The 57,168-nt window shown below is 40.0% G+C and overlaps 1 protein-coding gene across 6 annotated transcripts; it reads right to left on the bottom strand.

The window, feature by feature from the left end:
• Positions 1 to 796: 796 nt before the first annotated feature.
• Positions 797 to 55,911, bottom strand: ptpn21 (protein tyrosine phosphatase non-receptor type 21). Of its 6 annotated transcripts, none has more exons than XM_078406738.1 (20): positions 55,857 to 55,911; positions 53,223 to 53,295; positions 47,508 to 47,824; positions 40,443 to 40,612; positions 39,644 to 39,741; positions 33,581 to 33,648; positions 33,148 to 33,218; positions 30,049 to 30,136; positions 28,057 to 28,145; positions 26,385 to 26,472; positions 25,248 to 25,330; positions 24,117 to 24,177; positions 22,422 to 22,503; positions 17,922 to 19,324; positions 12,552 to 12,695; positions 10,894 to 11,112; positions 10,580 to 10,708; positions 6,940 to 7,174; positions 6,671 to 6,831; positions 797 to 2,809 (listed from the first exon to the last, which is right to left on the bottom strand). In XM_078406738.1, exons 3-20 carry the CDS (start codon positions 47,685 to 47,687, stop codon positions 2,681 to 2,683), a joined length of 3,498 nt encoding a protein of 1,165 aa, XP_078262864.1. In that variant the 5' UTR covers positions 47,688 to 47,824; positions 53,223 to 53,295; positions 55,857 to 55,911; the 3' UTR covers positions 797 to 2,680. The 6 variants fall into 6 exon arrangements, with proteins under 6 accessions (XP_078262864.1, XP_078262859.1, XP_078262863.1 ...); XM_078406733.1 differs by lacking the exon at positions 55,857 to 55,911 and adding an exon at positions 55,559 to 55,649; XM_078406737.1 differs by lacking the exon at positions 55,857 to 55,911 and adding an exon at positions 55,572 to 55,628.
• Positions 55,912 to 57,168: the final 1,257 nt, after the last annotated feature.

Genomic DNA, 57,168 nt, shown 5'->3' with positions numbered 1-57,168 from the left:
AGGGCCAAATGGCCTACTCCCGCACCTATTTTTCTATGAATGCCTCACTATTTTCTTCTTAATAATGGATTCCAGAATTTTCCCTTTGACAGATATTAAGCCTTTTGAACTATGATTTCCTGCCATTTCTTTCTTGAATTGCATTTGCAGATGCCCAATCCTATGGGAGAATTCTAAAATGCAGGGAAATTTAGAAACTGCAACCAACGTATCACCGTTGTTTCAAGATTATTTCAGGCTCCCGTCTCCCTATAATACTTTGCAAAAGTAATTACTACAGAAGAATGCATCAAGTGGAGTGTATTTATCTATAAATTACATGCAACAATTTCAGTCTAATACAGTAATACGATTATCAAGCATGATTGACAGGGGAACCACAAAATTATCTCCAATCTGGTTGAATTTTATCACCATTAGCTGGTCAAGCAAATAGACTTGTGTTTCCATCATAAAGCTATGCTAACTTCTAACATAATTCACGATCAATGGAAGAAGCATTTATAAGACAAGTCTCTACTAGGACAATACATTTGAATATAGAAAACTTTCTTTGAGGTGTGACTAATCCTTTAATTTGAATAAGCACAAAAAAACTAAAGGATAACTCTTATTAATGCAAGTTAGAATTAATTCTAACTCATGTTAGGAAAAATAGGAAATGTGTTCACATCATTTTACTTAAAACATTAAAGCATTCCAATTTCCTGTACTGCAACTTCATTTTGCAATGTACATTTTAAAATAAATAAAGATTGCACGTTCACTATGGGGTATACCATTTATTCAAGCTTGAGGAAGTTTCCGAAATATAATAAACAAATATTTAATAAAACAGTTCTGCTTAAATAAACTAAATACTGGCACAGAGATATTTGGTCAAGAAAAATGCAAATAAAGATGTGAAAACCAAGTTATTTTTTGCATTTACCATAAAAGGTCTCATTCTAAAGTAATGCTTCAGCCAGGTTATATGAAGGTTTATTTATGCCACAATGTTATTTATGTATTGGCAGTGGGCAATAAAACAATGTTCTTATTTTCCATCAAAAACTTTTCACCATCTTATTTCTCACTGGAGATGTAAAGGTGGGGTAACAACAATATGTTCAACCATTTCATAAGGAACACTACAGGACTTCTATTACAACAGAAAATTAAATTCATCAGTTTTACAAAACATTGCACGCCAGATTTGTAAGATCAAAACAATATACATGTCATGGACCATGTGGTCTTAAAGAACATTGTTAAAGAATAAGATGGCATAAATGTTGACTTTTACACAGAAAAACATAAATGCATGTACATCTCATTATGACGTACAACCCAGCTCAATTCATTTCAGGATTCATGTTATCTATTTAATTTATATATATATACAAAAACATAATTTTACAGATTGTCCTTCATACACCCATGATTGAATGTGTCTTGTAGAGTAGGTAAAGTTTTTATCATAAACTTCTCATAATTAATGAATCACTGAAATGAGGTGAATACAAGTTAATCAGATTCATGGAAAATATATAAAATTGCTTGTTTTTTTTAAAAGCACAAGTTTAAAGAAGAATATGTTCACTATGCAGAAATCCTTCACTCTTACATACATTGTAAACTCAAGTCATTTAGCAGCAGTCTTCCAATTTGTGTTTTCTGTTTGAAGTGCTTCAGAATTATATTACACTAAGAGTCACACAAAAGCCAGTTGTGTGCAAACTAACACTATTACTTTTATCAAATATTTATCAATGCTAAACTATTCAGATTTAAACCTATCATTATGAATTTAAAAGTTATTCAATAACAAGATTAGTTCAATCACAATTAGAATAGAAATCTTAAGATTAGCTTACTTTGCTTTTCATCAGCAGTCCTGTCACTTATTAGGTTTTCAGCAATTTCTCCAGACCATCAAAAACATTCCAGACATTTTACTGAATGGGTAGTTATTTTTAACCGAATATAAATCGGATTAGTTTAATCCATATTATTCAGTAGAAAATTAAACTCACATCTTCGTCATTTCTTCTGTAATATGATACAATATAAATGTGATAAAAATAACTTTCTTACATTAATTTCACATCTAGAAATACGGAATCTAAAAATCTTCATTTGCACCCATTCAATCTTATTCCAAAAATCTCAGGTTCACATCATTGCATACTCACTTTCTCCTGCTAATGAAACAAAACAACCACTGTCACTTTCACCACATATCCATAAAACCAAAAATCTTTCACACTTATCTTTAAAACTGATTATGCACCAAATGTGGCACATAATTATAACAGTTAGTTTACAATGACTTCCTTGCTAACAATGTTCATCACAAGAGCAAAACGTGATGATTTAACATATAACTTTTCAACCTGTACACTGAAAAGTTGCAAAAAATTTGAAATAGAAAATCTTCAATAAGATAAATTTCACTCATCGCAAACTGCAGAAATATGCACAGTACTTTGTCCAATATTATTGAAGAGGTATCCAGATACAGGAATACATGTGCATTTTCATTAGATTTGGTGATTTTGTTTTGTGTGCTTTGCATGTCCTCTTCTGCACGGTCCTTTGATGCAAGTTTATTCTTAGTCCTCGTCCCCAAAAGGACAGAATTATCCTTCATTTAAATCAAAACTTACACCTACAAATATCACAGCATGCAGTGAAGTGGTTAAATCAACCTGGAGCTTCTCAGGAAATGAATGAGCACTTTGTAGACAAAAATATACTGAGCGATTGTTTGCACCATTAACATCCGTTGCTGTCTCAGCAGGTTCAGCACCATAGTAATATCGAGAATCTGTGGGGTAGAAAGTTAGAAATTTTTACATTTTTCACACCAAATAAATTGAATATCAAAACAAATTATTACAACACAAAATCTTCAACAGAAAGAAAAAGGCACAACATATTAATGACTACACCTATGAGTGCAACAGAGTGGAGTTTTTATTTCATACTTAACTGAAAATACCAGCTTTTATCATACACACCCAGTTGTCCCTGAACCACGGAGGCCATATAGCTTCAAGTATATTGACTAGTGGGTAATCATAGTGGGAGGCATTTAAAAGTGTGATAAAGTTGAAGTTATGCATGTTCCTGTTGGATTGACGAGCAAGGCAGGTAAGTGTAAGGAATCCTGAACGCTGAGGAAAAAAAAGGAGGCAGGGGACAGGTATAGGCAGCTGGGATCAAATGTTTCCCTGAAGGAGTATAGGGGATTGAACACCATACTTGAGGAAATGAGGAGAGCAAAAAGGCATGTGATAGCTTTGGCAGAAGGGATTAAGGGGAAAAAAGGTTAACTAGAGAGAAAATAGAGCCCCTCAGAAACCAAAGTGAACATATTTGTGTAAAGCTGCAGGAGTTAACCGAGGTTTTCAATGAATATCTCTTTTTACTGTGGAGAAAGACATGAAGGCCAGGGGACTTGGGAAAGTTAATGGCGATGTTATGAGGGCACCCCATATTACAGTTGAGGAAGTGCTGGATGTCCTAAAACATACGAACGTCGATAAATCTCTAGGGCATGATAGGGTATATTCAAGGAGACCGTGAGAAGCTGGAGAAGAAATTGCAGGAACCCTGGCTGAGATATATGAATCATCATTAGTCACAAGTGAGTGTTAGTTGACTGGAGGGTCACATGCCTATATTTAAGTAGGGTTTGCAAATAGCTGGATTCCACAGACCAGTAAGCCCAATATCTCTGGTAGGAAAGTTACATGAGGATCCCGATGCAAAAGATAGACATTTGGAAAGACGGGGTGATTAGAGATATTTAGCGTAGTTTTGGGAATGGGATATCGTGTGTCTCAAATTTGATCTTTTTTTTTTTTTTACAGGTATCCAAGAAGTTTGATGAAAGCAGAACCACGAAACATAGTCTATATGGACCACCAAGGCGTTTGATAAGGTAGGCTGCTCTGGAAGGATAGATTGCATGGGATCCAGGGAGAGCTAATAAACTGGATACAGAATTGGTTTTATGGTAGGAATCATGGCCTGGTGGTGGAAGGTTGCTTTTTGGACTGCAGGCCCATGGCAAGTGTGAGGTGTATTTTGGGAGGTCAAAACGGACATTGTAGGGCTCTGGGGAACATTATAGAGCAGGGCTGTATTAGTACAATTACACACTGAAAGTGGCATCTTGGATAAGGTGATGAAGAAGGCTGACTAGTCTGAAGAAAGGTTCCAACCTGAAACATCACATCCATGTTCTCCAGAGATGCTGCCTGACCTGCTGAGCTACTCCAGCACTGTGTCTTTTGTGGTGAAACCAGCGTCTGGCCTTCGTTTGTAGCCAGAAAATTGAGTGTAGAAGTTGGGATGATACGTTACAGTCATACAAGACGTTGATGAGGCTGCACTTGAAGTATTATTTTCAGTTATTGTCACCCTGCTACTGAAAAAATGTTATTAAGCTGGAATGAGTGCAGAGAAGATTTGCAAGGTGGTTACCCGGATTTGTGTGCCTTGAACCTTATTTCAGGGAGCGTAGAAGGCTTGAGTCGTGATTTTAAAGAGGTGTATAAAATCATGAGGGGAATAGATAAGGTGGATGTAGAGTATTTTTCCCAGTTCAATGGTTCAGGGTAGGAGAATCAAAAACTAGAGGACATAGTTTTACAGAGAGTGGGGAAAGATTTAATAGTGACCTCAGTAGCAGCTTTTTCCCCCACACAGAAGGTGGTGGGTATATGTGACAAACTGCCAGAGGAAATTGTTGAGGCAGGTACAATCTATCTATCTATATATATATATATATATTATACTACTAAAACTCTTGGTTAATTTTGTTTATGCATGTACCATGCCCTCTACAGCCAAAACGGTACACAATAGCACCACAATTTTAGGCCCACCCATCTCACCATTCCCCTGTGGTGTGAAAAAACCCAATTTTGTTACTTTTAATTTTTTTTTACCATAAACTTTAATAAATGCGTTCCCCCTCCCCGGACCCCGGGAGGACCAGCGGAAGGACCGGCGCCCGTCCTAGTGTGCCCCGCACCTGACCTTCCTCCCATGCTGCAGCTCGCCGCAGAGGCTGTGGCAGAGGGTCCAACAAGATGTCCGTCCCTGCTGCCCGCCGATCGCAGTTGGAGAAATGGGGCCGAGGTCAGTGCCTTCTCCCTGTCCACTCTCACCCACCCACGGCCCCGGGAGACGCTCCACGCCCTGCAACAGGTCCATGCCGTCGTCACCATTCCCCGCCGCAGTAGCAGCCAAGCTGCAGGAGATGCTTCAGCTCCGCAGGAGAAACGGGGCCGACATCACTGCTTTTTCCCTCTCCCCCCTTGCTGGCACACGGCCACGGGGGCATTCCCCGCCCGTCAACGGCTCCACGGTTGGGCAGAGGGGAGTAGGAGGGGATGGGTGGAGCGGGTAGGGAGGGGGGGAGGAGGGAGGGAGAGGGGAGGGGGTGAAGGGGATGGTGGATGGGGGGGTTGGGGGAAGGGGAGGGATGAGGTGAAGGGGATGGGGAGGGGTGAAGGGGAGGAGGGGGTGTTGCACCAATGCAGGAGAGGTTTGGACCCAATGGGTCCACTTGTTCTAGTAACATTTAACATGTTGTTTGGACAGGTACATGGATCAGAAAGATTGAGAGGGATATGGGCCCAATACTGACAAATGGGCACAAAGTGCTGGAGTAACTCAGCAAGTCAGGTAGCATCTCTGGAGAACATGGATAGGTGATATTTCGAGTCAAGACCCTTCTTCAGACTGACAAATGGGACTTGCTTCAATGGGACAACTTGGTCCCCATTGATAAGCTGTGCCAAAGGGCCTGTTAACGGCTTGTATGACTACGAGACAATGAATAAAAAGCAACAAACGGGGCATTACAAAATAATGTGCAAAATAGAATGTGAAATAAATGAAAGTTAACTGCAATTTTACCACTCATGTTATACTTGAGGATGTGGTCTGATTGAAGATAAATACAATCCAATGTTTTAGTGGATATAATTGAAATGTTATACATTGAATAATTACTTCAAACCTATCGACAGTGGAACATAAGAGTAAAATATAAATCATCACTGTGAGAATTTAAAGTGAATGCTAAATGACAAGTGAAAATAACAGAACTTGAGAAAGGCAAATCCACAGATCATTACTTCAGGGTACTAAATTATATATGCAAGGGAATTGCAAATAAGTTTGACAGTTTTTTAAACTTCACTAGCTTCAGAAATTGTGCTTCTGAATTTGGAAAAAGAATGGAGAAACCAACTAAATGTAGCTTGCCAGTTTAACATAATTTCACACCCCTGCAACAGTCTGTTCGAACTCCTTCCATCGGGCAGACGATACAAGGCCTTCTATGCCCGCACCTCCAGACTCAGGAACAGCTTCATCCCCAGGGCCATAGCTGCTATGAACCGGTCCTGCTGAGCCGGATGGCCACAACGCATAGATCAACTTGCACTTTACCCTGTCCAAAACTGTTACAACTGTTCGTTTCGTTGGGTTGCTGCTGTCTAAATTACCTAAATTAGTGCATCGTATGGGAGGCGCATTCCCAATCTCGTTGTACCCCTGGGTACAATGACAATAAAGATATATTGTATTGTATTGTATTGTATTGTTACTGGAATTAATCGTACAGAGACTGAATAACTGTCACGTTATATAAAAACGATAATCTTACCGCATTGTGTTCGAGGCAGCCGATCATAATTTCTGATAAAATTACAACACCTGTCCTTCCCACACCAGCACTGCAATGGATAAGTACAGGTGCATCAGGACTTTTAATGTCTGTTGTACTATTAGTATGACGACGCACCGACTCAATTTCATCCAAATAAGCTGCAAAAGCAAATGACATATAAAATTCACAAGTTAACATTCACCAATAAAGCCTAATCTTTAAAAAACTAAAACAAACAAATGCAATCAGAATTAAATAAAACTTACATCGGAATCCCTTGATATTCTCTGGGCAACCATTTTCTGGCCAGTCTGTATACTGTAAATGCCATACTGTTCGTTCTTGACCATTCAATAGATGTTTAATTTTTAATCCTGTGGTCGCATAACAGCCAGAGTCTGTTCGAAAGCGGGTGGTTATTTTAAATCTTCCATAGGTAACAGAGTTATTCCTGGAGCCTAATCGAGGCCAATACCGAAAACTCTTTTCTCTTCCTCCCTCCTGTAACAAGACAATATATGAAAGTCTTGATCAATTCTAGAGACCCCACTCATCCATTTAAAAAAACTTCCATTCAAGTACTAATGTGGTAGGTAAAACAATGAATACACCATTTGTGGGGAGGAATACAAGAAAGAGAATTATTTCATAACTGAGACGCTCCTCTGAACTGCAGAATCTCAACATCGGTTTTTACATTTTTCATGATAATTCAATACCAAAATTCAAGCACACTTATGATAGTACTGGGGTGTGTCAATTACAGGAAACAAGTCAAAGCTACGCTTTCCAGCCTCCAGAGCTCACAGCTTTGGTGTGCTTCTTGTGATTAACACATTCCGGAACCTCCATAGTTGTGCTTACATTTTGGCAGAGGTTGAAAACATTAAGCCACTGGTTAGAAGTAGGATCTGCTTTTCCCTTACTATATAGTTATCTTCTTACTTTAGCTGAGAGATATAGCATGGAAATAGGCCCTTTGGCCCACCAAGTTCACACCAACCAACAATCACCCATATCCTTGTTCTCCGCTATTCCAGTTTCGCATCCTGCACACCAAGGGCAATTTACAGAAGCCAATTAAACCAAACCAGCAGGCCTTTGGAATATGGGAGGAAGCCGGAGTACCCAGAGAAAACCCATACAGTCACCGGGAGAACATACAAACTCCGTACCGACAGCACCCGTAGTCAGAATCAAACCCAGCCTTCTGTTTTGCCTGTTAGATGGTATTCAAGTCAAGTCAAGTCAAGTCAAGTTTATTTGTATAGCACATTTAAAAACAACCCACGTTGACCAAAGTGCTGTACATCTGATTAGGTACTAAGGGAAAAAAATGAAACATACAGTAGCATGCAAACAGTTCACAGCGCCTCCTCAATGAGCCTCAAACGCTAGGGAGTAGAAATAGGTTTTGAGCCTGGACTTAAAGGAGTCGATGGAGGGGGCAGTTCTGATGGGGAGAGGGATGCTGTTCCACAGTCTAGGAGCTGCAACCGCAAAAGCGCGGTCACCCCTGAGCTTAAGCCTAGACCGCGGGATAGTGAGTAGCCCCAAGTCGGCCGACCTGAGGGACCTGGAGTTAGAGAGGGGGGTTAGAAGATTTTTGATGTAGGGGGGGGAATGTCCATTTGGGGCTTTATACGTGAATAGGAAGAGCTTGAAGTTGATTCTGTACCGTACAGGGAGCCAGTGGAGAGAGGCCAGAATCGGGGTGATGTGCTCCCTTTTACGGGTACCCGTCAGGAGTCTCGCTGCGGCGTTTTGGACCAGTTGCAGGCGGGACAGGGAAGATTGGCTGATCCCAGTGTATAGGGAGTTGCAGTAGTCTAGGCGGGAGGAAATGAAAGCGTGAATGATTTTTTCTGTGTCGTCGAATTGGAGGAAAGGTTTGATTTTAGCTATGGTTCGAAGTTGGAAGAAGCTGGCTTTTACCACAGCGTTGACTTGCTTATCAAATTTTAATGCAGAGTCAAATATCATGCCGAGGTTTTTGACATGCAGTTTGACTAGGCAGGATAGACTTCCAAGACTGCCTGTTATCGATTTGATGGAGTCGGGGGGGCCGAATAGGATGACCTCAGACTTGCTCTCATTTAATTGGAGGAAGTTCTGTGCCATCCAACATTTTATGTCCTCAAGGCAGTGTAAGAGGCTGTTTAAATTTGACTGGTTGTTGGGTTTCAGGGGGAGGTAAAGCTGAGTGTCATCGGCATAGCAGTGGAAACAAATGCCGTGCCTTTGAATGATTTGGTCAAGGGGGAGCATGTATAGAGAGAAGAGAATGGGGCCTAGGATGGAGCCTTGTGGAACTCCGCAGGAGAGGCTAGCTGGAGCAGAGGAATAACTGCCTATGTTGATGGCGAAACTCCTATCTTTGAGGTACGAAGCGAACCAGCTCAGGGCAGTGCCATCAATGCCAACCGCGTACCGGAGACGGTCAATAAGGATGGTGTGGTCCACTGTATCGAAGGCTGCGCTGAGGTCGAGAAGGAACAGGATTGCACAGTCGCCGGTGTCGATGGCGAGAAGCAGGTCGTTGTGTACCTTCAACAAGGCAGACTCTGTGCTGTGGTGGGCTCTGAAACCTGACTGGAAACTTTCCAGGATGGTGTATTGGTGCAGGTAGGGCACTAATTGGTTTAGAATTGCCTTTTCAAGGACTTTTGACAGGAATGGCAGTTTGGAAATGGGTCTGTAGTTGCTAGGCAAGGTGGGGTCTAGGTTAGGTTTTTTCAGTAGGGGCTGGACCACCGCGTGCTTGAAACTGGTTGGAACAGTGCCAGTGGCCAGAGAACTGTTGATAATAGAGAGGATGCTGAGACTGGCTATTGCAATGACATCCTTCAGAAGGGCAGTGGGGGCAGGATCAAGGGGGCAGGTTGCAGGTTTCATAGCGGAGACAAGCTTTGCAAGGGAGGATAGAGTGACGGGATGGAAGCAGTCCAATTTAGATGAACAGACTAGTGAGACAGCTAGGTCACGGGTGGGAGGGGAAATGTTCATTCTAATGTTCTCAACTTTGTTGGTGAAAAATTTAGCGAATTCTTCGCACTTAGCAGGGGACCCAACTAAGCTGGTACTGGGGGCGGGACATATGACAGAGGTAATTGTTCTAAATAGGACCTTGGAGTTATGAGAGTTTTTGGAAATAAGGTCGGAGAAGTATTGTGCTCTAGCAGACTTTACTGCTTCCTGGTATTTGAGAAGATTGTTTCTCAGAATTTCGAAGGAAATTTGAAGCTTGTCACATTTCCACCTCCTTTCTGATTTTCTGCACTCCCTTCTTAGGGCTTTGGTGGTGTCATTGAGCCACGGCCGACCTTTGGGCTTAGGCTTTTTCATTTTAAGGGGAGCGATAGAATCCAGGATGGAAGAGCAAGTGATATTAAATAAAGAGGCGAGATCTTCAGTGCTGAGATGGGGGGGAGAGGCCTCAATAGTGCAGATGTTGGGGGCAGCTGTGAGAGCCTCGGAGAATTTACTGGCAGTCAATGAATTTATGTCGCGGGAGTAGCGAACAGGGAGATGAGATTTTGCGGGAGATAAAGGCAGAGATGCGTCAAAAATGATAGCGCTGTGGTCCGATAGACAGGCTTCAGTAGTTTCAATGTTGTTGATTGGGAATCCGGACGATAACACTAGGTCGAGAGTATGGCCGGACTTGTGAGTGGGTCCCGTGGTGTGAAGAGTCAGATTGAAGGACTCAACCAAGTGCATAAATTCACTCACAAGAGGCTTAGTGGGACAGCAAACATGAATATTAAAGTCACCAAGAATCATGATCCGGTCAAATTTGGGCAAAATGCTAGAAATCAGATCAGCAAATTGGGTGATGAAGTCCTTATGCATTTTTGGTGGGCGATACACAAGAACAATTCAAGGGCAGAAGAACACAAGAAATACCTCTTCCATGGTAACCATGGCAATGATGGCAACTCCTTGCTCCCACACCATTTGCCAAAAATCAAGGCAAGTTGTTTGGAGTGGTCCTTGTGTGGCAATGTAATTCCATTCCTTGCTTCCAACTATAACCTGCAATAAAGTAATATGAGTCTCAAAGAACAGTCCTTGAAAATTTATGAAGTTGGTAAAGTTCAGACTCAAGTATTTAATTTCAGCAGAATCTATAGAAATAGAGGCAGGAGTTTCCTGCAAACCTAATTACTGATAAAAGAAACACCACATCATTACACAAGAAGAAAAACTGTTATAGATACCTTTACATGAGATGCATTGATGTAACCAGTGTTGTTCTCTTTTGTAGGCACCAGTTCCACCCTAGTATCATCATAGGGAATAACATCTGGAAATCTATTTCTTTCTGTATTTTCCGGCAGCAGTGCTATGGTACACTCCGTACTCTGACTTTTCTTTGGAACTCTTTCATATTCTGTAAACACCATTTTTTGTTCCAGTCGCTGCTCCAAAATTTTGCACTAATAATTCAAACAAAAGTCATTAAAATAAAAAAGAACTATTCAAATATCAATGGATTCTGAAAATGCATTCAGTATTAAGATTCCTTTCTCAAAATAGCCTTTTTAAAGTTGTTTTCAATAATTCAGTCCTGGATTTTCCTCCCATGTTATTATACATATATTTCAATTTTCATTGTTTGGTTGAGTTACAAAAATCAGTAGAGTTGACTCGACAGATTTTAAATAGCAGGACTCCAAAGTAGGCTGAAATGAGACAAATAAGCTTTTCTTATACAAACTTATAAAAACCCTATTCCTTGATTGAAAACATATCATGTATTATCTGATCTGATTGGATAGCATGCAAAACAAAGCTTTCCACGCACCTCAGTACGTGACAATAACAAAACCTAAACCCAATTATTTACACCTTGATACGAGCCGAAGTTAGGTCTCTAACTGAAAGCCAGAAAAGTTTATCTCTTTCAGAGTTGTAGGGATACAACAGTATGGATTCAGCCTGCCCGAAGGAGGATAAAAATACTAATGCTGAAATTAAATGTCAATATGCAATTAATGTGTATGAATATACACCAAAATAATTTAGTCAAAACATATATTTTATATTCATCCTTTGGCACCCTTCTCCCTCATGGGGTTGAAGGAAAAATAAATCAGTAGCAATCCTGTTGAAGACAGATAAATGAGACATTAGACTCAACCATGATCACTGCACCCTGTGGCACTCCGTGCATTTATTTCATTGAAGATATCCAGACAGGACACCAAAATTGATTGCATTAAGGTATACCATGGGAAATTGTTGACAACCATTGAATGCTATACTTGCATGGGAGAAGGGTGCCAGAAGATGAATATATAATACACGTTTTAACTAACATTTTTTGTGCAAATTCATACACTTTCATTGTATATATTGACATTTAATTTCAGCATCTGTATTTTTACCCTCCTTCTCATTTCCCTTCCTCAAGCTAAACAAGTTTACAAATACTGCAAAGTTTCCAGTGTCTTGTTTATTTGACAATACAATCATATTAGTACAGACAAACTTAAATATAAGCATAAACATGTAAACCTAATTATGTTTTATTCAACTGTCGATCTACAGATTTACTGTTCCATCCATAATTACAGGATGACAAATGACAAGCAAGGAGTCTGGGTAATTTTCACTCTGAACCACAAGTCCCAATTGTTTAAATTGTTATCAATTTCCCTGGATCAAATAAAACAGGAGTAAGAAAATGTGCATTATCCAACAGAGTTACATTCTGTTGTAGACAGAATTAAAGAATCATTGATCATTACAAATGTTTTTGTGACTCCAAGCTCGTAGCCATATTTTCATAAAATGTTCTGCCTTGAACAGTGTTCAATTAGCTTAACATGCATTTCAAAAGAAGTAAAATAATTTGAAATATATCATTCCATACCCTTTCATCATATGCTGCTTGGATGGGTTCATTTTTAACAGTGTCAGGTAAAGGTTTTTGAAATGGTGTCAAACCATTTAATTCTGCCATCTTTAACGGTCCAATTGTCCTCATATCAGATACATAATCTTCTTTTCTCATAACCTTAAAAAAAGTATGACAAAGTAACCCAGCAGTTAACACTAATAATAATGATAATCAACAATCTTTTATCCTTATTTAGTTTTTAGTTTTAGAGATACAGAGTGGAAACAAGCCCTTTGGCCCACTTTCACCGACCAAGAATTACCTGTACACCAGTTCTATCCTATATGCTAGGGACAATTTATAGAAGCCAACTAACATACAAACCTGCAGGTCTCATTGGGATGTGGAAAGAAACAGAGCACCCGGAAGAAACCCACGCAATCACAGGGAGTAAGTACAATCTCCAGTCAGCACCCGTAATCAGGATTGAACCCGGATCTCTGGCTCAGTAAGGCAGCAACTCTACCGCTGCACCACTGTGCTGCCTTTATCAGTGCATAGAATTTGCATGACAAAACTGTCTGCCACACAGGTTAAAAAATAACTCGATATAACATCTATATACTAAAACTCTTGTTTGTTTGTTCCTGAACTACAGCCAAAATGGTACACAATAGCACGACAAGAGGACCAGGGCTGGGAACTGAATATTCAGGGGTATACGACCTATCGAAAAGACAGACAGGTGGGCAGAGGGGGTGGGGTTGCTCTGTTGGTAAGGAATGATATTCACTCCCTTGCAAGGGGTGACATAGAATAAGGAGATGTACAATCAGTATAGATAGAAATGAGGAATTGTAAGGGTAAAAAGACCCTAATAGGAGTTATCTACAGGCCCCCAAACAGTAGCCTCGACATAGGGTGCAAGTTGAATCAAGAGCTAAAATTGGCATGTCGAAAATGTAATGTTACGGTGGTTATGGGAGATTTCAACATGCAGGTAGACTGGGAAAATCAGGTTGGTACTGGACCCCAGGAAAGGGAGTTCGTGGAGTGCCTCCGAGATGGATTCTTAGAACAGCTTGTACTGGAGCCTACCAGGGAGAAGGCAATTCTGGATTTAGTGTTGTGTAATGAACCTGATTTGATAAGGGAACTCAAGGTAAAAGAGCCATTAGGAGGCAGTGATCATAATATAAGTTTTAATCTACAAATTGAGAGGGAGAAGGGAAAATCGGAAGTGTCAGTATTACAGTATAGCAAAGGGGATTACAGAGGCATGAGGTGGCCAGATTTGACTGGAAGGATACCCTAGCAGGGAAGACGTGGAACAGCATTGGCAGGTATTCCTGGGAATAATGCAGAAGTTGCAGGATCAATTCATCCCAAAGAGGAGGAAAGATTCTAAGGGGAGTAAGAGGCACCCGTGGCTGACAAGGGAAGTCAAGGACAGCGTAAAAAATAAAAGAGAATAAGTATAACATAGCAAAGAAGAGCGGGAAGCCAGAGGATTGGGACTTTTTTAAAGAGCAACAGAAGATGACTAAAAAGGCAATACGGGGAGAAAAGATGAGGTGCGAAGGTAAGCTGGCCAATAATATAAAGGAGGTTAATAAAAGCTTCTTTAGGTATGTGAAGAGGAAAAAAATAGTTAAGGCAAATGTGGGTCCCTTGAAGACAGAAGCAGGGAAATTTATTATGGGGAACAAGGAAATGGCAGACGAGTTGAACCGGTACTTTGGATCTATCTTCACTAAGGAAGATACAAACAATCTCCCAGATGTTCTAGTGGCCAGTGATCCTAGGGTGACGGAGGAACTGAATGAAATTCACATTAGGCAGGAAATGGTGTTGGGTAGACTGATGGGACTGAAGGTTGATAAATCCCCAGGGCCTGATGGTCTGCATCCCAGGGTACTTAAGGAGGTGGCTCTATAAATCATGGACGCATTGATGATCATTTTCCAATGTTCTATAGATTCAGGATCAGTTCCTGTGGTTTGGAGGGCAGCTAATGTTATCCCACTTTTTAAGAAAGGAGGGAGAGAGAAAACAGGAAATTATACACCAGTTAGTCTGACATCACTGGTGAGGAAGATGCTGGAGTCAATTATAAAAGACGAAATTGCAGAGCATTTGGATAGCAGTAACAGGATCATTCCGAGTCAGCATGGATTTACGAAGGGAAAATCATGCTTGACGAATCTTCTGGAATTTTTTGAGGATGTAACTAGGAAAATCGACCAGGGAAAGCCGGTGGATGTAGTGTACCTTGACTTTCAGAAAGCCTTCGACAAGGTCCCACATAGGAGATTAGTGTGCAAAATTAGAGCACATGGTATTGGGGGTAGGGTACTGACATGGATAGACAATTGGTTGGCAGACAGAAAGCAAAGAGTGGGGATAAATGGGTCCCTTTCAGAATGGCAGGCACTGACTAGTGGGGTACCGCAAGGCTTAGTGCTGGGACCGCAGCTATTTACAATATACATTAATGACTTGGATGAAGGGATTAAAAGTAACATTAGCAAATTTGCAGATGACACAAAGCTGGGTGACAGTGTGAACTGTGAGGAAGATGCTATGAGGTTGCAGGGTGACTTGGACAGATTGTGTGAGTGGGCGGATGCATTGCAGATGTAGTTTAATGTGGATGTGTGAGGTTATCCACTTTGGTGGTAAGAATAGGAAGGCAGATTATTATCTGAATGGTGTCAAGTTAGGAAAAGGGGACATACAACGAGATCTGGGTGTCCTAGTGCATCAGTCACTGAAAGGAAGCATGCAGGTACAGCAGGTACAGCAGGCAGTGAATAGATTCCAATGGAATGTTGGCCTTCATAACAAGAGGAGTTGAGTATAGGAGCAAAGAGGTCCTTCTGCAGTTGTACAGGGCCCTAGTGAGACCGCACCTGGAGTACTGTGTGCAGTTTTGGTCTCCAAATTTGAGGAAGGATATTCTTGCTATTGAAGGCGTGCAGCGTAGGTTTACTAGGTTAATTCCCGGAATGGCGGAACTGTCGTACGTTGAAAGACTGGAGCGACTAGGTTTGTATACACTGGAATTTAGAAGGATGAGGGGGGATCTTATTGAAACATATAAGATTATTAAGGGGTTAGACACGTTAGGGGCAGGAAAAAAATTCCCAATGTTGGGGGAGTCCAGAACCAGGGGCCACAGTTTAAGAATAAGGGGTAGGCCATTTAGAACGGAGATGAGGAAAATCTTTTTCAGTCAGAGAGTTGTAAATCTGTGGAATTCTCTGCCTCAGAAGGCAGTGGAGGCCAATTCTCTGAATGCTTTCAAGAGAGAGCTAGATTGAGCTCTTAAGGATAGCGGAGTCAGGGGGTATGGGGAGAAGGCAGGAACGGGGTACTAATTGAGGATGATCAGCCATGATCACATTGAATGGTGGTGCTGGCTCAAAGGGCCGAATGGCCTACTCCTCCACCTATTGTCTATAATTTTAGGCCCACTTTACTCACCATCGTGCCTTTGGTGCTAATGGAAGAAGTTTCATTGAAATTGGCGTTATATTTTTTAAGTTATTCAGTTTAAAGTTTAAATCTATCTCATAGGGAGGGAGGGAGAGGGGAGGGGGAAGAGAGGGTGTTGCACGGGTCCACTTGGTCTAGTGTGTAACTAAAATAATTAGGGTTGTGGGACTTAAAAATTCAAATAGAGAATTTACATTTTAAACTACTTATATCATAATTTGAAAAATAAACCATTTATATAACCAGAAACAACAACTGACATTGTTTTCTTCTTTCTCACTTCCCTACACCATACAGTACAATGCTATAATTAGTTTATGCTTAGTAGTAAGCACACAGAAATAAGCAGATGGCAAATAATGAAGAAAGGATAATCTATTTTCATTAGAAAATCTTGAACAGATGTGCCACCAAATATTCACTGCTATTCTCTCAGCCTTGTAATCTTTTATATCCTTTCTCGAAACACTTTTGATTAAAAAAATGGGGCTTTTGTTCTTCAGTTATAACTAGTGAAAAACAAAAACAAAACTCCCCCTAAAGACCAAACAGGAAAATAGTTTTCTTGACTGATAAAGCACAATGCCGGTTAAGCATGCAGAATTTTATATTTTCATTTGCTTTGCTGCAAGAATATCTCAGTGTTCTGAATGCTAATACTGAAACTGACCGATCCCCATTTGTCTACATGAAGCACTGGACAAGGCTGGAGGATTAAAAGCACAGGCAAACAAAGAGTTTGCCATTTTATGGACGAAAATTAAGGATTGAGGAAATAATTAATGTTCAACTGAATTAGTCTGTAATTCATACTAATAATTTTAATTTAGTGGTGTTCTATAGACTGTGTTGATACAATTAATACTTTCTCAACAACCACAAATACTTATTGATAAATTGAGCAGCCGTAGCCGAAAGGTTTTCAACAAACTGAAGCAGAAAGCACTGAATAAAAATGTATAAACAAAGCTAATCATGACTAATCCTTTATTGCCCCTTTTGCCTTTCAAGCCTACTCAATTCTAATGTTTTCCCTAGACACGTTTTCGTCAGAGGCCGCGAGATCAGGTACAACAATACAATACAATACAATATATCTTTATTGTCATTGTACCCAGGGGTACAACGAGATTGGGAATGCGCCTCCCATACGATGCAATAATTTAAGTAATTTAGACAGCAGCAACCCAACGAAACGAAACAGTTGTAACAGTTTTGGACAGGGTAAAGTGCAAGTTGATCTATGCGTTGTGGCCATAATTCTGCTGCTTCTTTCAAATTCACTACCACAAAATCTTAAAATCTATTAACATATCAAGGAAATCATGGATAAATAAGTAGTTCCCAAAATAGATTTGATATTAATTAAAAAATACAAAATAAAAACATTGCTTACAAAGTTATATCGACTACAGCATGAATAGGTCACCACACTACCAGAATAACGTCATTGCACTGAAGAACGTGCAGAAGAGGATTTTGCCAAAACTGAAATTGGATAAGCTAGGATAATTTGCTTTTGACAGAGGAAACTGAGTGGACAGTTAATTGGAGAGTATAGTACTAGGAAGAGCTAAAATGGTGTAAATAAAAACAACTCACTTCGAAACAAAAATAGCTAAAAAACCTGGAGGCAAAAATGTAAAGTACTTGGGAGAAGGATAAGAGGGAAAACAAGTAAAGGATTACCCCACCAAGGAGGGCAAGGTTCAGGAACTCACATCCAAAAAAGTGAAGGAAAATATCTTAATTGCATTTACAAAGCAGTTGGATGCATATCTTGGAAAAGCTGTCATATTCAGGACTCTAGACCACATGCTAGAAGCCAGAATTAAGCTGGGTAGCTCTTTGTTCTTTAGGAAACTATTTACAGTGAAAATATGGAATCAGCATTAAATTACTCACTGCAAGTGGTGGGAGAGCTTCCGTTGCATTTATTCTTCCATAAAGCACTTCAGACATAGGTCTCCTTTTGGAGGATACTCTTCTTACTTGGCTTTTTCCGACGGTATAGAGATCAGACTCAGACACCGATGGGAGATACTGCTTTGATTCCATTGCCCCCCTTTCTCGTACTTGCTTTTCTAAGCTCTGTTGGCTGCCCAACGTAAGGGCAGAAGTATCTTGATAGTTTAGCAATGATTCGTTTGAGGACTGGTTCAACATAACTGGTAAATGGGATGTAGAGTCAACAGGAAGCAAATGTAATCTCTTCTCAATGTACCCCGAGTCATACACATCCTCCTCACTGCCGTGAATCAGCACAGTTGCATCTGAGAGAAATCTCCCATGGTTATAATTTTTGTTTTCATTAATTTTTGCATCTCCTAGATTTGATCGTTCAAAGTAAACGCCAGGTTGTGAACCTGCAGTAGTTTCCATTGTTGAACTCGTCTCAATACCTGGTGTAGATGTGGTCCTCTCTTTTATCTTCAAACTCTCAAAGTTGTGCATTAGTCCTGCAATCTCAATACTGTTACGTTTATGGATGTTACCATGTAATCTTGCAGAAATTAATGGTTCACTGACTTCTTGCAGTGAATGTGCAACAGGCAAACTATCTTCCTGAAATGTCTGGACAGAGTGATGCACACGCCTAGTGATCAGATCTGGATTGCTGCTGCTTACATACAGGTGCCTTGAAAGATCAGGTGTGCTGTTTGCAGGTCTTGGATAAGGGTATGGAGGTGGAGGCCTATACACTTGAGTTCTTAGCATATTTGCCGCACTGTAATCCTGAGTGTGCAATTGAGCATTAGTTAATTCCGGCACACTAACAGCCCCAACAACAGGACGTCGCTCAACTGAATTTATAAATGGTGACTGACAATGAAAACTGTAGTTCAAATGCAAGGGGTATGGATTCACATTTTGGGAATTGAAGTGAGGGTGTTCTCGAATTTCTGGCTGGCTGTAACCAAGTGGATCAGATCTGCTGTATGCATAGGAATTGCCAATGCTGAGATTTCGCATTGAATGACTTTGTCTTTCATTCTGAATCATGCCACGATTGAGTTGCCTCATAACAGTTTCATAATCAGGGGTTGGCCTGTAGGAAGGTGGAATAATAGCACTATGTCTGTTTGTTGGGATGTAATCTCCTCTCATTATATCACTTCCTGTGATACTAGGATTTGAAGACATAGGAGATGCTTGCATAAAGTGCTGTGGATTATTTAATGAGCTTGTGCTATGTGCACTATAGATACTGCCATTTCGGATTCGACCATTATATTCATATGGAGGTCTGTCCAAACTAGTTTGAGATCGATAAAAACAGCTATTTTGATTGTTCATATAGAGATTGTCTGAAATAAAGCAAAAGATGAAAATTAAGCAAAATGAGTAAATGAACCACACAGATTGTTTGACCTCGAGAGTGCAGGCTCATTAGCTCAACAGTAAAATGGCAAATTCAATTTTAGTAATTAAAATCATGCACTATCTTGAGGCCATTTCAATACCAATGTTAGATCATTATATAAATTGTCGAATTGATTAGTTTGTTAAATTCTATTCCAATAAAATTCAGTAACTTTATTTTCATTGTTTCCTGAAATTTGAATTAAACTTTTTTGATAAATAAAACCAACAAATTCTAAAGCCATCTAATAGGTTAACAACTTGTGATTTTTCCTGTTTAATCATTAACGTGTTGCTATTGAAATTCGTGTCCAAAAGAAGAATCTCTACTACTTCTTTGGAGCTACTAACACAATCAAGACTGGGACTAAAAACAGACAGTGGGTGAAGGCACTTGTTAATCTGATGAAAAACATTAATCCCATTACCACTCAAGTTTTGCTGACCTCAACTGGGGGAGCAATTGGTACTAAAGTAGAAACACTGCTCCAGATTGTAAAGGGGGAAATTAACTGGGAATCTTGCTCTGTTACTGCTTCATGACTCCTGTTAGAATGCATGTACCACGATTCAGATTAAGTAGTCAGAATCATGCTCATGACCACTGAGAGGCCTGATCAAACCCACCACTAAAGATTTTAATTTAAAGAGGCATATATTCATACAAATATTTAAAAGACTTGATTTTTTGAATAAATATTCAAGGTATATATTCTTGTCACGGCAAACATTGATTGCCCATACCTAATTACACGGTGATTTAACTGCTGCCATCCTTCAGGTTAAAGTGCTCTCAAAATGCCACTAGATTGGCAACTCCAGGATTTAGGCCCAGTGACAATGGCAGGACAATCACACATTTCTAAATCAGGGGAATCCGTAGTTGGCATGTTCTCACGCATCCTCTGTCCTTGACCTTCTTTATGGTTTAGATGATAGATTTGAGAGATGTTGTAAAACCAGCATCAGTGAGTAATAGTACATTTTGTAGCCTTTACACAATAAAGCAGATATATGCCAGCTGTAGGGAAAAAAATTGGGGAGGGGGCTTGTGGTTAGTTGTGGTGCCCATCAAGTGGACATCTTTGGCCCAGATGATGTTGAGTTTGAGTATTGCTGGAGCTACACCCATCAAGACAATTTAAAAAAAAATTGATCCCAACTCTAGTTTGTGCGTTTTTAGATGATGTTTCAGCTTTGGGGTAAGTGAATGCATTAAACATGGTCTCTAAACTGCTCTTGTAGCCGCAACATTTATGTATCTGGTTGAGTTGAGTTATGAATCAGAGAGGAGTCCTGAGCATATTGATGGTGTAGAGATATTCAGTGATGGTGTGTCATTGAATGACAAGAATAGGCAATTAGGCACTCCTCTTGGGAACGGCCACTGTCTGGCACTGTCACTTTCCATTTAACATCCCAGACATGGACTAATTTCTAGTTTTTAGTCGATTTAGGCATGGGTTGTTTCACTTTCCAAGACGTTGCAAACGGAATTGACCATCTTTATTTAACTAGCGCAGAAGATTCGCTTCCATCTGGCTCCTATATGAACAATCAAAATAGCCAGTGTAGGCTCCTAAAGGGATCCCATCAATCCTATTATCTCTCTCATTTCTCTGTAGCCCTGCAACTTATTTTCTTTCATACACACTCATCCTTTTGCCATTAACCTACACTGGGATAATTTACAGTAACCAATTAACCTACCAGCAGGTTTTTGTTATGTTAAGGGGGATGTGTGATGCAAGTGTTTTTTTTTTTTTACACAGAGCACGGTGGGTGCCTGGAAAGCACTGCCAATGCTGGTGATATAAGAGTGGCATTTAAGAGGCTCTAGATATGTGCATGGAAATGTAGGGATGGAAGGATATGGATCATATGAAGGCAGATGAGATTAGTTTATCTTTTTTTTTTAAACTTTATTCATCCCGGAGGGAAATTGGTCTGCCAACAGTCACAACATACAAGGTACACGAAAATTTGAAATTAAACGTGAAAACAAAAAGAAAAAGACAAATGACTGTTGGCTGGCTGCCGTGTGCACAGCGCCTTCACCGCAATGACCGAACACACAAACGAACGCAGACTTATCCCCCTGGGCAGAAGATTCTAAAACTAGAGTGCCCCCCCCACACACACACAGCAGTTCCCCCACACCGGGGTCACCATTGTTCTTCACGGCAGTCCCCCACGCCAGGTCCTCCATTGTTCTTCACTGCTGTCCCCCCACACTGGGTAACCATTCTCCCCCCCCCCCCCCAAGCTCATCGACCGTTGGGTGCGGGTCGATCGTGAGTCCCCCTGTCGCCGAGGCTCCCGTTGCCGCCAAGGCACTCGCTGCCACCGCCGAGACTCCCATCACTGCCGCCGAGGCTCCCATCGTCGAAGCTCCCGTTGTCGCCGAGGCACCACTGACGTCGAGGCTCACACTGTCATTGAGGCACTAGCTGCCGCCGCCGAGACTCTCCTCGCCTTCGTCTTTCCTTCGGCCCAGATAGGCCTTGCCGCCCGGCTTCTCCGGCGAGTCGGGCGTATTCCAGTCAGCAGCGGCGTGGTTGTTCGGCAGGTGGATTGGGCCCATGCGGACACTCCCGCCGCACAGGCAGCTCCCCGATGACACTATGTGCAGCACAGACATTGTAGGCCGAAGGACCTGTTCCTGGGCTTCCAACCATTAAAGCGTATACTCCTTGTGGTTATTGGCCAGTTTTACTGGGATCCCTTAATGCTACACCCTATTATGGATGCATAGTGATATTAAAACCAGGAAACAAACTTACGCAAACTTATACTCAAGCTAACCAATCTTTATGATATGTTAGGCTAGATTGCGACCTCTTGGGATTTTCTTTTATGTCATTCTGGGAATGGAATAAATAAATATTTTTAAACAAATATCAAGCATTTCAGTTGCATCCCTTTGAACATTCAAATTTGAATCATATAAGGTAATAGAAAACAAATGACTTGTATTTTTTAAATATACTTATTTGGCCTTTAAAAATTACTGCCTAAAATTTTACTCATTGGGTACTCTACCTTGTGAAGATTTATACGGCTCTGCGTAATGTCCATTGTAATGTAATTGTGGTACAGGCATCATAAATTGATGAGGTTTTGGCTAAAAGGAAACAAAATGATAAAGACATTAATCCATAGCAGAATATTAGTAATTTAGAACAGATAGCAAGAGAAACGTATCTTCAGGTGTAAAAAATAATTGAATAATTATGGAAAAATATGGGGGGGGGTGGATAACACTGAAACAGGCTGCAAGCCCTAGTTTTATATAAAAGTATGTTAAATTCTAGTTGCCAATGTTTAGTTTTAAAGAGAAAAACTGTCAGTCTTCCATTGAGAATAGAATTGCCATTTCAGAGTTGGAGTATGATGTCAGGAGGAGGACATCCTGTTCACTGTGTATGTCAGGGATCTGAATTTAATGCAAAGAGGCGTTAAAATGTGGAGATATAGATGCGTGCAAATATAGATATAGTTAATTATTCGGATGAAAGCAAAGGGAAATTTATTGGTTTGTATAATGGGCTAAAAAGTGCCAGATATAATTCAGTCTGAGTAATGCACGTATGTAAATAAAACTGCAGCAGTTAAAGGGAAACTGTTGATACAGGGTTATAATTTTTTTAAACAGAACCTCAATCTTTTACTGCTGTGTTTAAAAATGCAATTAACATTTAAAAAATGCAATTGGCACCAGTCATCATTGGCTAACATGCTTGTTCAGGTGCTGTGTTCAATCAATGGAAGCAAGAAAAAGTGCTAAATAGCCTGTATCAGCGTGCAATCTTAGTGGTGCTTTAAATACTGGAAAAAAAATTGGAAGCAATTCAATACAAGATTGCATAAAAAGATGGCTCATAAAAACAACCAAAACCTTCATTATAGCAGACCATGGGGTGGGGGGAGGAAGGAAGAAATGGTGTGAGGTTACCCCTCAGATTCCTATTATATCTTTCTCATTTTATCTTAAACCAATGCCCTGCAGTTCTTGATTCCTCAACCCTGCGAAAAAGATTGTGTGCAATCACACTATCTATGCCCCCCATGAATTTATACATCTCTACAAGATCATCCCTCAGTCTCCTGAACTCCATGGAATAAAGTCCCAGCCTCCCCACCTGTCACTACAACTCATTCCTCCACCATATTAACGAACACTCCAACTCCATCACAACTGACTATTTTTGCCGGTCATCCATCCGTGATTTTGGCTTAATGTTTCTTTCACCAATAGTATAGACTAGCCTCAAATATATTCCATACCCCAGCTATTCGGAAAACATAACAGAGGGAAACAAGCATAATGTTTCTAACTGCCACATGAAGTCATTTAGTTTCATCCTACAGAATTATTTTTTTTGTTCTCCCAGTTCTCCCAGTCCACCCCCACCCTCCCTCTCCCCCCCCCCATAATCATCTCTAGAACAGAAAACTAACTGTCCTCCCAGATTTGAAAAAGACCTCTGACCGACAGTGATTGCTGTTTATCTCTCTAAAGACACAACCTGGCCTGATGAGTATTTCCAGCATTTTCTGTTTTTTTATTAAAGGAGATCCACATGTTATGGTAGCACACATTAATTAAATAGCAAGATTAAATCTCAAAATAACTTTTCAGATATTTATTTGGTGGTGGCCGATAAAAGATGTGGCCTTCTGTTTAAAAAAAAAAATCAGGAAACAATGCAATTTTCAAGACTTTATGTTACATACCAAAGACAATCTTGACAAGGTGCTCCTTCGGACTGGACTCACTGAATCAGCTTGAGCTTGCCTGAAATTAAAATAAAAATGATGGCAGATTATTCTTCCCACTAAATTGAAAGATTTTTTAAACTGGTCCTTTTCATTAAATTAAATAGTTATTTTAACACAAGGATAGTACAGGTAAAATATTCAGGGTGAGAGCAAGTGGAAGATAATCTAGCTATGCATATTAGAAGGCTGCTAAGAACAATAGATCTCAATATTTGAATATGCTTGTGCTGCTAATAAAAATTAAAAAAATTAAACGATGCTCTTCAAATAACCTTAGAGCACGGTACAGACATTAAATATTTGGATACAAGGTGTGTACCAGAGCAAAATCAGATGCAAATGAGAATGAAACCCAAGCCTCCGAAAAAGGTGGAGAAGTGAAAAGATAAGCTCAGGTGAACAAAGCTAACGATAGCAATAATTATGGCAACAAAGAAAAGTGAGTTCATAAAAGCAATTTAATGCTGATGCCACAGATTTGTAAAGAAAAGGGCTTAAAAGGACATCGACGCACTGACTTACAAAAGATTACTTTAAAAAATGCAAGTGGAGCTTATAATAATAAATGTTGAGTGAACTTCAGACACAACAAATCAGCAAATAAAGGCCCAATCTGTTCTTTTTTCTGACAAGCATGTACTCATTTCTATATAATTCTTGCACATTTTTTTGCACCTTTCAGATACGTCCATGTGTACAAATCACACTCCACTGGTAAACTAGGACAATACACAGCCATACTATTGATTGGAACATTGAACTTTATTTTAAAAAGCCACACAGGCAACAAGGATACTAATTTCAACCCCCATTTTATGGCACATTAATTAAACTTAGCTGGGGGTGTGAAAGTGTATTCAAAATGACATAGTGCACAGTCAAGCAAAAATAAACTGGAATCCTGTGCTGGAAAGAAAAGGATGGAAAGTGAAAGCAAATGGAAAAAGCAAAAGCTTTGTGCAATCTTCACATGTGTACAAGTTTCTAAAAGTAGGGAAGACTATTTTGTTTTCATCTTTTTCATCTGCTTCAGTACAAAATACACAAAAAGGAATGCAGTCCAAATACAAAAGACATCATACTTACAAGTTACAGTTTTTATTCAGACTGTAAAACTTGCGTCGTGCAGCACACATTCGGCAAACATATTTAGATGTCTCCATATCTTCCTGTAGAAATAAAATTTAAAACAATAACAGCTCTACAATTCCCTATTTTAAGTATAAAATTTGCATAGAAAACTGCATATTTAAGTAAACAAAATTAAACATAACTTTGTATATCTACTACTTTAATTATATTCACAATAAAATAAAAAAGGGAAGGCACAATAGCATAGTGGTAGAGATGCTGCCTTACAGTGCCAGAGACCTGGGTTCGATCCTGACTATAGGTGCTATCCGTACGGAGTTTCTACGTTCTCCCATGGGTTTTCTCCAGGTGCACTGGTTTCCTCCTACATTCTAAAGACATGCAGGTTTGTAGCATAATTGGATTTGGTAATTGTTCCTAGTGTATAGGATAGAACTTGTGCATGCGGGATAGTTGGTCAACGCGGACTCATTGGGCGTTCGGGCCTGTTTCCAAGCTGTATCTCTAATTCTATCAAAATTTCATCATGCAAGTTGTCACCCAAGGATCCTCGCTAAGTTATATAAGAAAATAACTGCAGATGCTGGTACAAATCGATTTATTCACAAAATGCTGGAGTAACTCAGCAGGTCAGGCAGCATCTCGGGAGGAAGAAGGGTCTCGACCCGAAAAGTTCAGTCTGAAGAAGGGTCTCGACCCGAAATGTCGATCAGTCTGAAGAAGGGTCTCGACCCGAAACATCACCCATTCCTTCTCTCCCGAGATGCTGCCTGACCTGCTGAGTTACTCCAGCATTTTGTGAATAAATCCTCGCTAAGTTAATTCAGACTGCACAATGGTCAGCGGTGGGCAAAGGCAGCCAGAGTCAATTTTGATTTGCATGTCAAAAAATATGTGGAAAATGTAATTTTCAAGGTTAATCAGGCATGGTCATAGATTGATAGCACAAGAAAGGTGTATCTGAAAATATTCCGTTTCCTTCTTAAAACAGATTACTAGAAATGAAGTCAAAACTTTGGAACACAACTCAGCACAAAGTATCTTCAGAAACAAGAACAGAAGATGGGTCAGTATACTTGTCCTCTACACAGTGTCAACTTAACCTCAATCAAATAGTGTTAGAACACTCACGGTCTGAAATTGGATGGTCTCTTCTTTGTTTACCAGTTCTAATGCAAAGGAGGATTTATTGTGAGACATGTTGGATATATCATTCCATCTGAAAAGAAAGAAATCATTTCTTGATACAGCAATTTCTACAACAACTGAAAGGATTTATAATACACTTTTGGATGAATTTTTAATTCTCTTTTGCAACTGCCATTTTATAGGTGGGACAGATTGCAACATATGGTGACTACAAAAATATGTGAATACTTTGTGCAGTGATGAATGGACCTGGTATCTCAGTTTAAGGTCAATCCAGCATTGGTCCTGTGCAGTTCTTGACATACCCAACTACACCAGAATTAGGGGGGATCTATTGTCAATGAGGACAATTTTGCCAGAGTTGGGCGGCAGGAACCCGGGTTTGATCCCGACTACGGATGCTGTCTGTATGGAGTTTGTACGTTCTCCCCGTGACCTGCATGGGTTTTCTCCGAGACCTTCGGTTTCCTCCCACACTCCAAAGACGTACAGATTTGTAGGTAAATTGGCTTGGTAAATGCAAAATTTATCCCTAGTGGGTATAGGATAGTGTTAATGTGCGGGGATCACTGGTCGATGCGGACCCGGTGGGCTGAAAGTGCCTGTTTCCGCGTTGTATCTCTAAACTAAGTACAATTCTGCTGTTGTTAAAGACCAGCAGCAGCCGTGAAGCTGCCTGACCTCTTGGATCTGATATTTTTCATTTCCAGGTCAGATTTCCAACATCTGCAATATGTTGCTTGTAGACCAACAGTATCTCATGGATGTTCAGTTTTCATAATTTCAATTGGCCGTATCACACAGCATGAAGCAACATGTTCTCAATCTCTAATTGCAATTTCACTTCCACAAAGTCTGTGTCATGGACAAGAGAATTGAAGAGGACTAAATCAAGTTGATTTTTCCCTCACTACCTGCCAAATGATAGAGGCTGCCAGCCAATTCCTTCTGGACGCTGAAATAAAAACTGAAAGTGCAGGATACACTCAGCAGGCCAGCCAACAATTGTGGAAAGAGAAACAAAGTTAACTATTCAGGTGAAATATACTACTAGATTGTTCTGATGAAGTGTAACTGATACCATAGAGGGTAATATTTTTTATTCCTATTTAATTAACTGAATTTGTCTCTGTGCTGCCGTGGCAGGATTCAAAGATATGCCTCCAGATTAGATAAGGCCTCCCTAAACCCACACTAGAAGATATTGGACTAACCTGTGAAACTTGACTTCCATTGAATAACAATAGTTCTAAATTATATAAAATAGCCCATTACATTTTATTTTCAAGAATACTGAGGATTATTTCTCATATTAGATTTTCAAGATACACCAAGTATAATGCACTGCAAAGGTTTGTTAGAAGAAAATTACTTATCAATGCAAAATTTATCCATTGATCAAAGCTGCCACATTAGCAGCTTTTGGAACATGGAAGAAATGCAACTGCACACCCTAAAATAGCAGCTCAGATGGCAATTCAAATGTTCTGTTAGAATCAAGGGCAACCACACTTTAAATTAGCATATACATTGGCAAATATGCAATCATTAATGTCTGCATTTATCTGATTTAGAAATGTCACTCAAACCAAGGATTAAGGAGTTTTAATTTAATTAGGTAACATTTTGCAGTATAATTTCATTAGATCCTTACTTGAAAACAGATGGAAGTCTTCCATTTTTGTGTTTCATAAAGATACCTTCCAAACATGTACCTATAAATAGATCATTTCCTTGGCTGTCCTACAAAATCAAAAAATAGAGAAATCAGAATACATGGACAGAAATATTGCATTTTTAGTTCACATGATTAAATCATTCCTAATTAATGCGTGAAATGGAAAGGTATAATATTCTCTCATCGTTTAGTACTATTTTGTGATTGGAAGCAGGTTCTTTGCTCATTTCTATTTACACACTATGAAGTCTTCATGGAATCTCATTTCTTGGTTCTAACAATTTAATTTATTAATTTTCATTCAGAATCCAAAGCTGTTGCAATTTGATATGATGCTGGCATAGAAAGTGATTCATAATGCTGTTAGTTAAAGAAATAAACTTAGAAGTCTTTCGGAGCAGGACGCCATTTCCAATTTAAAATTTCCGCTAAAAATCTCTTACCTTGCCGGAGATGCGATTGTTTTCTGGATCGTATCTCCGGTCGCTGTGCGGCCTAAGATCATGGAGCTGGCAGCCTTGCTCGAGATTACTTTGAGCTCCACCGCGGACACCAACGGAGCCAGCGATCCCTTGCCTGGGATCGACGCTCCAACTGCGGCCTTCGGATTTCAACACCAAGGAGTTCGCAGTCTCAGGTAGAGGCTGATATCAGGAAGCTCCAAATTCGCAGAAGGTTCGATCAGCCCCGACCCGGAGCTTGATCGCCCCGACGCGGAGGGCCGACCACCAGCTACGGGATCATCCCGACAACGGAAGGCTCGAGGCCCCCGACCGTGGGAGAATAAAGAAGGGAAGAAGCTTGAACTTTTTTTCGCCTTCCATCACAGTAAGAAATGTGGAGGTGTCACTGTGGTGGATGTTTATGTTAAAATGTATTTTGCATGTTTTGTTGCTTTTTATTGGAATGACTGTATAGCAAATCAAATTCCTCGTATGTTGCAAATCATACTTGGCTAATAAAGTATGATTATGATGAAAAGTTTTTTCATTTTACTTAATTTATATTCAATGTCAGACACAATAAACAGAGGCAAAAACAGGTGGTGATTGGACTTCTAATAGTTGTTATGAGAGCAAAGGCAAACAATAGGCTTTAAAAAATTGAGGTTTGCTTGAAATCTCAAAACTCTTGTAGTGACAAATTGAACTCCACAAGCAAATGGCTCATACAAATCCCCATTAGTTTTTTTAACAAGCTATTAACTGCAATAAATTTCAATGTAATTTTAAAATTTATGAATTTATGTAAGCATTAATATTGAACTGGCCCTTTTCAGTGTAATATTTCCTTCGCCATTAAATCTAGACAAGAAGTTTTTAGACCTTTTTCTCAGCTCATCTTTCTGGTTCGTGAAATGAGCGAAAGTTGTGATCATTCCACACATCTTTTAACAAGCAATTGGCATGCATTATTAGTCTTGTATTGACTCTTGCATATAAAGACGCAGAACAAGAGACATTGTCAGTTTACGACAACTGAAATTTATTCAAGCATATACTATAATTTTAGTCTGTGGATCAAATTAATGGAAAATGAATTAACTTTCATTTTTAATGTTCTTGAGCACAATAAATTTGTGGGAGAAAAGACAACATATTATCCTTTCTTTTCACCGCACCAATATGAGGAGTAATCCATTTTCCAGCCATTCAAACTGCTTTTGTAGGCATCAAAGTCTCACCTTGTTTCATTTATACAGATATTTATTATAAAATGTTTTCAAGTAATTCAGATGGTGGAGAATTAGGAATAGTTTACTGGGAAATCCATCATTTATTGCATCTCGATAATTAATAAGGGCAGGTAATGGGGAACTACTTTTGAAGTCCTAAAGTGTATATAATGCTATTAAAGAATGTAGTCTAGGATTCTTTAAAAATACTTTAAAACAACACTTTCTCATCTTCTTAAAATGTTCTTGCTACAACAAGTGCAGATAATGCTTGTTTTTTTCTTCTTTTATACCTTGGCTGTATAGTTTTCATGGCCATAGTCTTCCATTTTCATTACCTCCTGAAGATAAAGTAATTCTGCCTCAGAGGGAGTAAGACCCCTAGAAATAAAGCAGAGTAGAAATAAACGTATAAAAAATTAATTAACTTTCGTTTAGAACACAATACGAGTGACTGGAATTTCAGAAGCATACTCCAGATTTCCAATTAACAATGGAAATGATGGTCGGAAACAATTCACATGCTCATCTCACTCCACAATATATAACTTGTTTTACAATAGTACATTTTGTTAAATAATATATAATGTAATAATTTTTTTGTCGCTTCAATGTTGAGCCTTTACAATACTACAAAATTAATGGAGATGTCCCGAGGACAATCCAAATATAGTTGAGAAAGCGCTGGGCATCCAAGGCATACAAGGGTAGATAAAACTCGCAGGCCTGATCAGATATATCTAAGGACACTGGGAAGCAAGAGAAGATATTGCAGGAGTGATGGCTGAAATGTATGATTCATCATTAAGGAGAGGTGCCAGGAAGACGGGAAGGTGGCTAATGGTGTGTCTCTGTTTAAGACGGGCTGTGACGAGAAACCTGGGAACTATAGACCAGTAAGCCTAACATCTACTGGAGAGGATTCTGAAGAATAAGATATATAATAATAATAATAATAATGCATTACATTTATATAGCGCTTTTCAAACACTCAAAGACGCTTTACAGGGATTACTAGAACATAGAGAAGAAAATAAATAGATAAATAAGTAAACAAACAGAAAAAGGAGACAGAAGGTGAGGTGACGGTCAGTGGTTGAAGGCAGTGCTGAACAGATGAGACTTCAGTGATGTTTTGAATGTGGTGAGTGAGGAGGAGTCTCTGACGGTTTGGGGTAGTGAGTTACAGAGGGTGGGAGTAGCGATGGAGAAAGCCCTGTCCCCCCAGGATCTGAGTTTGGTCCGGATGGGGGGGGACAGGAGGTTGGCAGCAGCAGAGCGGAGGGCGCAGGTGGGAGTGTGCCTGTGGAGGAGGTCAGTCAGGTAGGATGGGGCCAGGTTATGGAGGGCTTTGTAGGTCATGAGGAGGATTTGGTACTGGATTCTCTGGGGGATGGGGAGCCAGTGGAGCTTGTAAAGGACGGGGGTGATATGGTCACGGATCGGGGAGTGAGTGAGTAGACGGGCAGCGGAGTTTTGAATGTATTGAAGTTTACTGATGATTTTTGAGGGTGAGCCATAGAGGAGGCTGTTGCAGTAGTCCAGACGGGAGGTGATGAAGGCATGGATGAGGGTTTCTGCAGCTGTGGAGGAGAGGGATGGACGGAGACGGGCGATGTTTTTGAGGTGGAAGAAGGCTGTCTTTGTGATGTGTTTGATGTGTTTGTCGAAGGAGAGGGTTTGATCAAAGATGATTCCAAGATTTCGGATGTGAGGGGAGGTGGATACTGGGAGACCGTCAATATTGAGGATGAAGTTTTGGGTGGATTTGGTGAGCGTTTTTGGACCAATGATGATGATTTCAGATTTGTTGCAGTTGAGTTTGAGGAAATTTGATTGAAGCCAAGATTTTATTTCAGTGATGCAGTTTGTCAGTGTAGAGTGTGTGGTGGTGGAGATTGACTTGGTGGAGATGAGGAGCTGGATATCATCGGCGAAGCAGTGGAAGTTGAGACCATGACGGCGGATTAATTGACCAAGGGGGAACAGGTAGAGGATGAAGAGGAGGGGGCCAAGGACTGAGCCTTGGGGGACACCTTGGGGAAGGGGAGTGGTGGGGGATTTACAGTTGTTAATGGAGATGAACTGGTGCCTGTCAGAGAGGTAAGATTTGATCCAGGATAGGGCTGTGCCGGTGATGTTAAATGCATATGGAAAGAGAAGGGTTGATGAGGGAAAGTTAACATGGTTTTGCAACTGGGAGATTGCATTTCATTAACTTGATTGAATATTTTGAAGTAACCAATAAGGTTGATGGGGGCAGGACCATTGATGTAGTCTATATGGACTTCAGCTTTAATCAGGTTCAACATGGTAGGCATGTGTTTCCAGGAGCGCTAGCTAACTGGATACAGCAAAAACACAAAGTGCTGTGGGATTTAGGAGTACAACTACTAGTTCTAATAGTTGTTATGAGAGCAACAGGCATTAAAAAATTGAGGTTTGCTTGAAATGTCAAAAATCTTGTAGTGACAAATTGAACTCAACATGCAATTGGCTCATACAAATCCCCATTAGTTTTTTTAACAAGCTATTAACTACAATAAATTTCATTGTCATTTTAAAATTTATGAATTTATGCAAGCATTAATATTGAACAAGTAATTACACTTAGTTCCAGCGGTGTCTGGAAGATGGGGAGATGGGGTGAAGAAGGGTTTTGGCATATGAGCTTACATCAGTCAGGGAATTAAACACAGAAGTCAGGACGTTATGTTGCAGTTGTACTTGGGAGTATTGTGTTCAGTTTTGGTCACCTTTATAGGAAGGATGCCATTAAGCTGACAAAGGTGCAGAAAAGCGCCTGTGAGGATGTTGCCAGGACTTGAAAGGCCCGAACTAGAGGGAGATGTTGGGCAGGCTAGAATTTTGGACCCAAAGGACATAGGTTTAACGTGTGAGGTGACTTTTTCCACATGGAGGATGTTAGGTAGATGGAACAAGTTGCCAGAGGAAATGGTTGAGTCAGGAATGATAACAGTTAAAATGTATATGGATAGGACAGATTTAGAGGGATATGTGCCAGGTGCAGGGAAACAGGACTAGCTCAGTAGGGTTGACATGGACAAGTTGTGCCGAGGGGGCCTATTTTTGTGCTGTATGACTCTACAACTAAATTATGACAATATTTTTTTCTCCTATTTCTTTGAAAAATTAGCTAAGGTGGTTGGTAATGTAACATCAGGCATCAGCAAAGCTGCTCTGAAGCTATTTAACATGTACAAATACAGCTCGAATTATCTCGTTCCATTTCAATCATTCCCCAATTTTCAGTAGGAGACTTCTGGTCTCAGTTGAGAGTTCAGTATAATTGCTGCATTCATGATTGAATACACAAGTGCAACAATCTAACCTTCATCAGTACGAGTGGAAAAGATACTAAAAAAATTAACCTGAGTTTCTGATATATTGAAGCAACTTTCTGTGTGGCATCTTGTAGCATTCGTTCATCTTGAATCCAATTCTTTGGGTAACAGGCAAAATAAAACAAACAAAGTAGCTTATTAAAGGAATAATATTAGATAACCATTTTTATTTTTGATGCAACATTATTTTACTTTAATTTCACAGTAACAAAACCACAAAATATGTCCATTATTTAAAATAGCTGACCTCACAAAAAAATGGCTAATTTATATAAAATTGGCTTGAATAACTTCAATCGTCTTTCCATTTATATTATATTCATGAACTTCTGAAACACACAAGGATAGTGAAGGTTTCGTGGAGAAAGTATTTTCACCCTAACGTCTAAACTGGATCCTTTAAAATAAGATCATTATTTTCATTTAAATGTTTCCACAACTATATAATAAATGAACTTACAACTGGGAAAAGATCACACTTGTACAGGAATTCTTGGGATTCATACTGATCATAGTCTCCAAAATCAGCTGCAGAAAAACAGATGAATCAAATTACACAGAAAACAAAACCCACCAAAAAACTTGGTATTTGCAATCCTGGCCAGGTATATCAAATCCATTTAAAAATTGAGTGAAAATATTAAGACTGGAACAAAGACTTGGTATAACCCTAAAACATCTTGGGATTACACTTTATTCAGAGAAAGAGGTAAAAGGACAAGTTAAGACCAACTTAAGAAACAGTTGGACAGGTACATGGATAGGACCAGTTTGTCTGACCAAATGCTGGTAGGTGGGACTAATGTAGCTGGAACATGTTGGCTGGTGTGGGCAAGTTGGGCCAAAACATAGAAAATAGGTGCAGGTTGCCATTTGGCCAGCACGAAGGGCCTGTTTCCACAATGTTTTCACTATAACTATATGTGGTGCATCTCCTGTCGTTGCAAGGGCACGTGCTGGAAGGGGGATGGTCAGTGGGAACAGGGGAGTGGACTGGAAAGTCACAAAGGGAATGATCCCAGCAAAATGTTGAAAGCGGAGGATGTGTTGGAATCTCTTACAATGTAGTGAAAATTGTGGAGAAACACCTGTTGAATGCAAAGATGGAAGGTGTAGACCAGGGAAAGTCAGTACTTGTTCTGCCTTAGTAGAAAGAAGGTAACAGCAAAACCCTCGGAAATGGACGAGATGCAATCAAAGGCTTAGTTAACAATGGTATACTGGATACCCGTTTTAGGAAAGAGGAAGACATTACAGAGGCACCTACATCTCAGAGCCAATAATAACAGAGACAGAGGAAATAGGAGAATGGAAGCATCCTTAATGTTGCACGGGTGAGATGAAGAGTAGTCGGGATAGCTCTGAGTCGACAGGCACGTGATGGATATTACAGTAGCTATTATAGTATAGATGGATATTTCTTAGCTGGTATATCTCCTGACACATTGATGTGTCCAATAAAGGAAAGAAAGCCAGAGATTGATCAAGTCAGAATGAGGACAGGGTGGAATGTGGCAGCAAAACTAACAAAATCGTCAACGTTCTGCATGTGCAAAAAACAGCACCAATACAGTCATGATTGTCCTGGAAAAAGAGGGAATGGGCTCATTAAGACTGAAACAGATACTGTTCCAAAACTCCACAAGATAGTGATAGTTTGGGGCTATGGGAAGGCCTTTGATGTCCTTTGGTCTGGAGAAAAGAAGTGGGGTTGAGGGAGAAGTTGTTCAGTAAGAATAGGTTCAGACAGACAACTGATCGTGCTGGTGGAAGGGAACTGGTTCAGCCTTTGCACCAGGAAGCAGAGGGTCCTCAGACTATCCTGATGTGGATTGGATACAAAGGATATTGGACATTCCATGCTAAAGAGGAGCTCATTGGGACCAGGTAATTAGAAGCACTCAAAGTGGCAGAGGGCAATTCTTTTTATAGATCTTGTGCAGGACTGTCTGGGTAGCCATGGCCTGATTTTCGATGGCAGGGTTATTATCAAAGGGAGATACGAGGAATTGTCAGAGGTGACATCTGACTTCGACAAGTGTAGGTCAATAGATAGATCACAATAGCACCATATCAGCAGTTTGACGGCAATATCGGGGTTGTTTCTTAATTCATGGTCTTATTGACCAGATAACATTGTTTACATTTATCGCTAAAGTCACCCTGGTTTTATCCTGTCACAGACATACTCCACCCTTGCCCTCTTTGCAGCAAAACAAGCTTCTTTTGTCTCCCTCTCAGTTTTTGATGAACGGTCCTGGATGTAAAATGTTAGCTGTTTCTCTTCCCACAGATGCAACTGACTTGCTCAGTATTACCAGTATTTTCTATTTTTATTTTAGATTTCAGATAGACAGTTTTTTTTCCCATTTTCACTTTAAATGCGTGTTCCAAATGTTGGTCAATTTGGAACACCACTGATTCATTCGCCGAGGATAAATGGTAAGAGATAATCAAAAACAGGTTTCTTTGTCCTGGTTTGATTCGATACCACAAAGCTACATGGGGCTGTATTTAAGGTTGGCTCTGTGTGGTGATATTCTCCTTCATGAATACCATTGTAATGCCTTGTCTGGTGGGTCTGTCCTTCAGTTGGAGATTGTATCCAAGGACTGTGATGGAGGAGTGTTGACGTACAACCTGTGATTCTGTGAATACAACTATGTCCAGCTGCTGCTTGACATGTCTGAGGGACTGCTTTCCTAATTAAAACACCAGTCCCAGATGTTCATAAATAAGACCCTGAAGTTCATTGGCCAGCGAGCAACGTTGTAAGGTCTGAATTTGGTGTCCAGATTGATATGGGTTCTATTGCTTTAAAAATAGACAGTGAACTTCATTTCTGGAAATGTTATTGCCAAATGCAGTTGTGAAACATTGAGAACTAAGGTACAATCGTGGGACAACAGAATTGTGAAAGATCAAGAAGAAATAATATGGATCTGATCAAATCGGTCAGTAATATGCCGCATGGAAAATCATGGCAATGATTTGTTTGTAGTTTTATTTAGGGTCAATTTTGTATTATGGCAGGGGTGGAAAGGCAGCACAGAGGCAAAGAGGTACACTTGCTCCCTTACAGCGCCAGAGACCCGGGTTCGATCCTGACTACGGATGCCGTCTGCATGGAGATTGTACATCTCCTTGTGATCACATGACTTTTCTCTGAGTGCTCCGGTTTCTTCCCACACTCCTAAGACGTACAGTTTTTAAAGTGGCTTCTATAAATTGTAAATATTGTCCCTAGTGTACAGGATAGTGTTAGCTTACAGGGTGATCATCACTGGTCGGCGCAGGCTCGGTGGGCCGAAGAGTCTGTTTCAAAGCTGTATCTCTGAAGTCAAAATAAGTCAAAAGACCCTAATGGGAGTTATCTACAACCCTCCAAACAGTAGCCTCGACATAGGGTGCAAGTTGAATCAAGAGCTAAAATTGGCATGTCGCAAATGTTATGCTACGGTGGTTATGGGAGATTTCAACATGCAGGTGGACTGAGAAAATCAGGTTGGTAATGGACCCCAGGAAAGAGTGTTTGTGGAGTGCCTCCGAGATGGATTCTTAGAACAGCTTGTACTGGAGCCTACCAGGGAGAAGGCAATTCTGGATTTAGTGTTGTGCAATGAACCTGATCTGATAAGGGGACTCGAGGAAAAAGAGCCATTAGGATGCAGTGATCACAATATGATAAGTTTTAATCTACAAATTGAGAGAAGGGAAAATCGGAAGTGTCAGTATTACAGTATACGTGGGCGGCACGGTAGCGCAGCGGTAGAGTTGCTGCTTTACAGCGAATGCAGCGCCGGAGACACAGGTTCGATCCTGACTACGGGTGCTGCACTGTAAGGAGTTTGTACGTTCTCCCCGTGACCTGCGTGGGTTTTCTCCGAGATCTTCGGTTTCCTCCCACACTCCAAAGACGTACAGGTATGTAGGTTAATTGGCTGGGTAAATGTAAAAATTGTCCCTAGTGGGTGTAGGATAGTGTTAATGTACGGGGATCGCTGGGCGGCACGGACTTGGAGGGCCGAAAAGGCCTGTTTCCGGCTGTAGATATATGATATGATATGATATGATATGATATAGCAAAGGTGATTACAGAGGCATGAGGCAGGAGCTGGCCAGATTTGATTGGAAGGAGGCCCTAGCAGGGAAGACAGTGGAACAGCAATGGCAGGTATTCCTGGGAACAATGCAGATGTTGCAGGATCAATTTATCCCAAAGAGGAGGAAAGATTCTCCTCTTTGGGATAAATTACTTTGGAGTAAGAGGCACCCGTGACTGACAAGGGCAGTCAAGGACAGCATAAAAATAAAAGGGGAGAAGTATAACATAGCAAAGAAGAGTGGGAAGCCAGAGGAATGGGAATCTTTTAAAGAGCAACAGAAGATAACTAAAAAGGCAATACGGGGAGAAAAGATGAGGTACGAGGGTAAGCTAGCCAATAATATGGAGGATAGTAAAAGCTTTTATAGGTATGTGAAGTGGAAAAAAATAGTCAAGGCAAATGTGGGTCCCTTGAAGTCAGAATCAGGGGGATTTATTATGGGGAACAAGGAAATGGCAGACGAGTTGAACCGGTACTTTGGATCTGTCTTCACTAAGGAAGATACAAACAATCTCCCATATGTTCTAGTGGCCAGAGATCCTAGGGTGATGGAGGAACTGAAGGAGATTCACATTAGGCAGGAAATGGTGTTGGGTAGACTGATGGGACTGAAGGCTGATAAATCCCCAGGGCCTGATGGTCTGCATCCCAGGGTATTTAAGGAGGGGAAAACGGGAAATTATAGAGCAGTTATCAGTGGTGGGGAAGATGCTGGAGTCAATTATAAAAGACGAAATTGCGGAGCATTTGGAGAGCAGTAAAGGATCATTCCGAGTCAGCATGGATTTACGAAGGGGAAATCATGCTTGACTAATCTTCTGGAATTTTTTGAGGATGTAACTAGGAAAATTGATAGGGGAGAGCCGGTGGATGTGGTGTAACTCGACTTTCAGAAAGCCTTCGACAAGGTCCCACATAGGAGATTAGTGGGCAAAATTAGAGCACATGGTCTTGGGGGTAGGGTACTGACATGGATAGACAATTGGTTGGCAGACAGAAAGCAAAGAGTGGGGATAAATGGGTCCCTTTCAGAATGGCAGGCAGTGACTAGTGGGGTACCGCAAGGCTCGGTGCTGGGACCGCAGCTATTTACAACATACATTAATGACTTCGATGAAGGGATTAAAAGTAACATTAGCAAATTTGCAGAGGATACAAAGCTGGGTGGTAGTGTGAGCTGCGAGGAAGATGCTATGAGATTGCAGGGTGACTTGGACAGGTTGTGTGAGTGGGTGGATGCATGGCAGATGCAGTTCAATGTGGATAAGTGTGAGGTTATCCACTTTCGTGGTAAGAATAAGAAGGCAGATTATTATTTGAATGGTGTCAAATTAGGAAAAAGGGACGTACAACGAGATCTTGGTGTCCTAGTGCATCAGTCTCTGAAAGGAAGCATGCAGGTACAGCAGGCAGTAAAGAAAGCCAATGGAATGTTGGCCTGCATAACTAGAGGAGTTGAGTATAGGAGCAAAGAGGCCCTTCTGCAGTTGCAGTTGCGCCCAAGTGAGACCGCACCTGGAGTACTGTGTGCAGTTTTGGTCTCCAAATTTAAGGAAGGATATTCTTGCTATTGAGGGCGTGCAGTGTAGGTTTACTAGGTTAATTCCCGGAATGGCGGGACTGTCGTATGTTGAAAGACTGGAGCGGCTCGGCTTATATACACTGGAATTTAGAAGAATGAGAGGGGATCATATCGAAACATAAGATTATTAAGGGGTTGGACACTTTAGAGGCAGGAAACATGTTCCCAATGTTGGGGGCGTCCTGAACCAGGAGCCACAGTTTAAGAATAAGGGGTAGGCCATTTAGAACGGAGATGAGGAAAATCTTTTTCAGTCAAAGAGTTGTAAATCTGTGGAATTCACTGCCTCAGAAGGTAGTGGAGGCCAAGTCTCTGAATGCATTCAAGAGAGAGCTAGATAGAGCTCTTAAGGATAGCGGAGTCAAGGGGTATGGGGAGAAGGCAGGAACGGGGTACTGATTGAGAATGATCAGCCATGATCACATTGAATGGCAGTGCTGGCTCGAAGGGCCGAACGGCCTACTCCTGCACCTATTGTCTATTGAAAGTTTTAATGCAATAAAATTGTTCAAAAACAGAGAGGAAAAGGATTGGGAGGTGGATACTGGGGAGGAGTTAAGTGTTTAGTATTAGATAGTCGAGGATATTTTGAAAGGGAGGGAGACAGAAGCAAGATGAAACCACATAATGTTGTCAAGAAAGGATTGGCAAGGACTTTAACTACATAATACATTGTCCAGCTACATATCTTTTGATTTACTTAGCAAAAGTATCAAAGATAAGTTTAATTGGAAATCCAAAATAGTCCTGCATTTATCCGCTGAAATTACATTGAGATTATTTGTTATTACTTCCGAATCAATAAAGTTTTATCTTCCATTTAACTTTTTCTTACCTTGTGCAGCTAGACTAGCAAGTTGAATTCCTTGTTCTAATGTGCAAGATATGCGACCTTCTAAAATATCTTTCTTCAATTGAAGATAATACTGGTATCTGCACAAACAAATTGCAGGGCTTCATGTCACAACGATCCACATTTCCTAATCACTGCAAGAGTTGCATATCCTCTCCCTACCCCAATGATGCTGTGGCAAATAAATCTGACCACAACACCAGCTGAGATTATGTAACTCAAAAGAACAGAACTTAAACTTGGGGCTTGCATGATTTTAATAACATCAAGGTGTAGGCTTAATTTCCAAGAGCATTTGGTTCCAAATGCATTGCTAACATCGACAAGTAACATTGGTGGACATTCAACGTTAAAGGAAGTCTATTAAAGGAAGTCTATTCTTTAAATATTACAGCATACTAGTTTATTCAGTTCATTCTCTGCCAGCTCCCCAGTCCCATTCACCAACAAGTATGGCTCTACTAAATATTCTCTCATTTGTCCATGCAATTCCCCGGACAATATAGAATATACAATAGAAGTGAAGTCACTCTTCCTTCTAACCATTCTAATATTTTTTTTCTGCAACCAGTCTGGAGAAAAGTACATTCATGTATAATTATATCAAGGTAAATTACTTCATTTTAAATCTGCAACTGTTGTATGTAATATATTGAATTTTCTACTCAATAATCAAATATGCTCATGACATAATCAATATCCATTGAAGCATCAACTTGAAATCAAATTGAGGCACTTACTCAAAGCAGCTTCTAAAACAGAAGCTTAAAAGGTTGCCTACCTTGTAATCTCCTGTTGGAGATGTATAATAGTTGGTACATAGAATACCACACCAAAGTAAACTGAAGGTTCAATGGCATATTTATCCAACTGCTTTTTAATAGGCTTTTCCAGATCCAGCCATCGTGATTGATTCTGTTTGTTGTAATACCAAAGGCTGAAGTAATTAATCTGTAGAAAAGAAATAATAAAACTTAATCAACACCTCATACACTAGAAGTAATGTAAAATGAAATAAAATCGAAAATATTTTCAACTTGCCCAGTCTGAATTGCTCACTGGTTGATTTTAATGGAAGAGAACTGCCCCAAAAGATTTGGAAAGAGTTTTGATTTTCTTTTGAAATCTCTAGTAACAAATCTGATTCATCAACGCATAATTTTTGACATTTAAAAGTTTAAAAAACAAACATCTATGAACATTTTTCAGAAACATTCAGATATGAGAAATTGAGATGTAAAGAACCAAAGATTACACTGGCCTAATGAGTATTTTTCTGTTTCTGATGCAAATGGTAACAAGTCTTTGACAGTTCTATCCAAGTTTTGAGAGCACAGCCAATTTATTTTTTAATTCCCCCCACTCATTCCGTGGGCAGCGCTAATATTAGCTACCTCATTACATCTACTTTACATCCACACTCCCCTACAATGAGCAATGTCTCACTGGGATAAATATCCCAATATTTTCTACTAGAGGGATCCTTAAAAATAGTATTGGGCTTACTTAACAAAAGTCTGCAGCAAGTCCTACCATAAATTAGGGGCAGCATTGTGGCGCAGCAAGTAGAGCTGGTGCCTCACAGCACCAGAGATCGGGGTTCGATCCCGATCTCGGATGCTGTTTGTTTGGAATTTGCACATTCTCCCTGTGACCATGCGGGTTTCCTGCCACATCCCAAAGACGTATGGGTTTGTAGGTTAATTGGCCTCAGTAAATTGCCCCTCATGTATATGGAATGAATAAAAAGTGGGAAAGCATAGAACTAATGTGAATGAATGTTGAAAGTGGAGCAATAATCAATAAATAGAAGTCTGACATTAGGATTCTTGTTATCCAGATGTTCCAGGGATTAGTGCCAGGCGAGAGAGATGACGTTGAGATGGTAGATGAATATCGAAGCTGTCTAGGAGACTGGAGTTGATGTGCACTGTGACCAGCCACTCAAAGCACTTCATGATGACAAATGTCAGAGCCATTGGACAGCAGCCATTAAGGCACGCTACCTTGTTTTTCTCTGGCACCATGACGATAGTAGTCTTCTTGAAAAGGTAGAAACCTCAGAATGGAGGAGAGAGGGGTTAAAGATGTCTATGAATACTGGCGTTAGCTGGTCTGCGCAGGGTCTGACGACACAGCCGGGGATTCTGTTTGGGTCCGACGCTTTAAGGGTTCACAATCAGGAAGGCTGATCCGACATCTGCGATAGTGATCATGGGTACAAGAATACCCAAGGCAGTCAGGGAAGCTGACGTCATTCCACCAACATTCAGTTCAAAATGAGCACCGAATGTAATGTTGGGGTGGGACATGTTGCCAGCTACTCTGCCCGATTCTGCCCGTTTGTGTGGAGAGTCTGTGACTCTAGAATGGTCTGAAATTGTTTCTTGGAATCCCTCATGCCTTTGAGAAGGTCATAACTAGATTTCTTGTCCAGGTTGGATCACTGTAATTCACCTTCCTCAGGCAAGTAGGAACTCCCCTACCCACTTGTCCGTCCTGAGATGCCGCCACTTTCAGGTTGAGGCTAAACTACTAAACAGCATGGTCATTAGATTCTCCAATTTCAGGTAATTCACAGCCCATCTGTCTTTTTTCTCTCTTTCTAATTACACTGGTCCTTGCGTGCTTCTTCCCACCATACCTCCCAGCCCCCTACCTTTATCCCCCTCACCCACGTGCACCTCACACTAGATTCCCATTCACTCCCATTCTGCTTGCTCCTCCACTCCAATGTCCTCATCTGCCACCACTCCCCCATTCAGTTCCATTCTTTGCCTTCCTCAGATTGTAGAATCTGCAGCTATTTGCTCTCAACCTATAACCTATGAGCTTGTCATTATCTCCACCCTTCTACCAATTAACCCTTCCTCATGTGCATCCACCTATAACTTACTAGTTCCTGCACTGTCTCTTCTCCCACCTTGTCATACTGGCCCAAAACAACTGGCTATTTCCCTGCTCAGATGCTGTCTGACCCAGAGTTCCTCCACCAGGTGCAAAAGATTTTTTTTGCAAAAGATTCCAGCATCTCCAGTCTTGTGCCACCAGCAAATCATCCCACCAGTTCCTAAAATGTATTTTCAGATGCACAGGTTGTACACAAGTTCATAAACTGGAGACAAATTGTAAAATGTAGGAAGGAACTGCAGATGCTGGTTTAAACTGGTACAAACTGTAATAGTTCTGCAAATACATGTAATTTAAAAATTGCTGCCATTAAAACCTATTTAAAATATGCTCCCACCCACATTTTAACACCATTCTTTAACTGATCAGATTATCAAGGTCAATTTTGGTGTTTACAGATTCTTTTTCAGGCTGGAGGATCAGAAAAACATTTTCACATCTATATTTGGAACACCATAATTTCTTCCTGTTTCACGCACCAAAGATCAAATTACAAATATTCAGAACAACTTGACAGGCACTGTGTGCTGTGGTTTGCAGCACTTAATAAACAAAAGTATACACAGTATAGTCATAGAGTGAAACAGCGTGGAAACAAGCCCTTTGGGCCAACTTGCCCACACCGGCCAACATGTCCCAGCTCCACTAGTCCTACCTGTGGACATTTGGTCCATATCCCTCCAAGGCTGTCCTATCCATGTACCTGTCTAACTGTTTCTTAAACGTTGGGATAGTCCCTATCTCAACTACCTCCTCTGGCAACTTGTTCCCTTTGTGTGAAAAAGTTACCCCTCAGATTCCTGTTACATCATTTCCCCTTCACTGTAAACCTATGTCATCTGGTCCTCGGTGCACCTACTATGGGCAAGAGACTCTGTGCATCTACCAGATCTATTCCTCTCAGTATCATTGCACATCAGCACCGCATATTTTCAGCTTTAAATACTATAGGAAATAATCCACCAGAACTGCATTTAGATCATTCAACTTGCTTTAAAAACTAAAATATGACTTAGATTACACATTTGAAAAGTTTTGTCAAATCATTTCAAGACTAGCACAAAATGATTATAGTTGTAAATATAGTTTAGGTTTACACAAATTTGACGTCAATCTGGCCATTTCTGGGCAAACCCACAGGTTTGGTCAAAAATACGTAATAGTGAATAACCTAAAGGCAAATGTCAGTAAAGGTCTCATTAACTAAAAAGGATAAGAAGAAATTATAAGGTTTAAAAAGTGTTAAACTTGCAAACAGCAAAGGATCTCTAAACTGATAAAGGGAACAGTGTTGAAATAGTTAAGTGAGGGATGGACCGGAACAACTATTCAAACTCACGAGGTCATATCCTGCTCTTGTAGCTATGGAATTTAAATTTGGTTAGTTAAACAATCCACAGCTTAATTAAAACAAGTCTCAGTACCAGAGAAGTGAAAACACTTTTAGTGGAAAAACATATCCTGTTCACCATTATATCTCAGGGAAAGAAACCCAATGCCCTCACCAGTCAGGCCAACACGTGACCAAAACCCACAGCAGTGGAATTGACTATTATGGTTTACTCAATGTGGCTGAAATAAGCATTCAATTGCTTCAAAACCATTGTTAAAACAGAATAAGAATAAAACTGAAAACTGGAAATAAAATAAAGACAGAAAATGCTGGAAATATATTTGGGTCAGTCAGCATCTGTAGGAAGGGAACCAAAGATAGACACAAAATTCTGGAGAAACACATCAGGTGAGGAAGCATCTCTGGAGACATGGAATAGGTGACGGTTTGGGTCGATACCTTTCTTCCGAGTCAGGGGAGAGGGAAACTAGAGATATGAAAAGGTATGCAAAAGTACAAATCAAAACCAGCAACGATAATCGAGGAAAGGTGGACCCCACAATCGTCCATTGTTGGCTGTAGAGAAGGTGATAATGAGTGGATACAATGAAACTAGTAAGACAACTAGGGTGGGTGAGGGACGAAGGGAGAGGGAATGCAAGGATTAATTGAAGTTAGAGAAATCAATATTCATACCACAAGGTTGCAAGCTGTCCAAGTGAAATATGAGTTACTGTTCCTCCAATTTGCATTTGGCCTCATTCTGACAGTGGAGGAGGCCCAGAACGGAAAGATCAATATGGGAATGTAAAGGGGAGTAAAAAGTGTTTGGCAACCAGGAGATCGCCAAGGCGGACTGGGTAAATGTCAGCCTTGCATGACTTCCAAATCCCTGTCAATAGTAGTAAAACCTATAGATTTACATCAATATTCAGAGGACAAGGGAGCCTAAAGAGCCCATGAGAGATACAGCTCATATTGGCACCCGAAATGAAGAAATAGTACATTTATTTAAAAATTGACTATGAACAACTCTTTAAAGCCCCAAGGAATTATTGTTGCCTCAGCCAGAAACCAACAAAACTTCCATGATTAAGAAATTGCTCCTTAGATTAGATCAGATAATCCACTGTTTTAACTGGGTAAAATCAACTGAGAAATTTATTTATTTGCCTCTGTACTCCACAATTTGAGATTGGTAATAGAAAAAAAAAATCACAAGCGGTTAAAGTGCACATTGTCAGATTTTAATAAAGGCCATTTTTATACATTTTGGTTTGACCATGCAGAAATTACAGCAGTGTTTATACATAGCAGCCCAGCCCCCCCCCCTCAATTTCAGGGCACCATAATGTTTGGGACACAGCAATATCATGTAAATAAAAGTAGTCATATATTTTGTTGCATGGTAGCGCAGCGGTAGAGTTGCTGCTTTACAGCGAATGCAGCGCCGGAGACTCGGGTTCGATCCTGACTACGGGTGCTGCACTGTAAGGAGTTTGTACGTTCTCCCCGTGACCTGCGTGGGTTTTCTCCGAGATCTTCGGTTTCCTCCCACACTCCAAAGACGTACAGGTATGTAGGTTAATTGGCTGGGTAAATGTAAAAATTGTCCCTAATGGGTGTAGGATAGTGTTAATGTACGGGGATCGCTGGGCGGCACGGACTTGGAGGGCCGAAAAGGCCTGTTTCCGGCTGTATATATATGATATGATATGATACAATGACTGCTTGAAGTCTGCGATTCATGGACATCACCAGTTGCTGGGTGTCTTTGGTGATGCTCTGCCAGGCCTGTATTGCAGCCATCTTTAGCTTATGCTTGTTTTGGGGGCTAGTCCCCTTTAGTTTTCTCTTCAGCATATAAAAGTCATGCTCAATTGGGGTCAGATCGGGTGATTGACTTGACCACTCAAGAATGGACCATTTTTTAGCTTTGAAAAACTCCTTTGTTCCTTTAGCAGTATGTAGGGGATCATTGTCTTGCTGTCAAATGAACCACTGGCCAATGAGTTTTGACGCGTTTGTTTGAACTTGAGCAGATAGGATGTGTCAAGACACGTCAGAATTCATTATGCTACTACCATCAGCAGTTGTATCATCAATGAAGATAAGTGAGCCAGTACCTTCAGCAGCCATACATGCCCAGGCCATAACACCCTCACCACCGTGTTTCACAGATGAGGTGGCATGCTTTGGATCTTGGGCAGTTCCTTCTCACCTCCACACTTTGCTCTTGCCATCACTCTGATATAAGTTCATTTTTGTCTCATCTGTGCATAAGACCTTTTTCCAGAACTGTGGTTGCCCTTTTCAAGTACTTCTTGGCAAACTGTAACCTGGCCATCCTATCAACACCTGACTCCTGAAGAGTGTTTCTGATCTGTCAGATAGGTGTTTGGGGATTTTTCTTTATTATAGAGAATTCTTCTGTCATCAGCTGTGAAGGTCTTCGTTGGTCTGCCAGTCCCTTTGCGATTAGTAAGCTCACCAGTGCTCTCTTTCTTCTTAATGATGTTCCAAACAGTTGATGTTGGTAAGCTTAAGGTTTGGCTGATGTCTCTAACAGTTTTATTCTTGTTTCTCAGTCTCATAATGGCTTCTTTGACTTTCATTGGCACAACTTTGGTCCTCATGTTGATAAACAGCAATAAAAGTTTCCAAAGGCGATGGAAAGACTAGGTTCTGAGAGCTCTCTTATACCTGCATTAAGGAGGCAATTAAATACACCGGAACAATTACAAAGACCTGTGAAGCCATGTGTCCCAAACATTATGGTGCCCTGAAATGGGGGGGGGAACTACATATAAACACAGCTGTAATTTCTACATGGTGAAACCAAAATGTATAAAAATGGCCTTTAATAAAATCTGACAATGTGCACTTTAACCACGAGATTTGTTTCTATTACAGATCTCAAATTGTGGAGTAGAGGCAAATAAATAAATGATAGGTCTTTGTCCCAAGCATTATGGAGGGCACTGTAGATCAATGTTTGTTTGGGGAAAACTACAATAAACTATTTAAGACCAACTATGTGTTCAAATAGTTGGATTGTAATGGGCAAATTATTCCTAATGAACCTGATTGAATTAAAGATGGGAGCTGCAAGGAACTGCAGATGCCAATTTTGTCAATGGAACTGTTGTGCATGATGCTGAGAACTACATTCTGCAGTCTGTATCTTTCCCTTCACTCTACCTAATGTACTCAAGTCTCGGTGGATTTGTTAACGGTATAGCATTATCAGGTTTAATTGAATTGGAATATAAAAACAAAGCTTTTCACTTTACCTCAATAGACAGGACAATAATAAATCTAAACATGAAGATTCCAGAAAAGGTATAATTGATCAGTAATATACCGTGTCCCTATTAAATTAAATCCAGGAACTGATTCCTTTTATGTTTTAATTCATTGACTCATTCATCATTTTTTAAATATTCTCGAGAATAATACTGTGCACTCATCAAAAATAAATATTCCTACCTAGTGGCCATCAATGACCATAATTTTTCCAAAAGATCAAGAAAATCTGGTATTACTGAGCCAAATTAAAATATTACCCTGCTTTACTTATAGACCAAAAATATAGCACCTTACCTCTCTGAGCTCTAATCTCTGTGCAACAGCTTCCAAGCATTCTTGACCTGTACTTTCAACAGAAAGGGTAAATTCCAAAAATCCATTGTCCAGCAGTTGGATCCGTACAACCAAACAGCTCTTACTTGAGACAGTATATCGTCGTGTTCTTTTTAATTTTATTCCAAAAGGTAATGGCATGGCAAAGTAGGGTTACTTTAAACTTCTTGCACTTTTTCCACTCACTGTGCTTTTAAATTTATTTCTACTGTGCATGGAGAAGTCATCCAGCAGCAATTAGCAAAAGATTTATCCACCTGCCTCTGGGAAGCATTGCTCTGGAAAACAAAAAGTAATGAATGAATAAATACAAGTTCAATCGTCCTCATTCCTTCAAGGAAATGCTAAATCAAATACAACACACCAAACCTAATTTTACAGGAGAAAGGTTAACCATGAGAATATTCATACCTGGTGATAATAAATAAGACAAAAATATAGATTCTGCTTTCTTTTAGCTAATCTTTGGCTCTGAAGCATCAATGAAGCTGCAGCTTTGCATTTTCAAACAACATGGATAAGCAATGTTTCGGGTTGGGACCTTTCTCGAGAAACGTTTCTTGACGTCTCAAACCAAAACGTCACTTATTCATGTTTTCCAGAGATGTTGCCTGCCTGACCTGCTGAGTTATTCCAGCAATTTGTGAAATTTTGAAAACAAGTACGTATTTTTGTAAACTTGTATCCATATCTTCATACATTAGCTGGATCCTAGGATCTCCGTTATTTCTGGCTCAATTAGCTTCTTCCACAAGGGAGACAAATGATTTGTTCAATGCCATAACCATTTCCTCACTCCCCATACTTTCAGCATCTAAGTGGGGCTCATGTTGTCGACCTCCTCTTGGTGAGCCCCGTCAACCTACCCCAGTTAGGCGAACGACAACAAAGAGACAGCAGAACCCTCAAACGCAAGAAGAAGCATCTAAGTGGTTAATATTTATTCTGCTGCTCCTCTTTCTTTCAATATAGTTACAGATATTCTCACACATTAAAAATGTTTACATTCATTAATAGAGATTTAATTTCTCTATTAATTTTCAGTGATCTATTGATGATTCCTAGAAATCTCCCATTTGCAAGCTTACCATTATCAGTAAGATGTCCCTTCATTCTTTTCACTCAGCTATTGACCACTATTTTCAGTTTTCAAAATCTCAATAGAATGATCTTTTAAATCATAGAATGATCTTTTAAAATTCATAATTCTCAAAGATCATCAGTATTTACCTATTGGCAAGCAGATGGGTTCAGATACAGGGATGGGCTGTGCTTCTTAAAAACTTTTTCCAATTCTGGACAAGCAATCCAAAAACAAAGATCAAAACAAATTTAAATGGAAGTTCATATTCCACTGCAAAACTGATATTCAACTTTCCGACTCTTCCAATATCTCAACCATTTGGCATCTGGGTCACCAGGTAAAATCTGTCATATTCCCTTACAAGTCACAGGGAACCTGGATCTCATGCTCCCTAAAAAGTCACCGGGGAGACATTTATTATAATACTGTGTAACATCGAAAAAAAGTGAATTAATAATTGTCCTGGGATATAATGGGAATAATGTCCAACAGTTAAAAAAAATTGCCAATCTAGCACCAAAGTCCCCAAAGTCTCGAATGACCAGAGTTTTACTGTAGTAATTAAATAAACAAACTTTCATGAAATCACCGACTTGGACTAGGAAATCTGTCATCCATCTGACCAATACGAATATCAGATCCACAACAATAAGGGTGACTTTTACTTGTACTATGAAATGGCCAGCAAGCCATTTAGCTATATAATAAGATGAAAGAGCCAGAAGCTTTGCGCAGCTGTGCCAAAGCTTAGTCACACTGCCACTGTACAGAGCTGGGGTGGAAAATGTGGGGGAAAAAATACTTAAAGGAAAAAAATTGTCATGCTGATATAAAATTAATCTTGCAAGTGCAAATAGTATGCCTAGTACGTCATTTATTTTAGAACATTTACTGTATTGTACATGTTTTACATCTATGCTGGCATTTAAAACATTTCCGTTGTTTCCATCTCCCAACTTATTTTCCCACGACGAATTCTCTCTCATGTGCTTGATAATAGCAACCCCACCTCCCCAATTCTCCTGCCACTCACCAATGTCCAGGACAATTTAAAGTAGGCAATTAACCTTCAAACTAGCACATCTGGGGGACGTGGGAGGAAACTGGAGAAACTAAGGAAAAATCCTTGCAGTCACAGGGAGACAATATGATCCTTCCACAAGACAGCAACCATGATCAGGATTGAACCTAGGATGCTGGAATTGTGTGTCAGCAGCGCTAATAGCTGGGCCACTACACTTGTTGGCTCTGTATGCTACTGTACCAGAACACATCGTATTAATTCTTGCACTAAACCACTCGTCAATTTAGTTTGTTCAGGCTATAAAGATTGCAACTCCTCACATTAATTGTACTATGACTGTTATAATGTCTTATTTCCAAGTATTATTTTCACTAACACTGTTGTTGATGATAGGCTGCCTATTAACCACACCAATTAGTATTTTTTGCTTTCAACATTCTCAGATCTCCACCACACTGAACCTACCTTGTTCTTTTTAACCGATTATTTCTTGTTAGTTCGATTATGCATCCATCTAGAGGGATACACACAGATTATGTCTTGCTGCTTTAATATCAAATGCCGGGGAATAATTAAATTTCAAACTTGGTTTCCTTGCAACCATATCCTTGTGACATTTAGCTATTAGATCAAATTCATTTACCTCTGTATTAGTTTATCTGTCTCATTTCAAAGCCTAATGCCTTCAGGTTCTGTGCTTTTACTTTAAAACATTAAGGAAAAACTGATTTGATATTTGCTTCAATTTATAAAAAGGGGTTTAGCCAGGGAGGCACTGAAATATTCCTTCCCGTCACACTCTCTCCTGCCAGACAAAGACCTTATTTCAGATCCAGGTGAACCAAGGCAGATGTGGAGTCAAAGTATATTACTGATATAGAAATAGGCTTTCTTTATGATAACACATGATTTGAACCTCATCCCAGAATAAAATGAGATCATGTTGCAAACAGTCTGGTTCAGTTTCAGATATTTGCCTGGCATCAGGATGGAGCCAAATGGTGGATGGGTCCACATTAAGCAGCCAAAGACGACGATTATTTAGATAATTCTGTTAGCTTGGTACTGTTGGAAGAGTAGAAGTCTGAGTGCGGAGTTTCAAACAGTCAATTCAAGAAAGATGTACATGAATTTGGGAGATGGGAACAGGTTGAGGTATTTGAGGGGAAAGGGAGGTTGGATATGGGATAAGTTTTACTTGAAGATGGTGATGACAGGAAATTTCAGGGATAGAGGGGGGTTAGCGTACGGGCTATTGTGTCTTAGCACAAAATCATCATCAGCCAGGATGGAAGCTAGGCTGTCAGGTTTCAGTTGTGTAATCTCATAGAGCCAAGATAAAGGTCTCATTAACAGAGAAAACATGAAGAAAGATCAGAGAGAAATTTGAAAATATTAGTCTAACGTTGGGCAGTACACCTGCTGTCTCACAGCGCCAGTGTCCCAGGTTCAATTCTAACCTTCAATGCCACCTGTGTGGAGTTTGCGTGCTCTACTTGTGCCCATGTGGGTTTCTCACACCCCCAAGATATGCTGGTTTATAGGTTAATTGGCTTCTGTAAATCGTCCCTAGAGTTTAGGGAGTGGACATGAAAGTATGGCAACTTTCACCTCCACAAGTGTGTTCGATGATCTGCGTGGAATCAGTGGGACAAAGGGCCGGTTTCCATGATGTATCTCTAAACGAAACTAATTTTGAGATTCATTTGTATTAACTGAAGTACCATATCCTCTCTGTAAAACATATCAAGCATCTCCTGCTGCTGTGTTAAAAGGTACTTGAATAACTCCAAGTCATTTCTATTCTGGCTGCACAGAAAGTCCTCCTAAAACTATTCAGAAATTGCAGAAAGTCTTCCTAAAACTATTCAGAAATAACACAATGGTCATAAACGTAATTGAAATATTTAACTAAAAGTTCTAATATGAAGTCAGCAAAACTTATTTTTCAAACATTCTAAATTTATAAATGCAGTAACCTTTCACTGTTGTCTATGCCCTCGAAACAATTGCATAATTTATACTCCCAATAATTCAAACAATACTTCAAATTTAAATCAGTTCCTAGTGCCCTGGTACATGGGACCTTATGATTTCAAATGATGAACTTCTTTCTACCTCAGAAATCAACATTCAAGATGATTCATTCTCTGACGACATTCATCAAACTGTCTGGGCACATGGGAAAAGCAATGCAACATAAAAGAGAACAGAGACTAATTCGGGCTCCAAGAATACACAAAGGGTTTAATGCTACTGGTAAGTACAAATCACCACGCATGTGGTCCTCACTTTATCCACATTGGTGACCTAATCGATTGACCTTTCTACCACACACAGTAAAGTCAGAATTATTGTAAGCTCCTTCTTTGAAATACATTTAAATCAGGAGATATTTGATAGCCCAGAAGGAAAGATAGCTGCAAGTTTTAAACAATAACTTTCTTCTTTTCCGGTAATTGTCCATAAATGTTAAAAGTGGAGCTTGTTAAGACAGATACTGTACTGCGTTTGTGCATTCAATGAAAAATGTAAAAGTCAATACAAAGGAAATTATGTTATGCAGAGCTCACATGTTAGCTGTGTGTAAAAATCACATTTTATCAACGTAGCATTTACTTTGAGCTTCTGAAATTGAATAACAAATGAGAGCTGCGGCACTTAATAAGTACAACTAATCAGATTTAGAAACACGCAACTGAACCAGTATTCATGGAATGGAGCTGTACAACCTGGATCAGGCTGGTGCCACGTATCACTAACAAGAATGCACAATCTGTTTAATCTGTTTAAATACAACTGGACCATTAAAGAAACCAGAAAACTTAACCAAAATGTTTTAAGAGCTTTCGCTAGTAGTAAGTAATTTGAATGAGAAATAATTTAGCAATATCTCCAGGTAATAAAAAATTGCTTTTCATGATCACTCTCTACAGCAGGCTAAATTGTCTTTTTTCAGCTACATGAAACCATAGACAACTGAAAATGTAGTCACATTAGGGAGTTCTCAAGGAGGTACCACCAAACATAGAGATCACTTTATGCAATATGACAAGAATACAAATAGTCCAGATTAGATCAACCACATGAAACAGTATCTGCACACAGAGGTTAAGAGAGCTTTCCTCTCATTCTATTTTCAAATAAAACATGAAATAAAACAGAAAATCCTGATGTTGTCTGACCAGTTGAGCATTAGTGTGTTCTCTTTTGCATTTAACTATAGCATTTTTATTTCAAATCAACCCCCACAAACACCTACCACCCCCCCCCCCCCCCCCCCGTCGCCCAGCGCACTACCCCTGTTGGGATTCTAGTATTTCAGTACAAAGTCTGTACTTCCACCATGACTCCCGTTCTTTACATTTCACTCAAACCTCTCATCTCCCTTGTTCTGTTATAAGACACCCTTAATCTCCAGATGCTTCCACGTTCCAAGAGTGAGGTGGCAAGAGGCAAAAAAAATTCTCTCATTTTCAAAATTCAATCATTCTTATCTCAAAAGAAATTCGATGTATTCAAGATTACAACTGTGAAAAATAAACAACAAATTAAATTGCTAGCCTACCTTTGCCTGTGGATTTTCTGTTATCCTTTGAGATTAGTGACAAGAACCTCTGGATGTTAACACATAGTCTGACCTGTCAAAACACAATTGAAATTCAGAATTCAAACAAGTCATTTTCAACCAAAAAAACATTCTGCCCCAGTCACTATGTAGGAACACTTTCAATGATTAGAATTGAATTTGTTATTAAAATATTATAGAGATAATGCATTTTATTTTAATGTCTAATTAGCATTTCCCTGAAAGCTAAACATTAATACCAATGCTACACCTCATAACTTCAAGTTAATGTCATTCAAAGAAAGCATGACAAATAACATTAAATTCAGGAAAATATAGATTCCAATTAGACATGAATACTGTTGAAAACTTAAGCCAAAAATCTCAAGAGACAGCATGAAAAATTTCAAACCAATGCAAAGCTGTCAAAGCCATAAAGCCAAGCTTTACAAAAACATTGTGTCACAGTTTGAAGAAATAATATAGTACGACAACCCATCATTTACCTCCATAATTTTGAAAAATAATTTTTGAACACATCTTCAGTTATCATGAAATCTATTTTCACTATCTTCTCAGGTAATGTTTAAGACGTTAAAACACAAATAATGTTTCCCATCATTTCACACTTGAACACTGCTCCCCGAAACTTCCTTCTTTCATCACGTATTTAAATCAACCAAATTTCCAGAGGAAACAAAATTCCCCTGTATGAACTAACTTACAATGTTGAGTACCATCTTAGGTTAGATTAACTTTCTTTTCTCAAAGAACAATCCCACTTTTTGTTCGTATCCAAATTCCTTAACAACTGACTTCGTAACAGCAAACCAGCAACTAATGCTGCAGGATATGTCATCTTCCAAAAGTAACATTCCAGATTTACCTTAAACATAAATTTAAGGTAAATACGACAGAGAGGAATTTACAAATTAATGATTAATGTACGACTAGTATAATTTTATGTTGCAAGCAAAATGTGATTGTCATATTTAAAACATTTGTCCATCATGTGACAGAGGCAAAAACAGAGGCAAGAGAATCGTGGAATGTTTAGCTTTATGATCTTTCAAGATTAATTGACCTTGATGAATCAAGTCGTTTTTTTCCCCATCAACATCACGTACTTATTTAAATTTTAATATTAGTGTTCTAAAATCTTTGATAAAATTATAATGATCCCAGATCAAATTAATCACAACACTGTTCTCATGCTGGAAAATGTTCTTGTGCCAGAAATTCTGACATGTTCACTGCCAACATAGGTTTACAGAGAGTTCCAATAGAATTTGTAAAGCTATCAAAAGCAATTTCAACAATTTGAAACTCACAACAGTTCCATCAATGAAAACTTGTAGACACACGATAAACATACTTCGATTTTTTTCAATCTTTTGACAGACCGTGACGAATGACATGTTAATAAAAAGTTCCAGTAAGAAAGGCATTATCGAGGATAGAAGTAATAATGGCTCTTTGTTAAATTACAACTACCTGAATTTTTTAATGAATCTGTTTAGATTCAATAAAATCAATAACTTCATGTAATTTCTCGCATCAAAACAAACCCAAGACGTACAGGAATTTCTTGTCGTGGCATTGTGGCAAAGGAGCAAAAAATGAATACCAGTCTACTCCATCCTGGCTCAAAAAACGAAATGGAAAATTTTGAACACGGCAGCAGTAATCAATGCTGATTCTAACAAACAAAACAGTGAGGCGAACTATTTAGAAAAACACCGTAAAGCGAAAACAGAATATAATTAATTTAGCTCCGAGAAGTGGCAGCAGGATCCAAAAATAATTATTTCTGTACATATTGGAAGCGGGGGCTGGGGTGGGTTTAAATTCAGGCGAGGGAAACTCAGTAACAGGTGCGACCTTTAAAGAGTGTTTACTAAGAGTGTATGTTTGAGAAACGCCGCCAACCACGCAAACAATGTGGTGGCTAAACAAGAGGACTGCAAGTGTCGGCCAGGAAGTTTTGTACAGTGTTTCAGGCCACTCAGTCCAAGTGTCACACAAACGTCCCGCTCCACATCAACCTTCTGAGGCTGAAGACGTTAAAGGTTAAACACTATTAAACTACACGCCCCCGTCCTCCGCTCCAGAACAATTCCTGCCTCCGCTGAATGGTCACGGCAGCGGGGAATGCACGGACGGCGACTAATGTCAACAGGATTCAGGGAGGAGCAGTGGGGTCTCGCCGGCCCCCTGCGGCCATTTACCTCCTCCTTCACGTGTTGCAGGAAAGCCGTTGTCCCGGCGGCTGGACTGCACTGGACTAGACTAGACTAGACCGGACGGCGTCGCCTCACAACCCCTCCTCCACTCACCCGGGCTCCTCACCGTCCCAGGGTATTGTCCCTCCGCACCGACCCACCAACCGCACCGGCACAGCGCGCGCCCTTCCGCTTCCCGCCGCCACGGCCCACGATCCTTCCGCCGCACTACTTTAATCCCCCCCACATCATTGACCGCTTGACTCTGTCACCCAGAGGGCGTGGAGAGAGAGAGAAAATGAACCCGTTTGCCCGTGGTTGCACTCCAAACTGCATCGCTTCCTTTTAAAATTGAAAATAATATGTATCTCTGATTTGTTTTAGCTAACGGTGATAATCCCAGCCTCCTTACGTGTGAAGTGATACTGAGGTACCTCTGGTGTGAAAGGTCCATTACATCAGGCACCTGGAATGTTATGTACAGGGAGAATGTATGGCATGGGACAGCTGGCTGCAGCGCTGCGGGTGAAATTGAGCTGCTGTCGCAAACATATTTAGCTTGTTTTATTTTATTGCTGTTCTGGTTGTTCCACCAACTTCTTCACTGCTTGCGCATTAGCGGTTTAATTTAAGATTGGAAACTGCAAGCGGTCCTTTGTCCCCAGTGATGCTTCGCTGCAGATTACTTCGGAATGCACTCTTCTATTGTTTTGTATTTAATAACTCTAACGTATGTGGTGGCAAAGCATTTTATTGGTAAACCTTGCAACTTGTAACCATGGGTGCACCAAACAAAACACAGCTGGAATTATGAAGGGTCTCAATCTGCAACGTCACCGATTCCTTCTCTCCAGAGATGCTGCCTGTCCCGTTGCGTTACTCCAGCTTTTTGTGTCTATCTTCGGTTTAAACTAGCATCTGCAGTTCCTTCCTACACAGTTGGAATTATATTCACAGGCTGTAATAAAATGTCAAATGACATTCTGTATTGCAATTAAAGGATTTAAACAGCTAATGCATTAAATGGATGTGGTTATTGCAGAGGTGAAAGGAGGTTCCAATATGTCAATTGGAGAGTTGGATCAAAATCGAATCCTTTTCACTTTGACAAGCCCAGAATGCATTCAAGTAAAATCTTACTATTTTGTCTTACAATTTACTCTTATTTTTCTGTCAGTTTTATGGCATAATTACCTAAGTACATTCTTGAAATCAGACAACTCTAAGTAAGCAACCATGAGCAGGAGGGTACAGTGGTAATACAGTATTGAGGGAAATTTTAACTTGCATATAAACTGGACCGTCCAGATTTGTTGCATTAAATTATAAAATCTTTTTGGGATTATTTGTGATATTTGTACTGAACACCAACTGGGAAAAGATCTTGATATCATCAAAGACAATGTAAATCATTTGATTAAGACATCATTTATCACCATGAAAATTCATATCCTCACACTGTTGCATTATAGTTGCATAAAGTCATAGAGCTATACGGCATGGAAGAGGGCCAACTCGTCCAGGCTGACCAAGATGTCTAACCAAGCTAGTCCCTCTTGCCTGAAACTGGCCCATATTTTGAATGATCTTTGGCAGCTCATTACATATACACATTGCCCTCTTTCTGAAAAGCTGCCTATCAGGTCACAACCTGAGGTTCTACCGGTCCCGGTGTTGCGAAGAATGGGCCTGGCTTGGATGTCGTGCAATGTGCCAGTTAAGGC

This window comes from Rhinoraja longicauda, chromosome 10, assembly GCF_053455715.1.
Source record: "Rhinoraja longicauda isolate Sanriku21f chromosome 10, sRhiLon1.1, whole genome shotgun sequence".
Taxonomy (NCBI): domain Eukaryota; kingdom Metazoa; phylum Chordata; class Chondrichthyes; order Rajiformes; family Arhynchobatidae; genus Rhinoraja; species Rhinoraja longicauda.
The sequence above is the reverse complement of the archived record's forward strand: the minus strand, read 5'-3'. Positions and strand labels throughout refer to the sequence as shown.

Bases quoted from the DNA above. Each gene is read 5' to 3' on its own strand.
- ptpn21 (XM_078406738.1), bottom strand. From the start codon at position 47,687: ATGCCATTACCTTTTGGAATAAAATTAAAAAGAACACGACGATATACT. The intron at 30,137-33,147 runs GTTAATTTTTTT...CTTTATTTCTAG, and splicing joins TCAATATATCAGAAACTCAG to GGGTCTTACTCCCTCTGAGG. The intron at 12,696-17,921 runs GTGAGTAATTTA...ACTTTTTTTAAG, and splicing joins AAGCTCTCCCACCACTTGCA to GTTATGAGAAAAGAAGATTA.